This window comes from Sebastes fasciatus, chromosome 17, assembly GCF_043250625.1.
Source record: "Sebastes fasciatus isolate fSebFas1 chromosome 17, fSebFas1.pri, whole genome shotgun sequence".
Lineage (NCBI taxonomy): Eukaryota > Metazoa > Chordata > Actinopteri > Perciformes > Sebastidae > Sebastes > Sebastes fasciatus.
The window spans coordinates 26,549,456-26,608,026 of NC_133811.1; the positions used below are offsets into that span (position 1 = coordinate 26,549,456).

Here is a 58,571-nt window from a genome sequence, read left to right on the forward strand (position 1 = left end):
CAATTCAAAGTGCTTTACATATATAAAAGCAAGATAAAGCGTCTGAGAACAGTTTGGTCTTGAGTCTGCATTTAAAAGTGGCCACTGTTGGTGCATCTTTGATCTCATCTGGAAGTTTGTTCCACAGTTGAGCAGCTAAAAGCAGCCTCACCATGTTTCATTCTGACCTTTGGTACTACTAATAGATGTTTTCCCAGTGACATAAGAGGTCTAGTAGGTGTGTACTGCTGAAGCATATCTGGGAGGTAATTTGGACCTTTTTTTTAATTTTATTTGTATTTATTTATTTTTATTCAAGGTTAAAGGAATACATACACATACTTGTAAAGGAACATACAGACAGCAACAACAACATATAAAAAAGAAACATAAGAAAAAGAAAAAAGTACTACCCGTTGTAATAGTGCAGTGTCAAGAGATAAATTCATATTCATATACATACATATTTATATTCATATTCATATACATACAACCAAGGCAAGGCAAGGCAGCTTTATTTGTAGAGCACATTTCAGCAACAGGGCAATGCAAAGTGCTTTACATAAACATCCAAGAACATTGCGACAAACTGCAAAAGAACATTAAGACATAATTAAAACAGTTATAAAAACATTAAAGATTAGAAAATAAAAACAAGCTAAAAATAAAAGCAAGGATAGAAGCAAAAATAGAGTACAACACACAAGAATAAAAGCTCTTTATCGCTCTCATTATCTGGTTTAATTAAAGGCAGCAGCAAACAGGAAAGTTTAACCTCACAGGAAACCAACCTCATATATAAATATATATACATACATATAGACCTTACCCCCTTTAGTGATTTGTAAACAAGCAGTAGTGTTTTAAAGGTCCCATATTATAAAAGAGTGAGATTTTCATGTTTTTTTATTATAAAGCAGGTTTAAGTCCTCTATAAATACTGTGAAAGTATCGAAACACTCAATCCACAGGGAAATACACACAGCCCTTATTCAGAAACTCTGCACTTGAAACAAGCTGTCAGGACTTCTGCCCATTCGTGATGTCACAAATATACAATATTTAGACCCTTTACACAATTTTAAACGTAAACATTCTAAATGTGTCCCAGTTTATTCCTGGTTGCAGTGTATGTGAATGTCATCAGCTGACAGGAAGTACACATGGACCCAAGCTTTTGCCTAGCAACGCAATTCTGTTGCAATTCCGTCAAAATGCACTAAAACGGAGCGTTTCAGACAGAGGGTAAATACAGGTTTATTCAAGCAGACAGTATGAGGAAAATAAAGTTTTTTTTTAACATTACAGCATGTAAACATGTTCTAGTAGAAACACAAAATACAAGAATGACTTGAAAATGATCATGATATGGGACCTTTAAAGTTAATTCTGTGACTTACTGGGAGCCAGTGTATGTATTTGAACTTCACTGTTTCTATGTTCACCCCTGGCTCATGTTCATCTCTAGCAGGCGCTGCAGCCTCTTTGGGATGTTTGTTCACATCACTCGAGGTTTGGTGCGTCTGCTCTCCTGCGGCGAGGCTTATTTTACTCATCATCTCAGAGCCCTTCAGGCTTCACTGCCAGCTCCGCTAATTGGCCCTCCTTCTCCTCTGGAAACCCCAGTGTGAATAGAGAGAGAGGAGGATCTCTCTCCATCTGGACGCATCTGGTGGTTCTGGGCGTGTAGATGTAGATGCGTCAGAGGACCAGAGAGAGAGAGAGGAGGAGGTGGAGCTGCAGCCGAGGTGATCCCCCAGTTTAAAAGCGCAGAAGTCCTCAGTGCGTCTGAGCAGTGCGTCACAGAGACCCAGCAGAGCACAGCAGGCATAACACATCTCAACAAATAGCTTTTCAAAGAGAGAGAATACGTCTGCATCAGCCATGATCTGAATCGTTTAGATTTCCATTTTGGATGCAACTGTTTTTTCCTCCATTTTTCTGCAGTAGCACCAGCCTCTCTCTGACTTTATTTCTAACTGTTTGCAGAGAGGAAGAAGATCCTGAGCAACAGCTGTGGAATATATCAACTCTGCTATATGGATAAGGAGTCGCTCCCATCTGAACTCAGAGTTTGATCTCAGACGTGTCTCTGTGCGTAAAAGAAGAACATGAAATCAGCTGAGGAGGGTGAGTTTGACTTTTTATTTATACCCAGATATCATCCAGAAATCTGTCATAATACAGCGTCTGTTTGGAACATGAAGCCAATGCTGCACTGTAAACAACTGCTGTTAAGTTACAGCAGGATTTCAACAGTATTGCTAAAAACAAAAACAGTGCTTTACTGTTATTACAGAAGAAAACCTGTTAAATTGCATTCTTAAAAAACATCACTTTACTGCTGATCAGCTGTCTAAAGTATCATCAGTAACAGTTTCATGCAGTATTGTTTTAATTCTGGGACCTGATCTGCACATGTGAGGCTTGTACATTATACATGATTGGAAAATCAGTGAATTAGCTTTATTGTTCTTCACTCGCATGTTGTTCTGGTTTACATTCTGTGCTTGTAGCTATAGACACACATTTTGGGAAAAGTGTCAACAAGTTAAAGTGCCTTTAATTGTATTAAGTGTGACTATTCCTATATCTGTAACCTGCTAAGTCTATTCATCTATAGGCAAAAAATAATGTTTATTAAAATGTATGTAAAAAATAAATAGTGCATTAAAACAAATCAGTAAGATAATGTAAAAGAAAGGTGAAAAACAGCTATATAAAGTATCTTTAAACAGTAAATTAACTGTAAAATACTGTGAAATTAATACAAATTTTCATTAACAGTACAAAGCTGTAAATTTCAGCGACAGTATAATAATGTTAATTTTACAGTAACATAAAGGCAACCCTGCTGCCAGTTCTTTACTGTTATTTTACTGGGAAATTCTCAACAGTGTAGGCGTAGGAACAGAGTCGCCCGGTAAAAAGGTTTTTGGCTTCCCTTCTTTTTTTTATTATCACAGTGCAGTAAAGTTGTTAAAGTGTCATTTATTCAACTTCTCGTCATTGTTTTGACACTTTACACCTCCATGCCATACATTGAGCTGTGATGTTATATTAAATTCACTTTGTGCCCAGTTTAATGTGTGTAATCCAGCACCCGGTGCTCTGCAGTTAGCAGCAGTATTAAAGAGATATTCAGTGTGAGCCCCTCCCTGTGATTTGGGCATGGTGTGTGGGCGTGGTTCTGCTGCTGTGGAGACACTCATGACTAAAAAGTGTTACCAAAATAGTCCGAATTGAACCTGTGCTAATTGCATTGTGGGTCAAATTGTGAGTTCAGCAGAGTGATGTGATGGTGATGGTGATGGTGATGGTGAAGCCCCCTCACTCCCCCCAGGCTACCTATTAGGGTGCCAGCTAACTCACAGCAGTCTAACTATAGAAAACAAACATTTCAGTGCTACTGTGTCACAAACCGCAAGCAGCATTAAATGCAAGCAGCATTTTCTTTTATTGCAAGGAGTCACACGGTGCCGCGCTGATGTCATGGTCTTTATGGTTGAAGGCCCCTAATTCTCTTTAATTTACAGCAGACAGGAGCTGTGGTGACTGCAGGGCTGTCTGTGTGTCTGTCTCCATCCGTATCAATGTGCTCCACTGTGGTCGCATTCAGCCTCATGCACCATATAACCACAACTCCCAGTTCCCATGCCCCTCCTCCTCCCCATGCCCCTGGTTGTGACCTCAGCCTTCGCCACAGACGAGCAGAAGTTTCATATGACCCGTTGGCACGAGACCACGAGCTTTCCGCCCCTCCACACCCGGGCTGGGTGCAGCGTGCACCTTTACAGCATGCAAATAAACCGATCGCGTCCCTCCGGTGTTTATTTTCAATGGCTGTTGGAACATGAAACTGGCCAACAAAAGCACGAGTGTGTGTTTTCATAATGTTATGGGCTGCAGCATTAAGTGGCATAAATCTGGCATTGTGAAGTGGAAAAAAAGACACCTGGGTTTGCCTTTGGTTATTTTTGGACTGGAGTTATATTTACCCACCTTTATTCGTGGCTCCCACCTTTTGCTGTGTATAATGTGAGACGTTCGGAGATGTTTTGTGTCGCTCGCCTTGGTGCGTTTGGGGATCCCCATTTAGATGAAGTTTTTTCGAGGAAATAGCTAGATCCAGATCTGGTAAGGGAGCTGTTGTTTTGCCATTACAGGCAACACCTCTGCCCTGCAACAGCTCCCATAAGACTCAACTTGGCAACTGTCTCCCACTCAGTAAGGGGAGCCAGTGAATGTGTGTTTGATTATCATGGTAACAAAGTCAATCTGTTTGCTTTCCAGATGCATATGGCTACACGCCAAACGTCAGCCTCTCCCTCCCACTGGGCAACCCTTGTCTTCCCTCCCAGTACCACAGCCTCCAGTCCGGCCCCGTCATATCCGTCTCTGTCAGCGAGCCTCACAGTTATGACACCCAGGAAGACATGAGGGCGGCCGGCTACTATTCATCGTCAGGCGTCCGGCCAAACGGGGCCCCGACCCTGGAGAGCCCTCGTATCGAGATCACGGCCTACGGTCAGTTTCCTGAGGATGCGGTGGAGGAGAGCAACCTTCCTGTCACCAAGCGGGTCAACTCCATCGTGACGCTGACCCTCCCCAGTGCGGATAGTTACCGCGACCCCAGCTGCCTGAGCCCGGCCAGCAGCATCTCATCCCGCAGCTGCCACTCCGACGCCTCCTCCTACGAGTCAAGCTTCTCCTACAACTATGACAACTCGCCCCAGAACTCCCCCTGGCAGTCGCCCTCCGTTTCCCCCAAGGGCTCCACCCTCGCCCTGCCAGGCGACGGCTGCACCTCCGGCGGCTCCCCTCGCCACTCCCCCTCCACTTCCCCTCGCACAAGCGTGACAGACGACACCTGGATTGGCCAGCGTGGCTCCAGGCCCAACTCCCCTTGCGGCGCGAAGAGGAAGTACAGCTTCAATGGCAGCGGGGCGACGCACAAGCACTTCCCGTACTCGCCCAACCACTCCCCCGGACTGTCCCCGCAGACTTCCCCTCGCCTCAGTATCACAGAGGAGAGCTGGCTGCCAAACACCAACCAGTACACCAACTCAGCCATCCTGGCAGCCATCAACGCCTTGACCACAGACGGAGTGGCTGACCTCGGGGAGGGGATCCCCATTAAAGCCCGGAAGACCAGCATGGAGCACAGCCCCAACGTCAGCCTGAAGCTGGAGCCTGGAGGCGAGGAGCTTAGTCCAGGGGACCTCTGTCAGGACGAACACAGAATGCCGTTGAAGAAGGAGGGCTACTGTGGCGGGTTCCTGGATGTGCCACAGCACCCGTACTCCTGGTCCAAGCCAAAGCAGTATGTCAGGTAAGCAAGATGATTTTCACCTAGGAGCAAGATTTGCTCAAACCTGAACTAAAGCCTGAGGGGAAATAGCTTTTTGTGTGCTTATGATTTATGCTTACAACTTGTGAATATTTACTGTTGAGAAGCAAGTTTAAACATATTTGTAATTTCATAACAGGTTTATCACAAGCTCTGACATATAATCAAACGTTGTTCACATTCTGCACATTCTACCTTGATAAGTGCATCTAAAATAAGCCCTCCTCCCTCCTCGCTAAGTTGACATGTCGGACATGTTTTCGCCCCGGCAGCCCATCCCTGCCGGCCCTCGACTGGCAGCTGCCGTCCAGCTCGGGGCCGTACAGCCTGCAGATCGACGTGCAGCCCAAGTCCCACCACCGAGCCCACTACGAGACGGAGGGCAGCAGGGGAGCGGTGAAGGCCCTGGCAGGAGGACACCCAGTCGTTCAGGTCTGCTAAACCGCTGCTTCTTAACTTCTTTGGCTTAGAGCAGTATCTACCTCCAACACAGTCACATGGCAGTTCGTGAAATAGTCACAACATTGTATCTATTCGATCTGTGTACATGGACACCAATTTCCCTTTTTTTTTCTCGACGCTCAGCACGACTTTTAACAACGTATTTTTGTGTTTCCCCACGAATGTCCAGCAACACGTGTGTAAATTTCCGCTCCAGTCTTTTCAAAATAAAACTACTAAGTTAGATTTAGGAATAGATCGAATTGGTTAGGCTTAGGCAACAAAACTACTTAGTTTTGATTGTGATCACGGTTTGAGTTTAAATAACATCAGAAGTGGCGTAACTTAAGCACAAATAAATCAAATAAATCAACTTTGACTTGTGGTTTCACATGGGACACGAACACCGGTCTCCTGGGCGAAAGTCACATCCACCCCGACCTCCTCCCTGTGTGGCGTTATCCACTTCCCAGTTCACAGTTATGTGGAATACATACGAATTGATTCATCACGAAAAAAAATTGGAAATTCGTGTCTATGTATTCAATTCAATTTCATGACTATTTCACAAACTGCTGTGCAACTAGGCTGCTACCACAGGTTCCATATTTCTAGATTTTCTCTTCTTTAGATTGTGTTATATTAATATTTTTAGAGCTAAAATGATCCAGTGTTTCATGAGAAAAAAAGCAAAAATCCCATTTAAAAAAAACAAAATAAAACATAATTTTCACATTCATCATCTTGCAGTTCTTCAGATATATCTCGCGACCCCCCTCAGGGGCCCGAACCCTATGTTGAGAACCACTGAGCTAGACTGTTTGGTTTCCTGTGTTGATTAGACCAACACACGGTGCAGCCATTAGACTCGTTTTCACTCCTTCTCCTTACCTCGTCACTTCTCGCCTCAACACTTTCCTGTGTGTTTTTTTTACCTCATGTGTTAAAATAGATGGGGGCAACATGTGTTTCATGGCCTGGCTGTTATGCTACTCAAAGATGTCACATTTCTGAATGAAATACCATTGGTATGCTATTAGGCAGACCGGTCCACTCAGTCAGTTCCTGTCCAGACGAGGGTGACTCAGACTTTTCCATTGCGTAGTCGAGTGCAGCGCAGACAGTTACAAAGTGATGTAGCATGGCCAGTAAGAGCTTAGTCATGAGCTTTAACCACAGTAGCTCTGGTGGTCGAGTCTAAAGGGAAAAAAATTTGGACAACTGCAGATATGTTTTGGTTTTAAACCCATCTGGTCCCCCGACCATTACTCAGCACCGCTGACCTCAGTCTCTGAATAAATAAAAGGGTCTGCAACACCGAGTCGGACAAAGTGAGCGGTGAGCCGGGCTGTCACTTTAATTAATACATTTTAACTTTTTTATTAATACATTACAATAAGTCTACAAGTTAACCAGACATTCGTCACATATGAGGCAGAGTTTTCTATGTCTGCCTTTCACTTTTGATAAAATGTCTTTTTAGCATGAGTACTTTCCCTTATTGCCACAGAGGAGCAGTTAGCTAATCATGCCCTTAGTTTGAATGGTGGGATGCTAACGTTGCTAAGCAGCCCTTTATAATGACAAACAAGCTGTGTTTTCTATACTACATACGAACTCTAAGCACATACTGTGACATAATTAAGTTTACACAACACCAGAGAGATAAGTTAGTGACTTGCTCGTGAACATAGCGGAGCGTTTAGCAGCTAAAGAGACAGATTTTTCCGTCAGGAGTTGGTGGAGACCAAAACAGAGTCTAAAGGAGAATGAATATTCGTCTTCTATTCTTCAGGTGGCAAATTATGCTAATGTTGCTCTGTATCTGCTTGACGTGTAAAAAAAAGACACTGTTTCCTACATTTTGTGTTTAGCTCATCTCCTAAAAATTACATTTCCATACAATGTAAACTTTCTCAATTACATTTTGGCGGTCGCAGTTTTAAACACGTGGTTAACGTTGTAAATTGAAAACAACATACTTGGTCAAGTTTAGTAAATTATCATGTTTCGGGTTGTTACGTAACTTAAGTTACATACATGTAGGTGACGTAACTTAAGTCAATGTTGATGTTTAATACCTGAGATAATGTTTTTAGAGGCAGATACCATTATATAAATATCATATATATTTATATTATCGAGTAAAAACAAATCTGATAATGAAACATAAACCCTCCCTTAAATGTCTTATTAAAGCCTTTTGACGCACTGAGCTGCACATTTTACAGTTGAAAAATAAACTTGTCAATGCTTTCTGGTGGACAAACTACAGTATGGTACGGCAATATTGTCAACTTATCTTAATAATACTAATAATATTAATGATTAGCTAAATGGAAGATAATATGGCCCAGTCAGGCTGACACAGCTCCAAGCAGATCTTAAAAAACAATACAAATGTTAAATGGTTATCTACATTCTCTTTTCTATTAATTGCAAAAACATTATACCATGACAATAAGCATATAGTGTAGAAGTTTCATCCCACAGAGGATCACTGTGTCTCTAACAAGTCGTTATTCATGTGTTATATTAGGATATTGTGAAAAACAGAAGTATTATATTTATATGCAGTTGTGGAACGTGACATTTAGAAACCAAAACATGTTGTACCGTCCAGCGTGTTGCAACCTCCAGCCACACATCTGTACAGGACGCGTGTATTTGTCCTTGAGAAGGTGCTAATGATTTAATGACAGGGGTCTGGGTTCACCCCGGGCTGAAAAAAGAGAGTGTGTGTTCTCTCTAAACCTAAACCCAGACCTCCCCCCTTACTTTTCCGCCAGCTACCACCCCAACCACACAGACTTCCCTTTGTTTAGGAAAGTTCCCGTGTGTACGGCTGACATCATCGCGCTCCGCGTCCTGCGGAGGCGGCAGCGACTAAAAACCACACACGTTTCTGGCAGGCTCTGACGGGGGGATGTTGGAGGGAGCCTCAGACAAGGCAGCCTCATCTCTGTGACTTCCTGATTACACGGTACACACACGGCGCTGCAGCCTCGGCTGTGGACGCTGGCTGACGAACCCTCTGCGGCTCGTCCCCGCCGCCCCTCCTGACTCAAACCCTGCCCAGACTTTTACAGAGTTTATTCTGGAAGGTTCTGTTCTGTGTGGTGCACTTTTCTTTTTTTTTTTCTCCGCGCAGCTAAGCCGGCTATTTTCTGTTCTTTTTTCAATGCCATCTCTGCTGCCTGCCCGCCTCAACCGCACACCCGCCCTAACGCCAGCAGCAGACTGAAGTATGCCCCTGTGAAGTGCTGTGTGCAGTCCTCACCGCAGTTAATGCTCAGGGTTTCATGCTGTACTTTGGTGGAGAGGAAATACCCCCTATTCAAGTCTGTGAGGTCTTCTTTCACAATCAGCCCATTGCTTAAAAAAACACACCCAAAAGAGTTGTTTTCAGAGAGCATTTTTGTAGATTAATATCTCGGGAGTCATGCGCCTTTTCTCGGCCTTGATCAAATTTAGATTTCTAACCAAAACTGTATTCAAAATATCATGTGAAGCAAAAAAGCATGACAGGATGACTTGCTGGTCACACTGAGCTATCTCCATCTCTGTGTGTGGTTGAGATCATCCTTTTAGAGCTGGGAGCGTCTGGAGAGGGAGCCCCGTTCACCCTCACCTCCTCCTCTCTCCTCCTCTCTCCTACTCTCTCCTCCTCTCTCCTCCTCTCTCCTCCTCTCTCCTCCTATCTCCTACTCTCTCCTACTCTCTCCTACTCTCTCCTTCTCTCTCCTCCTCTCTCCTACTCTCTCCTACTCTCTCCTACTCTCTCCTACTCTCTCCTACTCTCTCCTTCTCTCTCCTCCTCTCTCCTCCTATCTCCTCCTCTCTCCTCCTCTCTCCTACTCTCTCCTCCTCTCTCCTCCTCTCTCCTCCTCTCTACTCCTCTCTCCTCCTATCTCCTCCTCTCTCCTCCTCTCTCTTCCAATCTCCTCCTCTCTCCTCCTATCTCCTCCTATCACCTACTCTCTCCTACTCTCTCCTCCTCTCTCCTTCTCTCTCCTCCTCTCTCCTCCTATCTCCTACTCTCTCCTATTCTCTCCTTCTCTCTCCTCCTCTCTCCTCCTCTCTCCTCCTCTCTACTCCTCTCTCCTCCTATCTCCTCCTCTCTCCTCCTATCTCCTCCTCTCTCCTCCTATCTCCTCCTCTCTCCTTCTCTCTCCTCCTCTCTCCTCCTCTCTCCTCCTCTCTACTCCTCTCTCCTCCTATCTCCTCCTCTCTCCTCCTATCTCCTCCTCTCTCCTCCTATCTCCTCCTCTCTCCTTCTCTCTCCTACTCTCTCCTCCTCTCTCTTCCAATCTCCTCCTCTCTCCTCCTATCTCCTCCTATCACCTACCCTCTCCTACTCTCTCCTACTCTCTCCTACTCTCTCATACTATCTCCTCCTCTCTCCTCCTATCTCCTCCTCTCTCCTAGTCTCTCCTACTCTCTCCTACACTCTCCTACTCTCTCCTCCTCTCTCCTCTTCTCTCCTCCTATCTCCTCCTCTCTCCTCCTCTCTCCTCTTCTCTCCTCCTATCTCCTCCTCTCTCCTCCTATCTCCTCCTACCTCCTACTCTCTCCTATCTCCTACTCTCTCCTTCTCTCTCCAACTCTCCTCCTCTCTCCTCCTCTCTCCTCGTCTCTCCTCCTCCTATCTCTTTCTCTCTCCTCCTCTCTGGTGCCTTGAACAGCCGGAGTCTCGGCATTCCTCTTGTGGGTGATAATATGAACTAGGGAGGGGTTGCCAATGTCAAACTGCCAGGGTGGAGGAGCGGAGGCTTTACATGAAGTGGTATCACAGGGATTTAATTGCATCAACAAATCATAACTGTTGTCTGCTGCAGCTGCTTCATAAAACAGATGCTTCAGAGCAGTTTTCTCGATTTCAAGGTTGCCACTTTTATGTCTTAAAATGAAACACAAAACACAAACGTCTCCGCGGAGGAGTACTTTTTTAAAGTTTTGGAGTCGATCAGAAGCAGCTGAAATCGTTCAGATGACTTTATCTGGTTTGATTATTTCTATTTGCTTAGAATTTCATGCTGATAATAACTCAAAGCAGATAATCAGCGATGTGTTTGTAATTGCAGTTTGAAAGTAACTCGTCTAACCTTGTGCTTCCTCACTTCATCACACTCCTTCCTGCTGCCCAAATAAACAGCATTGCTAGGCAGCAACCCATTTCCTTACACAAATATACAGGGCCTTTGCAGGCTCTTAACCCTGACAGGGGATCCTCCTCCAAATCACATGTTGTGCCTCCCCGGTCGGGAGCCTTTCACTCTTGTTGTGGGCGCCGCTCCTCTCCTCAAGTGCTCTTTCTTATGCAAGTGAAAGCTGCGGTCTTCATTTCAACATTTCCCCGCCGATCGCTTCAGCTGACAATCTGATCCTACAGCAGCGTATAATTAGGTCAGCATCTGCCTCTATAACACTGTGGTCTGGGGATGGTGATGTGCATATATTCCTCGCCCACTCGTGCCAGTTTTGACTCATGAGGTCAGATTATTTTATTTTTATATATATGCTATAGATAAGAATATTCCTTACGTTTTGCAATTGAAGTGAAGTTTAGTTAAAAGTTATTATTGCATGAATTTGAACATCAACTCCTCATAGATGGAACGATAATATTACTTTACCCTGACTGGCCAACAATACTACTTCCTCCTATTCAGACCGACCTGACTATTGGCCACGTTTCAAGAGCAGCAAAACTGCTCAATATTAATGAAAAAGACAGAACGTTTTTTTAGCCTGTGCTGCGTCTCAATTCAGATACTTCCATTAGTACACCTCCACACTGTGTACACTACTTGTGTAGTGTGTGAATTTCGACAGGGTAGTGTCATCTCAAATCGAACGCGGCTGTTACCACTTTCTAGAACATTTGACCGCTTCTTCTTATTATTTTTAGACGGACAAAGCATTGCCACAAACATTTGACCGCTTCTTCTTCTTCTTCTTCTTTTTAATGGCAAATTGCAACCGGACGAAGCATGTCCACCAACATTTGACTGCAATTGTCGCCCGCCAAAATATCTGCCGGCTTGTTTATTTATTTGACAATTATATTTAAACAAGGGTTGTCAATCGATTCAATATTTAATCGCGATTAATAGCAAATTAATCACACATATTTTATCTGTTCAAAATGTATCTTTGTAAAGAATTTAATACTCTTATCAACATGGGAGTGGGCACATACTGTATGATTGCTTTATGCAAATGTATGTATATATTTATTATTGGAAACTAATTAACAACACAAAACAATAATTAATATTGTCCGGAAACCCTCACAGGGAAAATCTCGTTCATTTTAATTCAGTTAAAAACTAGGGCTATCAAAGTAAATGTCAAAAAGCCAAGTATTCCTCTGTGATTCCTCCCAGTCCCACTGTATGGATCAACATACATAACTCAGACAGTGTGTCAGTAGTAGCTGCTGTTCTCAGGTTTCAGTCTGTGGTGTTTGGGCCTCTTGCCTGCACTCTGCAGTTTGGGTGGTTGAGGTCATCCAGGCAGGAGGCCTCCTGTCAAGCAACACCTATGGAGGTCTGGGAGTGCTTTTAGACGCTCTGGGACGAGCCCACCGGCTACAGCGAGCAGCGCTCCTGTGCTGTCTCCGACTCCATCGCGGCGGGATCGTTTTACTGATAAAAATCAGAGCTGGGTCACCGCTGAGAGTTTTTCTTCACCCTGATTGGCCGGGGCTCAGTTGGACAGACATGACTTTGACTTTTCTGAAACACTAGCTTAGTCCTGTCTCAAATCCCAACGCTGCTCGCTGTAGGTGGTTCTTACTGCTCTCTGGCAGCGGCTGCCCTCTGAGCTTCAGCTACTGTAGGATCAACATCTTGGCAGGCCTGACATGAACTGATTGAGGAAGTGTACACAGGCCTTTGGTAGTAAATTGAAGAAGATGAAATGGGTGATTACCAGATCCTAAATGGGTGCTTTGTTTGAAAACCATCACGCTGAGAGCCTGACCTCCGAAAGACCTACGTTTCTCCTTAACAGCATGCAAGTGGAAGTTTCTTTGGAAAGGGCTTAACCACAACTGTGCCTTTTCTTTCTTTCTCCCCTCTTAGCTCCACGGCTACATGGAGAGCGAGCCTCTGACCCTGCAACTGTTCATTGGCACGGCTGACGACCGACTGCTGAGGCCCCACGCCTTCTACCAGGTCCACCGCATCACCGGGAAGACGGTGTCCACCCCGAGCCACGAGGCCCTGCACAACAACAACACCAAGATCCTGGAGATCCCTCTGCTGCCAGAGAACAACATGCGAGCAATGTGAGTATCAGTATCCGTCTAGTGAGGAGTGAAGTGAAGTCTCAAGTAATTTAAGACTTTGTTTTGGACGTCAAGTCTCGATTCATTCAAAAATTGACATGTGCCCGTCTTAAATGACTTGATACTTGTCCCAAATGTCTTAATAATTCTACATGTGTAGGTGAAAAGTGGTTGAATCTGGTTAGAAAGTGAAACTTTTTAGAGTTATATTCCAGTCTATCAGGGCGAGTCCAAGTAACTTGAGACAAGTCCTTAAGTCCAAGTCAAGTCAAAAGTCTCCATAAGTAAATTACAAGTCAATAAACAAGTTTATCATGTATGAATTCTGCACATTATAATAATACAGCATGTGAACATCTACCTTTCAAAGCTGTTTTTTTACATACCAAGTCCTGACTTGGTGAACGTAGACTTGACTGGTCTAAACTGACTTGAGACTTGACTTAAAGGTACAGTGTGTTGGAGTTAGTGGCACCTAGTGGGGAGGTTGCAGATTGCAAAGACTGCAGTAACGTGACCCGCCGAGTGCAAAACTGTAACGCTGTGGTATCTTTCAGGACATTCGCCTCGCTCAGAGGTCATCCTTAACATAATAACACTACTTTAGGAGCAACAAAATTCAGGCGGCGGCTCACGTTACCGCAGTTTTACAAGCGTGTCGGAGAACTACGGGGGCCTGCAAGTAATATAAAAACGTTAAAGGCTCTCTATAGAGCCAGAGTTTGGTTTGTCCGTTTTGGGCTACTGTAGAAACATGATGGCGGACTCTGTGAAGACGACCCGCTCTCTATTTCTTAATATACAGGCTCACCTGTATAAGGCATAAGGTATCCTTCCGGTCCTCTTCTGGAGGGAAATGTCGTCCCACTTGTGCAGATGAAACTCTGTGAAAACATGTCAGATCATTGCCTTTCTATGAAAAAGCTAACAATCTGGAGATCTGAAGTTTGCTCCTGATGTTCAGTATTCTGCCTTTTGTGCGTTTGGGTTGTGAAAGTGTTAAGTGTGGCTTTCCCATTTTGTAAGCCTCAGAGATCAGATTACTGGGGAAGCTCCGGGCCGCTAACAGAGACCTGGGCTTTCTGTCTGAGCTGCAGGCAGTAGCGGCCCGCTAGCGTCAGCACTTTGTCTGTGTTTTAATGGATGTAACACATAAGCGCCCCTTATACAACGACTTCACCTCAGGATATGGTTTCTCACTGGGGGGACACGCCTCGGAGTGCTTAACAGATTTGTGGGAGTTTTATTCCTTTTGACATGTGTGACATATAGATGTTTTATTATGTGGTATAGAAACAGGCATCATGATATTTCTCAGATAGTTTTTCATGACGATCCAGTGTGTTATATTAAATCATTAATCAACAGCAGTTAGCTAACGTGAAACCACAAATGGCGTCGGTCAACATGGTATGACTCCAATTAACTCTTAATAAATGAAATGATTAAGCATTAAATACTTTCTTTCTATAACGTTTTGTCTCAGGCACCGAACGGACGGCCTCAGTATGTGGATTTGCGCTCCGCTTGCATGCGTAGGCGGAGAGTTGAACAGCTGGGGTCCTTAGCATCAACACCTGATTACTTCGCCAGCGGAGCAGACCCCGGTGTCTGGAGACAAGAATGTTAGGGAGTGTTCAAATGTGTGTAAAAGTTGACATTTACTAGGCTTTGAGGAATGCAGCATCAAGTAGCACGGCGATGGAAAAGCCAGAAAGCGTTTGGAGAGGCTCTAGGTATTTAAGCGTGAAAACATTAGATGAGTGCAGTGCAGACGGAGAAGGGAAGAGGAGGAAGGGGGCTTTTATTAAGTGTCTGATGAAGACTTTGACGCTGTGAAAGAAATCGTTACAGATCTGTGGAAGCGTAGCAGTACTTCAGCATCTCTTGTGGGTCATAACAGAGATATTCCTGATGTGATGAATGTTCCCAGCCTTTTGTTTCTATAGAGTTTGAATTTCACCCAAGAGCGGATGCACTGAGGTGTGAACGCTCTGTTGGGGGGGTGGTGGTGTTAATCTTCTGTTGACATGACTGCGGCCTCTGTCAGGGCTGTGCAGCATGATGGAGTCCAGAGTGGAAATCCCTTTTGATTTTGGCTGCAGTGCCGTATATATAAATCACAGCCTGATTAACTGAGAGTATATACTGTATGTCTTTATTTTTTGCCTCGTTGACAGACGGACTTTGGCAAAACTCCTTTCTCCTTTTGTCTCCCCACAAAACACAGAATCGACTGCGCAGGGATCTTGAAGCTGCGCAATTCGGACATCGAGCTGAGAAAGGGGGAGACCGACATCGGACGCAAGAACACACGCGTGAGGATGGTGTTCAGAGTTCACATCAACCAGGCCACGGGGAGAACGGTGTCCCTGCAGGCTTCATCCAACCCCATCGAGTGCTGTGAGTACATCATAAGCATTTATTGGGAGTAACATCAGGTGTACAGAAACATACAAACAGATTGTCCCTCCCACTCAACCCTCAACCACTGACGATGCAAAAAGGATAAAGAACAAAAAACAAAGTTAAATTTAAGTTAAGAGAAAGAAAAGGAAATAAGATTAAAATACACATTGGGGCGCCTGGGTTAGCTCAGTTGGTAGAGCGGGCGTCCATGTATTAAGGCTTGGTCCTGACCGCAGCGGCCCGGGTTCGAATCCGGCCTGTGGCCCTTTCCGCATCCACTCTCTCTCTCCCCCCTTTCAAGACTCTATCCACTGTCCTGTCATAAAAATGGAAAATGCCCCCAAAAAAATAACTTTAAAAAAAAAAAAAAACACATTGGCGGTAATAATAATTATAGGATGAATCCCAAATAACTTTGATAAACTTCACCGTGTACAAATGGACAAATTAACAGTCAGTGGTCATTTCTGTTTACATAAATCAAACTTTATGATGTTTATACATTTTAGCTGATGGAGAGAAATACATCTTATATGCCAGAAGTGCATTCGTCTGCCCAAATACTCTACATCCAAATAAAATGAAAACATATACTACAAAAAAATACAAGTGGTCTAATCATCTCATATTTGATCTTCCTTAAAAATATCACCTAAACTCCTCGCTCCTCTAAAGCCTTTTATATATTTATCTAATGCCTTTTATATATTGCTTTAATTAGTCGACTATCAACACGTTGTCCTGCATCTCTAACGCATTAAAATCTGAAAGGACACAGTAAGCTCACTATCGACTACGTTGTGAACAACAAATCCATGTTGAAATAAACAGAAATAAACAAAAGAAACCTAAAAACAATTCACCGACCGGTCACAGCACAGATTTCATTTCACCAATCAAGGCTACAATCTTGGTAAAGATCGGCCACCGATCAATGACAATGACCGCGTAATGCTTTACCGTCCAGGGGACGCACCGTGTGGAAAAAATATTTTTTACCCACGGCCACTATTTTCTTACCATCTGCGTTTATATCTTACGCATAGTCTCAATGAGTAAAAGGAAAACGTAAAAACTCTTCTGAGAAAGAAAGAGAAATAGCAAATCTCTCAGAATGTTGAACTACTGTATTAAATTTATACAGTATCTTATTAACATTTTTATGGATTGAATCACACTTTAAATGTTCTTTTTAGATTCTGAAAAAAAATCTAATTTTTATCTAATTTATTTAATATCTCTCTCTCTCTCTCTCTCTCTCTCTCTCTCTCTCTCTCTCTCTCTCTCTCTCTCTCTCTCTCTCTCTCTCTCTCTCTCTCTCTCTCTCTCTCTCTCTCTCTCTCTCTCTCTCTCTCTCTCTCTCTCTCTCTCTCTCTCTCTCTCTCTCTCTCTCTCTCTCTCTCTCTCTCTCTCTCTCTCTCTCTCTCTCTCTCTCTCTCTCTCACTCTCTCACTCTCTCACTCTCTCTCTCTCTCTCTCTCTCTCTCTCTGAGAAACTGAGTTAAGCACTGAACTCATTTTAGTGGTGGATGACTCAGATTTTTCTCCACAGTGATTTAATGCTTTGAATATTACCATAATTATAATCATATAATATCAAATATGAGGTGGTCTAGAGGCTTTAGGGGTTGATCAATGGGATGCCAGAAAATGTTCTGCTACACAAAAGTACATTCACTTTTTTTCTGATTATTTGATCCGTTCTATTTGGGATGGTTTTCCTTGGAAATTGGTACAGACATTCATGTTCCCCTCAGGATGAACTGTTATCACTTTGATGATCCTCGGACGTTTCATCTATAGCGCCATCATCAAGTTCAAATTTAAATTTGTCCAATACTTTGATTTATGACCAAATAATGACTACGAGTATTATAGGGCCACATTGAGGAAAAAAAATAAATCTGAGATTTCGAGAATAAAGTCATAAGTTTATGAGAAAAGTCATTGTATTATAAAGTATTAATTTAACGTGTTATTTTAGAGGGTAAATAGTGTGAAAATGAGGAACGTGGAGCATCTTGTGAAGTTGTACTTTAGTTTATGTTTCACAAATAACCAATTACTTCATCTTTTAGCTCATCAGCACCACATTATCATGAGTATCAGGACCTTGAAAAGATTGTGCAAGAAACTGTGTTTATTCCGAAGAAAGAACCACACAGACCTGATGGCGAAACTGACTCTTCTGTGGAGGAGGAAACAACTTTTTTTCTCGTAATATTACGACTTTATTCTCGAAATCTCAGATATTTTTTTCCCCTCAATGTGACCCTAATACTCCATCGTACCAAATACCTACAAAAAAATCGAAAAGAAATCTCATTCCCATCATGTATCATCCCGATCATTATTGTGAACACGGTAGCAGATTTGATCATTTAGCCTGAAGCAGCCTCACAGAGCTGCTAGCACGACTGTAGACTCTTGTTGTTGTAAACTTCTGGATTTAGCTTCCAGGCCTCCAATATTTACTCAAATCAAACAATATAAGGTAGAAGACTTTGTGGAAGTACTCATAAGAACATGACACATGTGATGAGGGGGGTCAAGTGGAAGTTGCTTAATTTAAAAAGATCACAAGATAAAAAGGTCGGGAACAAACGGATGGATCAATTAGTCGATAGGAAGAAACTATGATGATCAATTAAAGTTATTAATCTAGCAGTAATGTCAGTCACTGGTTCAAGCTTTGAGTTCATGTGAGGATCTGCTGCTTTTTGTGTTTTGGGCAGTTTCACTGACTAAATAAACCACTCGAAGACATTATGATGGATTAGTTACACAAGTTTATAAAAATGTTGTAGACTAAACTCTTAAGGAGACACTACAGGTGAACTAATATGTATCACCATGATACCTCTCTAATTGATATCTTATTAAGACAATTATTTTTCTGTATTACACGTTTTCTGAAATGTTATGTTTAAATATGCAAATGAGGCATTATCTTAAATTAAATATGTGCTACTTTGCATACATTTCCAGTACAGAAATCTGGACATTGGATAATTCTTGTTTCATTTTGTTGACACATTAGAGTCAAAGGGTATTTTTGGTATCTGTTTGTATCGACCCTTAAATCAGAAGATACTGTCAACATATATAGAAAATCTATTTTCACCGTGTTTTTATATGAACAAACCCTCCCTCTGTAAAAACCTTTAGAATATAGATAAGAATGAAACTGGATAGTTTGGCCTATGTGAGTGCTGCTGAAGTGGAGATTTCTGGCTCAGAGTCTGACTAAAAATATGATAAAGACTTCAGTTGAATAGGATAAAACAATATTTGACTACTAAATATCACCATGAAACTTCCCCAGTTGATTACTTACATTAAGACAATTCTTTTTTGTATTACAGGTAGGGCTGTCAATTGATTAAAATAGTTAATTGCGATTAATCACACGATTTTATCTGTTCAAAATGTACCTTAAAGGGAGATTAGTCAAATATTTTACACTCTTATCAACATGGGAGTGGGCAAATATGCTGCTTTATGCAAATGTATGTAAATATTTATTATTAGAAATCAATTAAAAACACAAAACAATGACACATATTGTCCAGAAACCCTCACAGGTACTGCATTTAGCATAACAAATATGCTCAAATCATAATATGGCAAACTGCAGCCCAACAGGCAACAACAGCTGTCAGTGTGTCAGTGTGCTGACTTGACTATGACTTGACACTATGACTATGAATCGTAAGTTGCGTTATTGCATTAAAGAAGTTAGTGGCGTTAAAACCAATTTGCGTTAACGTGTTGTTATTCAGTTATATTTGACAGCCCTAATTTTCACCTGAAATGTAATGTTTGAATATGTAAATGAGGCATTTTCTAATGCTAACTTTTGGTGAATTTAGGAGAAATCTACTGACGCAAAGTGTAGTAAAATCAAATGAATAAACACTTTAAATGTGTATTTTGGTTGTTTTCTTTCCTTTAATCTGAAAGAAGACATGTTATGGAAGCAAAAGAGGTCAAAATCTCACTATCGAGCAGTGCGTGAAAAACTATTTTGCAGTGTCTCGCCTTAATCGCTGGATTAAAAGAGAAACATTAGAACAGCAATCATTCGATGCAGCCGTGTAGCTACTGGTGCATGTGATTGTGAGCTACATTTTAACTTGTCTGTGTAAAGGCAGTGCAGAAAGCCCTGCTCGATAAACTCTATCGACTCCCTGCGCTGCACTGGAGTTGACCTCTCACTGGACCGGGGTAACCTCAGGCACATCAACCACTTCATGTGGTTCTGGCACCGAGAGCTGCCATAGAGATTAAGTCTTATGAGGTAAATGAAAGACAGTAGTTAAACCATGATCTCAGCGCCTTGAAATAGACCATTGTTAGTTTCTGAACGACTGCCACGGAGCAATTGTTTTTGACCACTTTGTGTGTGTGTGAGCGAAGCAGAACGACGCACAGAACCAGAGAGATGTGGGAACGATTGATGGTTTCCAAAAACAGAGAATTAGAGTTTTTATCAAAATCAGAAAGTGGGAGCGTCGAATTACTAAAAGATGATCCTCACACGAGGACAAATATTCAGGTTTTATTGAACCCTTTATTTATGTATCCCGGTCAATCACAATGAAATTACAGCTATCTTTCACAAGAGAGAGACCTGGCCAGTGTTACATTTAGACGGAAAAGGGTTTGCAAATATTTCATGGCAAGTAATAGATATTTGCAGAAAAACTAAGCGAAGCCAGAAGGTAAGAGAGAGAAGTAAAAATAACACAGGGAGAGGAAAAGATACTCTTAAAACAAATATTTGAGACCAAAACATCCACCATAATTTGGGGAAAACACAAATAAACACAACATGGAGCCTCTCTTTACTCACTGGCAAAGAGGCGGCTTCATTCTAGCATAAAGAGGTGGAGGTTTACAGCTGTGAGAGCGGGCTAGGTAGTGATTCAGCCTCAGTCTGGATGCTCAGGTCTGCATGGGGAGTGGGTGTGTGTGTTTAAGCTGAACGATGAGGGCCGCTCTCTCTCTTCTCTCCCTTCCCCGCAGCCCAGAGATCGGCCCAGGAGCTGCCGCTGGTGGATAAACGCAGCTTGGAGACGTGTCCCGCCCCCGGGGGGGAGAGGATGCACATCGACGGACACAACTTCCAGCACGACTCCAAGGTGGTGTTTGTGGAAAAGGCTCAAGGTAAAATAGGAGGAGTTCTGGACTCTTAGTACAGCCGTGTGTGTGTGTGTGTGTGTGTGTGTGTGTGTGTGTGTGTGTGTGTGTGTGTGTGTGTGTGTGTGTGTGTGTGTGTGTCTCCCTCTCCGTTGTTGGAGAATCCCCAGGACTGCCTCCTCCCTCCCTCCCTCCTCTCCCCCCGCCGTCAAAATATCCTCCATCCTGCCAGAGTGCCACATGTGGAGCACATTAATGCGCTGTATTTTTAACCCAGCAGATTTACATTTGCAGAAGTTTCCATTGCCTGTTCAGCAGAGGAATGGATCACAAATGCAGCATGTGTATGCGTGCGTGCACGTGTGGGTGGCTGTGCACGTGCAGTGGATGCATGCACTTCTGTGTGTGTGTGTGTGTGTGTGTGTGTGTGTGCCATGCGTCAGTATTTGTTTCTCTTTCTGTGACTTGAAGCCGTGTTGGTTTGGAGGGAGAGGAGGACTGCTCCCAGATGTTGATACGAGGTTTACAAACAGCAATTTCCTTGATTAGCTTCAGCGGAGCAACGTGACGTTCGGTTTGGGCCGAGGCTGAGCAGTGTAAACACGTGTGATCCTGTCGGCCCCGGTGACTCATTCAAAAAAAAAAAAAAAAGAGGGGGGGAAGTCTTTCATTGTTCCACCTGTGAAAGGAGGAATTCAAGGCTGCTCAGGCCACACAATCAGCTCCGTACAATGGAGGAGTGAGATTGTTTATCAAAACAGGAAGTGATTGAATGAGCCGAGGCCTTGTTCCTCCCTCTCTTCCCAACCTTTTTGATTAACCCCGATCTCTTCCTGAGAGGACCGGCTGAGTCGTATAACGTTTGTGCTCTGGAGACGATAAAGTCACTGGTTGGATTAAACTACAGTTAACAGACAAAGAACAAAGATCTCTGGTTCAAAAAAGAAAAATACTTTGGAACCATCTTCTGTGTTTATTAATACTTGGATTCTAGCTCAATAGAAACCCGTTCAGAACCCAATTATGTTCCAAACACACACCAAAAGAAAAATATTTAAACGGTGGATTTCTACTCTAAATGCACCCATAAATCAATAACAATAAAACAAATATTAAAATACTTTATTATATGTTATTTTCTCTGTCCATTCCAATGGACTGAATTTGAAAAAAATACCTAATTAAATATGACGGTAAATAGTCTGAAGTACAATATTTAGGGCCGTTCTAGGTACAAAATAATAATAATTACAGATTTTTTCTCGTAAATGTATTTTTTTATTTATTTTTCTTGGAACATAATTTTTTCAGTTAGATTGCTATTTTTCATGATAGGGGCTACTATATGGTAACTTCACTGAGCATAAAAAATAACTTCAGGTCATAGGTAAAGCAAACTATAAAGTTAATACATCACAACAAGATACATGAGCAAAATAAAATAGTTTGTCAAATCTGTACAAATATTCAAAATATAGAATTGGACATCGTTCCATTAGTAATCTCCAGGAAATATTAGTAAAGGAAGTCTATCCATATTAAATTAATCTCAACAAAAATGAATCATGTTACAATATCTTCAATCTTCTGATGATAGATAATGTAAATCCTATAATAACAATAATAATTTAAACTCCGTCTGCTGAGGAAGACCATGTGATGCTATGACAGATACAGAAAAAGTGAATATGTGGAAGTTATGATTCCTTTTGGTCAAACAGCTTTTTCCGAAATCATAAATGAACATCTCGTACCAGTTTCTAAGTCCGACCCCGCTTGACTCGGTCACAATAAGTTCTTCAGCTCTGCCAACCAATAAGTTTACTTCTGCCTCTGAGAAACATGGAACTAAAGCTCCCTACCCACTAACACCCACTAACATCTGGCTTTTGTCTTCAGTGGGAAACAATCGGCATCCATTCCCGAGACAAATGACTCTGTAGTAGTCACGATATTTATCAGCTCCAGGTCCGATAGGCAGTGATGGAAACGTGACAGCCGGGTGGACACGCTAATTTTCACCACTTTTCCAGCGTGATGCTATGTGACGACTTTTAAGTGAATATATTATTCGCCTTACGTCGCCTTTGTCTCGGCCAAAAAGTTGCACTCGAACACACCACAAAGACTCCAGCCGACGGCCGACTACCACGTACTTTCTGCCCTCCCTACCAGCAGGTGGCAGTAGTCTGTATTCGTCATTCAAAACGGGAAACCAGAAGACCGAGGACGGCGGATATACTGTACAAGCCGTTGTTATGATACGTACATGGAACAAAAGCGGCGTTTGCCGACCATTTCCACACCACTCTCACTCACCACTTAATCATCATTCCAGATGGCCATGTCGCTGTGAAAATATCTGTGTTGGAATGATCAGATGAGATGAAGATGAAAAATGAGAAGAGCCTTCTGTGTGTTTCCTCCTCTTGACTTTACTCGTTGGCTTTCCTCACTTCCGTTTCTCTTCATGTGCAATGATTCTTTTAAGCAGAACAGCCAATCAGAGTGATTTCTCTCACCGACGGGCCGATTCAACATGCTGAATCGCCCGAAAAAACTCTAGAGCCGACGGTGCGGGACACACCGAAAAACCTAGGCCGACAGACGCTCACCGACGGCCCAAAACTGTCCGACAGCCGACCTGCACGTTGGTGACGTTGAATGTGACACATTAGAATAAAACAGAAAGGCATACACGTCTACTGTTAATGGGAAAGGAGTCTATCGTGTATTTTAGTGGGTTTTGTTCAAAAACTTACATAACATTTAGTTGGAAAAAGGGTATAAAACTCCAACCAATTGAACTGGTTTTGAAGCATCACCAGATATAGAAGTTGACGGCGTTGTGCGGGTCAGTCGGTAGCTGCTCTGGTTCTGTTTGAGCTCTGAATCCGACTGTCTTTGGGGCCATGTGCAGCCTCTGGACTGGTGTTGTTGGGTGTGCTCCCTTGTTTTTGATGAGGGTTTCCCCGCGTCTGGCATCAGCATCAGATTCCTGGGCAATCCTACCATGGAAACATCCTTAAGCCAGGCTTCCACAACACTGCCCCCCCCCACCACCCCTCCACCTCCCCTTCTGCTTCCCTCCATCCTTCCACTTCTCTCTGTCCAAGCTGCCTCTGTGCCACCAGTTCATTAACTCTGTGATCTGTGGATCCTACTGTGTCTTCTCTACAGCTGCTCTCTGTATGAATAGATCGATAAATAGATACGGTAGACAAGTATTGTTAATCTGTGGAGGGGTGTGATAAGACACAAATATGGCAGGAAGCAAAACAACAAATTTGCATATTTACGATGATAGAATTTGGAAATTTAATATCCCTTTATTGTTATTTTACTCGTGCCAACGTTTAACGATCAAACTCATAAATCCGGAGCGGGTGGATGTTGTTGCCACAAAAGAGCTCGAAAGTATTTCATTTTACCGATGCACTATTTTCCTGTAATTTTTCCAATAAAGCACTCTCGCAAAATAACGTTCACAGAGCTGCGGTAACAGAACATGTGGGCATTGACATATTGGGTGTTTGCATGCGTCCCGTCCTTACAAGCATGTGTGTGTGTGTGTGTCAGAGTTTCCCCTGTCATTACAGGCAGGATGGGTCACCCTGCTTTAAGAAGCTGCCAACGAACTGAGAATCTCATTTGTTTTGGTTTCTGTTTTAGTGTCCGACGGTCTGAATGATGTTTCCACTTGTGGGGAAACGACACATGTTTGAGTGTGTGTGTGAGAGCGAGAGAGGAGGAGACGGTGACAGCGAGAGTTCATATGTCTTTTTTTTTATTTCATATTTTTGAGTGTGTTGTTGTTGCTAGCCATGACTCACGCAGAAGGAAATCCCTGTTTCCCCCCCATAGATACACACTCGGTCACCTGCTCCTCAGCCAGAGCACAACATCTGAAAACAGTAACTGGATGTCAGCGTTGCTCTATATCACGCCCTCCTGAGCCTCGATGCCGCCTCAGTAGAAATAAGCCAGATAGCATCGGTCCGGTTGTCACTCCTGGTTACAGCCAATCACTCATAAAGAGATTACCGCGCGGCCTCAGCGCAGCAGACATCGGCCTGTAATCTAAACCCCCGACTCAATCTCTCACCTTGCTTTCATTCGCCCCGGGGCTGCCCAGGAGATGCTGTCTCTGATAAGTCACACTCACTCCATTTGGGAAATTAGGCCCTCCCGTCCTTTATTCACCTCTTGCTTTTCTTCTCTGTGTGGTTTAGTGTTCGGCTGGAGGAGTTCTCAGATGTAATTTATTGTCTGAAAGAAAAGGTTAAAGGTGCCAAAATCCAGATAGAAACGAGAGAGTGAAGTGCAAAGAGTGAACGCAGTGTGTGAAGCAGAAAAAAAAAAGAGTCTGATCTTTGCTGTTTTCAAAACAAGTACATTTATGAAACCGAAAAAACTCACATGTTGGTCATGATGAGAGCAGCGGTGTGACACCTGCACGCGTCTCCAAAGTGTCCATTAGCTGAGAAAAACAGCCCTGTTTTGATGCATTTATCAGCTGATCTAATGGGGTTTTAATGGTTCGGTTTGATGAAGAAGGCAGAAAAATGTCTGTTTTTCTGAAACAAATTTCCAAATTTGGACAGTGACGATGCAACTATAGTTTGTAAAATGTATTACTGTTGCATCTCATATCAAAGCATAAATAAATATTTAGTTTAAGCTTAGTAGAGGATAGAGTTAGACTAAAGTAAATAAAAGTAAAGTAAAGAAAACACATCTAAATTAAAGTAAACAAAACTAGACTAGAAATTTGATTATTTCAAATATGTAACAAATAATAAAAAAACAAAAACAAGAATAACAAATAAAATGAACAGTAAACATATACATCAAATTCTAAATATAATAAACAAATAAATATGATATGTTTGAAAAGGAGTAGGCAGAAGTAAACATGTGTAAGGTCCTACTCTTTTCTATAATTTAAGGAACAGTGTGTAGCATTTCAATTGGCAGAAATGGAATATGATAGTAATAAGTATGTTTTTGTATTAGTATTATATATTATTATTTTATTATTATTATTATTATATATATATTATTAGTATATAATCACCGGAAAATTAGTGTTTTTGTCACCGTGGCAAAGATTGAACACAGTGTGAAGAATAAAAAAAAAAAAGAGTCTGATCTTTGTTGTTTATTTATGAAACTTCAAAACTCACATGTTGGTCATGATGAGAGCAGCGGTGTGACACGTTGCATGTGTCTCCAAAATGTCAGTTTCCATTAGCTGAGAAAAAAAACATCCTTGTTTCCGGTGCATTTATCAGCTGATCTAACTGATCTAATGGGTTTCTAATGGTTTGTTTTGCTGTTTATGTGAAAATGTCAAAACCACTCAATTTGGACAGTGACGATGCAAATATCTTATGATACTTTGTAAAAATGTATTACTGTAGTATCTCATAGCAAAGCACAGTATAATGTAGTATAGTCAGTGTAGGCTTAGTAGAGTATAGATAAATAAAACTAAAGTAAATAAAACAAATCTGAATTAAAGTAAATTATGTTAGATTTATTTCAAACATGTAACAAATAAAACAAGAACAAAAAAATAAAATGAACAGTAAACATATACAGCAAATTCTAAATTAACTAAATAAATAAATATTATATGTTTGAAAAGGATGAAGTCAACACTAAGAAGGTTTTACCCAGTGGGCTTCCTCCAGGTCTGAGAAGTGAAGCCAATGCAGAAGTGCCTTAAACCTGCATTCTCTCTAACAGCCAGCAGGGGGCGACTCCTCTGGTTGCAAAAAAGAAGTCTGATTGTATAGAAGTCTATGAGAAAATGAGCCTACTTGATTTTATACCTCAGTAAACATGAGTTTATGGTCTCAATCGCTAGTTTCAAGTCTTCTTCAATACAGCATGATGTTCATTTAGTAAATGATGGTCCCGTTTAGAGTCATATAGACCATAAAGCAGGGGATGCTTTAGGGCGGGACTACCTTGTGATTGACAGGTCGCTGCCACGGCGTTGTCCGGTCTGGGAGTTGTCCGTATTTTCGTCTGAGAACTTTAACCCTTTCACAGTGTGTTTTCAGTTCAGCAGAGTCAATTATAACCTTTTGAGTCGCCTGAAAACATCTCATTCAGCGGTCAGTTGTGCTTAGCTCCATCCTTTCATGCCACCTCTGGTTGCAAAAAAACAAGATGGCTAGTTGAGGCTACAACTCGCTCCGCTCAAGCGAGCTATAGACGGGAGCCGTCTTCCGGTATCTGTAACGCCGGCTCAGACTGTCTTAAGGTGGGCTGTTAAGGTGGACCAGCTGTTCTCCTTAAAATGACAAGTTTTTCTCAGCTTTTTAATTAATTATTAACATTTCTTTTAACCGATAACGTTAATCAGTTAAAATGCTTAATGTCGGTCAACGTTTAAACGTTTAATTATTAACATCCCCACACGGTTTCCACCACAGTAGACGGAGGATTCGAAGGGGTTAAATGAATACTTGTTATTGGCACTGTCTTTTGATAAAGAATACTTTTGTTTCTGAACCGTGCAGTTATCTGAAAATAATGCACACCCTCCAGCCAACACCATCCAATTCTGGCTAATACGTTGTAACATGGACATTGCATAAAGTGTACGGATACGTTTTGTGTACTACCTCTTTCTACTTTCTTATTGATTACTTTCTTCCAGTCTTTTTTTAATCAAGTGTGGTGTTCTGCTCAGTGTTTCCCCACCAATGATTGATAATAGCTTAATTTCAGTGAGGGATCCTGAAGGAAATCCTTGCAGAGGAGGAGAAACCCTCTTGTGAAGAGAGCTCTTTCACATCTGGTCCGTTGCACTGGACAGCTGCCTGCGCTCAGTATCACTGTGAATAACCATTTCCCTACGCGTCAAACCTCCTCAGCTGCCGGGGGTAGCTGTGTGTATTTCGTTGACTCCTCACCTGTCCATCTTTTTGTGAGCAGACGAGTCGGAGCGTCAGACAGGTAGAGACCCGGACGAGTTGACTGGAACCCCCAAAACGATTTAGTCTAATCGTTGTTGGCCGGTGCAGATGCACAAGTAACTGGAACCTGAAAACTGAACTGTGAGAGGATTATGGTGCTGCAGGGCTGCCAGATGGTGTCTGGAATTACCTGTAGAAAATTACAGATAACCATCCTCCTTTAAGCCCCATGAGAGCCGCGAGCGAGATGACAGTAATGTAACATGTGGTAGCTCAGTTAGCTTTGCTAGCTTTCAGCAGTGGTTAATGTGTGGAGGAGAAGGGCGGTGAGCAAAACCTCACAGAACAATGACTTCCACTTGAAGCCGTTCAGTGGTTTGGCAGCCTCTGACACTTCTGAGAACAATGGCTGTTTTCATAAACAAATCAATTACAGTCACATAAACAGCGGGGATTATGTTTTCATAAATTACAGTGCATGATTCATAAAAAAGTCGCAGGCCCCGTTTGAGAGACTCCAGAGATTGATTTTCTTGGTGAAAGCGCTGCCTTTGCGCTCCAGATGCCGCTGTGAAGTGACGCGGAGCGGTGGATGTCAGTATCTCGTCCTCGAACCGCTGCCATTTATCGGCTCAGTCGCCACCCCCTCCCCACACCGCCGCAGCGGCTCGCATGCAACTTCCAAAATCCACGTGCTTTCAGGGCGGGAGGAAGGAAGAAGTTTCAGTCATCAGTCGGAGGACAAGGGAACTCTTTCAGTGTGCCTGGGTAGAGCATGTGTTTATATTTACTGTACGTTATGAGGGCTTGGGCACACGCCACCCCGCTGTTTCACTCTGGGCACCAAACTTTCACTCCACCCAGCCCCAATTAAGGAGCACAAGGAGCCGTTTGATTCCCTTTTATAAACCCAACATGACAAATAACTGTATTGTATATTGTTGGATCCCCCTCGGCCGCCGTGACTCTGTACGGCGCACCGCCGCTGTGCCATTGACTGCTCTGTGTTATGTCTGTTCCGAGGCAGTAATGATTTGTATAGACCATCGCTAACGAAATGTGAATTGTAAGACTTCTGCGAGCGCTGGGACGCTGCCAAGGCAAGTGGAGCTTGGGCGTTGTGAGAGTTGGAGAGGGGTACTGGGTTTATATGGTCGGGGTGGTTTTGGGGGAGAGGTTTCAGGCTGAGTTGTTTAACTTAGATAATATTGGATATTATCCAGCACAGTGGGCCAGGGAGCTAGAAACCATATTGAGCTCGCTAGGAGTTTGGGAGCTGGAGAGTAACTGCTGCTGGAGTTTTTTCATTGGATCGGTGCAGGCGTTGCGCAGATGTTGCCCTATAACTCTGGAACATTCTGTGGTTATCAATTACATTCTGTGGTTATCAATTATCCGTTACACTCTTTTCAAACAAAAGGCATCCCACGCGTTCAAACGCTCGCTCTCTTTTTTTCCGACTCTTGAGAAGTTTCCTGGCAGTAGGTAGCCGGGCACAGAAAACAAAGTGCTAAATTAGATTTTTCTATCTCTGTATTGATGTGAAAAATGATGTGAGATGTGAGCCAGAGAGAGAGAGAGAGAGAGAGAGAGAGAGAGAGAGAGAGAGAGAGAGAGAGAAACAGACAGACAGGGAGAAACAGAGAGAGACATAGAGGGAGATCTGAAAAACATGTTTACCTCCTGTGGATCGACATCGGCTGCAGAGGCTTCCCTTCTGGAGAGGTTCCCAAAGTGAAGAGAGGCAGCGAGAGACGGAGCAGGAGAGGAGAGAAAAAACAGACACAGACTGGCAGATTGAAGTTTTAAGTCCTGTCTACAAGTATACAGATGTTTAAAAACGGATATTTTCCCCTCCGTTTAAAACTCTTTAAAAATCTGTCCACACAAACTTTGTTTTTACAAAATATCTCCGTCCACACTTGAACGCAAACTGGTTCAGGCATGGCACAAGTTAATACTGGAGCTGTCAAAGTTAACGCGATTATAACGCATTAATGCAACTTGTGATTTTTAGGGTGTATCGGGCTCAATTTTAAAGCTAGAGTGAAGATACTGGCATCATATGAAACTAGAAAAAAATGAAGGAATCCATCAGTACCAACCATGTCAAACTTGTGGCGAAGGAGGCTAAATAACGCTCCAAACTCACGCAAAGATTTGGTGAGGAAAAACTGGCAAGGCCATTTTCAAAGGGGTCCCTTGACCTCTGACCTTCAGATATGTGAATGTAAATGGGTTCTATGGGTACCCACGAGTCTCCCCTTTACAGACATGCCCACTTTATGATAATCACATTTGGACAAGTCATAGTCAAGTCAGCAGACTGACACACTGACAGCTGTTGTTGCCTGTTGGGCTGCAGTTTACCATGTTATGATGTTTATGCTAAATGCAGTACCTGTGAGGGTTTCTGGACAATATCTGTCATTGTTTTGTGTTGTTAATTGATTTCCAATAATAAACACATACATACATTTGCACAAAGCAAGTATATTTGTCCACTCCCATGTTGATAAGAGTATTAAGATACTTGACAAATCTCCCTTTAAGGAACATTTTGAACGGATAAAATACGTGCGATTAATTTGCAATTAATCCCGATTAACTACGGACAATCACGCGATTAATCGCGATTAAATATTTTAATCGATTGACAGCCCTTGTGATCTGCATAGCTTAGTCTTAAAGACATAGTTCTGTTTCTGTGTGAGTGTGTGAACACAATGATTGGTGGTGGAACTGGCTGCGATACAAAAGGGTCTCCAGCTTGAATCTTGCCTGGGGCACCAAATTGGTCACGTCTGGCTTTGATTATTGGTTATTGGTATAATGACAGCCCTCTGTATCTCTGCCCCCTTTTTCAAGCAAATTTTGTGCACTGATTTCATAGATCTGGATACAGAACTAGCTGTTTATTTATCTTTCCTTTGGGGTTTAGAGGGTGCTACGGAAGACAATTAGTGCCACATGTGAAAAATGCATTTGATTTAAACTCTGAAATAAATTGTTCACACGTGGCCCTTCAAACTCTTGTAGTTGACACATGCTATTACTTCTTCCTGGAGAGCTGGAGCTAAAACTCCACTCCAAAACTGACAGACAGTGTGGGAAAATAAAGGGAAGGGAAGCAGGTTTCCAGTGTCGTCTCAGACATAATAGAAGCGGTCAGTGCCAAGCTGCCACCTCACAACTCTCTCTCCATCTGCACCGCGCTGTCCGCTCAATTCAAGCGCTCCACCTATCAAGCTGCAGACGGCCCAGTAGAGCAACACGGCACATATCTCACTTAATTTCCTTCAAGAAAAAATTAGGCCACGGCTGACCTTTTTTTTTCTTTAAACTGCAGCTTCCTTTGCCACGTAAACTCATTTTCACAGTCCTTTTATGGGGCCTTTTTAATGAGTCAGGAGTCTAAAGAAAATTGCAATGGTTTCCTTCTGTGTCTAATAAATTGGTAAAAATATAGTTTTACTGACACCTCACTGGGCAGAATGACAAATCAAACGTGCTTTTTTAGCAGGCCTGTGTTTTCCAACAGCTCACATGATGCCTCGTTTTTTATTGTTTTTATTGCCTGATGGGAAAACCTCTTCATTGTGGCGACTTTAGGGAGAAAAAAAAAACACACAACCAGAAAAAGAGCAAATACCATTTAACAGTCATTATATGGGGATAACAGAAGGATTCCTATGAGAACACGAGAAATAAGAAAAGTTGAGGCGAGTTGTCAGTTTCCAGTCGCCGTGCGTTAACGAGCCCACCAGCTGCTGGAGCATGTCGGGATTCCACACAGCGATGAAGTCAAGGTTTCTCTCATCCACCAAAGATGTCGCTCATCTCTTTGGTATGACTCTGGTTTTTTTTTAGGATTGCATCAGATTTCTCTCTCTGTCTGCGTCTCTCTGTCGGGTCTCAGGTCTGTTAGACTGAGGATATGAGCTCATGAGCGGCGAGGTCAGACAGCATGACGTGTGGCTGTTTTATATATCACTGATGTAACAGATAATAATAACAACGCTCATACCTTTTCTTCATTTCAGTTGGGAGCCAAGTAGGTGGATTATTTTCTGATTACAAAACTCTTTTTTCTCTCTCTCTCTTTCTCAGATGGCCACCACCTCTGGGAGACTGAGGCCAAGGTCGACAGAGACGCCTCGAAGCCTGTAAGTGATACATCTGATGCTGTTATCGTGACGAATCCGGTCTCATTTCAGGATTAAAAGCGCTGACAATAAAGCAGCTGTTCTCAATCACTTAGTGGCAAAACCTTTTCAATCTTCACATAGAACAAAATAACTGATGTCTAAAACATACGGAAGCCCTGAGAGGCAAGTGAGAAAAAACATGTTGTAATACTCATTTCGGCCACAAGAGGCTGAAGGGCACCGCTAACCCCGACCCCGTCTCCTACAAAATGACTTTCCCATAAAACTAAACTGCATTCTCAATTATGTTTCAAGGGAAACGTAGTTTCTCCCAGATTACGATCACAGTTTTAAACAGTTTTAAACACGTGGTTAGCGTAAATTGAAACAAAACAAAAAAATGCAACAAAACCGCTTAGTTAGGTTTAGGCAACAAAAATAAGTGAACGTTGAATCTGCACATCACTCGTTGTACTATGTTATTTGCTGCAGCTTTCCACAGACTAATGTAAACAAGAGCTGTCAGTCGATTAAAATATTTAATCGCAATTATTCGCAGATTAATTTTTTTATCTGTTCAAAATGTACCTTAAAGGGAGATTTATCAAATATTTAATACTCTTATCAACATGGGAGTGGGCAAATATGCTGCTTTATGCAAATGTATGTATATATTTATTATTGGAAATCAATTAACAACACAAAACAATGACAGATATTGTCCAGAAACCCTCACAGGTACTGCATTTAGCATAAACTATATGCTCAAATCATAACATGGCAAACTGCAGCCCAACAGGCAACAACAGCTGTCAGTGTGTCAGTGTGCTGACTTGACTATGACTTGCCCCAAACTGCATGTGATTATCATAAAGTGGGCAAGTTGCGTTAATGCGTTAAACAAATTAGTGGCGTTAAAACGAATTAGACTAGACCCTGTTTCTCCATGTTTTCAGTCTTTGTGCTAAGCTAGGCTAACTTCATATTCACTGTGCAGACATGAGAGTGCTATCAATCTTTGTTTTTTTTCCCCACAACGTCAAACTATTCCTTTAAGGTTTAAAGGAACAATGCACACAATGTTAATATATATGTGGTCTACACAAGCACACAGACAGAAGTGTAACTGGATTGTAGATTTTCTCGTCCCGGGGCAGACGGCGACCTCGAGGGGGGGGAACAGCAGTGTTGTGTTTGAAACGTGTGGAAAAGGTTTTCAAGAGTTCAACCTTCATCCTGGGGGAGTTAGTGCTCGGCAGTGTGTCCTGTCTTGGCCTGGGACAGAGAGAGAGAGAGAGGAGAGAGAGAGAGAGAGAGAGAGAGAGAGAGAGAGAGAGAGAGAGAGAGAGAGAGAGAGAGAGAGAGAGAGAGAGAGAGAGAGAGAGAGAGAGAGAGAGAGAGAGAGAGAGAGAGAGAGAGAGAGAGAGAGAGAGAGAGAGAGATGTAGTGGTGGGAGTCTGGGAGATAGACGAGGGGATTAGAGGGTGTCTCTATGTGAGGCGGTGCACCTGCTCTCAGTGTCTTCCCACTGCAAAACATACACACTTTCTCTCTCTCACATACATATACAGCGACTGCTGGGACACATCTGTCTGCCTGAATAGACAAAGGGCCTCCCTCCTCCCTCCCCTCTCAGCCCAGTCTGCTGGATTGGTCCCATTTTAAACACTGCCGCTGCCTTGGCCAGGTTTAACCTCTGCTGCTCCACCGCTACGCAGACCAAACCGCAAATTGAGAATACATCACCGCCTCCGTCACCTGCATGGACTGACCTCCCCCAAGAGGGAGGTAGATCTGGGAGAAGAGGGATGATTCGGTTTTTAATTTTAAGAATTATTTTCAATTAGACGCATCAGATGAGTCATATAAACTGAGACAAATGGCCTCGAAGCGCTCCCTTGAGGAGTCCAAGAATGCTCCTTCATGCTCAATTTGTCACATGTTATCTTCCCTCCCTCCTCGTGAGAGAAATTACTTTTGTCAGGTAAAAAACATCTCAGTTTTGTGGATTGCGGACAGGTCCGTTCTGTCCTCAGTGGGGTTGGAGAGGATTTTTCCAAAACAACACATGTGCACATAAAACTTTCAAAAGTGTCTGAGTGATTTCACTCGTGCATGTTCTAGATCCAAAATGTGGCCAGTCTTTTGTTTTTATGCATATGCATAAATTGACATATTGGACAGCAGCGACACGAGTGAAATGCTGCAAATATTCACGTTAAACCTGGACACGATTACGGTTTACGCAGTGCAAATGGTGAACCGTTTCCCAGAGTTTTTATATTAGCTAATTCTCCGAAGGACGAGGTGGAATTGCGTTGAATAAGAGAAGTCGAAAAGCCTCATCTGGCTTCACTTGGCTTTACGACTGTAGTGATTTGATATAACGTGTGTCAGCTCTCACCTGTACAGTTGGGGCCGGCCGTCCTCCGGAGCACAGTTTTGCAGACGGATGACTTCCTCCCTTGCTACCGAGCAGCACCTCCAACACACTCAGACATATGTATATTCACACACACATATGGGGCTGATGAACGTGGTCGCTCCTGGCCTTCGCTCTCTCCTCAGACAGCAGGAAGCTCTGCTGGGGAAATAAACTATCTGGAGTTCAATTTATTCACTATGCAAACAACCGCGGCTCTCTGTAACCTTACTTCATGGTCTCGTTCGGGATTAGAACCAGATTTTCAGATTTTATCCACCGCCCTAGTCAACACGCACAACTTCAGGCTATGGATTTAAAGGAAAGAAGACTAAGTACAATCCAGACCTCACATCCTCTTAGCTGACCTGCAAACAAAGACAGACACAATACAAAATACTACGGAAGCCCTGAGAGGCAAATGAGAAAAAAAAAATTCTGGTGATCCATTTTCTGAGTCGGATCTGAATTGTTTTCTCTCCTGTGTTTATGACTTAAGAACAGGTGGAAAAAATTTTTTTTTTTTTTTTTCATCTGTTTTTTTTTTTCCTCACTTGCCTCTCGGGGCTTCCCTAAAATACTCAAAATAAGTAGTAATAATTTGTAGCACGAAGAAGTCATGCTTAGTAGCAAATAGTCAACTATTTGAAATCAAATATTGGAAAAAGACTTAAAAACAAACAACTAAAAAAAACAATAAACACTAGGGCTGTCAAAGTTAACGTGATAATAACGCGTTAACGCAAATTCGTTTTAACGCCACTAATGTCTTTAACGCATTAGCGCAGCTTGCAATGTTTTGGTTGTAGCGGGCTCAGTGTTAAGGCAAGAGTGAAGATAGGTATATGAAACTAGAAAAACAAAGGAATCCATTGGTACCAACCATGTCATACTAGCTTGTTGTGAAGGAGGCTAAATGACGCTCCAAACTTACGCTAAATTTTGGTGAGGAAAAACTGGCATGGCCATTTTCAAAGGGGTCCCTTGACCTCTGATCTCAACATATGTGAATGAAAATGGGTTCTATGGGTACCTACGAGTCTCCCCTTTACAGACATGCCCACTTTATGATAATCACATGCAGTTTGGGGCAAGTCATAGTCAAGTCAGCACACTGACACACTGACAGCTGTTGTTGCCTGTTGGGCTGCAGTTTGCCATGTTATGATTTGAGCATATATTTTGAATGCTAAATGCAGTACCTGTGAGGGTTTCTGGACAATATCTGTCATTGTTTTGTGTTGTTAATTTCCAATAATAAATATATACATACATTTGCATACTTGACAAATCTCTCTTTAAGGTACATTTTGAACAGATAAAAAATATGCGATTAATCGCGATTAACTATGGACAATCATGCGATTCATCGCGATTAAATATTTGAATCGATTGACGGCCCTAATAAATACATAAAGTTTCTCCATCTTAAACCACAAAAATCTCCTGCAATGGACCAATTTATGAATTCATTCATTTATAAAGCATATAAATTATGAATAAGCTCAATTTCCCCTTTTTTTTTTACTATAAGTTATGAATAAACTCAATTTCCCCTTTTTGTTTTACTCACAGTGTGATATCATTATGAATGAAAGTGCCTTTTCATTCCAAAATGACCGACAAAATTTGCCTCGTGCATCATCTTTTTGTTTGTCATTGACATTTGCAACCAGGCTTTTTTATATTTAAAATAAGAAAAAAATAACACTTTATGGATCCCCAGGGGGGCAAATTAAGTGTTACAGCTGCACAAGAGACAGCCCAGATAAAGATACAAAAAGGATAAAAAACAGAGCAAAAGTAAATAGGAGAACTAGATCAGATTTAATTAAAGCTAAATAGCTATAAAAAGTAAGTCCAGGAACGTATACAGTAAATAAAATTTAAAAAAAACTAAACAATAAATCAAATAAGAAAGATTTATACAATATATTATAACTTGGGCACTATCTCTTTGTTTATATAAACTATAAGAATGCATTTCTTAATTCTTCGTTACAGAATTCACTTCTCGTTGAAATCCCTCCTTATCGCAGCCAAAGACTCTCCACTCCGGTCCATGTGAACTTCTACGTCTGCAACGGCAAGAGGAAAAGAAGCCAGTACCAACGCTTCACCTACGTCCCTGCCAGTGGTAAAGCTCTCCTCCTCCTCATCCACATTTACTGCTTACTTCTTCACTAGAAATAATTGCACAGTCAGTGATGTTCTTTAGCTGCGTCTCCTGTCTGCTTTAACTCACTTTATGGTGAATTCGCACCATTCAAACAAGACATATTGAACTGGCACTCACTGTGATGTCACAACTTTTTTTCATAGTATAAATAATGTAAAATTAAAATTAATTATGCAACAAATAACAAAATGTAGGGGAAGGAAAAAAGAATATTGGAAAACAAAAACTAAAAATGTAATTCAATCTTGAGGCATGAAAAAAGTAAAGATTTATTTTTACCTCAACACTTCCTGCTTCTGTTTCAAAATAAAAGCCCTCAAGCAATTTTTTTTCTGTGGACAGAATTCCTTTATTTGTTAACACAAGGCTTTTATTCTGAAATATGTGCGGGACAGTGTTGTAGAACATGCAGTGACTTGCAGGGCTCCATGAATGAATAAAGTACGGAGTTTTAACTGTGGATTATTACTATTATTTACAAATGAGCACACGCTTCTTAACCTTTTTCTGTCTTAAATAAATATAAATTATATTTATAATGAAATTAAATGGCCATTATGAAAGGCAAACTCAATGTAGAAAAGAAACGGCTGGCAGTATGGACGTCACACACACGTGAGAGACCCAGCAGTTCAGCGAGGCAGTCGTCACGCTGCCCAGTCTGTCCCGAGCGTTAGATTCACTAGCCTGACATCGCCAGACCAAATTGCAAATGTGAATTAGTCTGGAACCTCTCAATTTATTTTTTCAAGGGGCGTTATCATCGGATCATCGACATGTGACGTAGCGCTGAGTGACCGGTGACCAGCTCCGCCCGGTGTAGATTTGCCATAATGCCGTAGCAAACAGCCTCTTCCAGTAGAGTTTGGTGTTGTGCTGACATTTGGTGTCATCAGAGTGCTTCGTAGACATTAAATTATCGTACAAATTTGTCATCTAAAATAAGAGAATACCCCCTTATTACCTCTAAGCTCTCAGCACATCTTTCACCTTCTTGTCATCGCCGCCCGCAGCACTTCACCACTCTCCAGTCTTCTCTTTGCCTTTCATATCCCAGACTAATTAGAAACATTTTAGCCAACATCTGAAGACCAGAACAAACTGTTTGTATTCCCCCTTGTCTGGTGGTTTCCTAGGGAGGAACAAAGCAACGCTATTATTCCTCCATTGTAAAAAAAAAAAAAATCTATAAAATCTCTTGTTCTTTTCCATACCTGTACGCTGCAGCGGCGGGACACCCGAGGGCGGGGGGGCAGGGGGCATGGGAAAAGCCTGTTATTTGAATAGAGGAGCTATTGCCAAGCTAAATATAAACACTGACCCACCAAGTGAAAATGTAAAAACCTCTGCTAATTGCGCTCTGGGCTTGGAACGAAAATCCAGTGGGTGGTTCAAAGCAGTGACTCAAGTGAACTGGCCCAGCCCTGTACGTGGGCGACGGAGTGCCCCGCTGTGAAAGTGGAGCATTGTCCTCAGGACGCACAGAGTGTGAGGGAGGGGAGAGACCGGGGGACGGCTGGTCTGGTCAGTGTCTCCTAAACTTAAAGGGGGTGAGTCTGTAATGGCAACAAGCCAGCCGGGGTCAACAATATGATCTCGCAAGTCTGCAAGAAAATTTTCAAACAAACGGGCGGAGTGAAAACACAGAAAAAGGGCAAAATTGTCAATATTGACATGTAAATTAATTTTTTCCTATTTTTTTAAATCACGTCACTTTTTTTTGCAGCAGCAGCAGCAGGTGTTTCAACAGCTAACAGATTTATTTTGGGAACATACAGTACACACGGCTGGTTTTCACACTCCGGAAGAACCCAGGGGCACGCTCCCTTTTTGTGGCAAGACAAACTTCTTCTGCACCCTTTCTATGCATGTGCCCTATCCTCCACAGGCAGGCAGACACACTTCCTCCAAACAGGCCCCAAAATAGAAGGTGCATGTGCTATTTTAGTGCTGCGGTTGGTGTAACCATCTCGTCGCAGTTCCTCTTTTACAGTTGTTGACGTCGGAGGCTTCAGTAAGACATGACACGTCTCTTAGTTTCACTCCTCTTAGTCTAATTAGCCACTTATTCAGCCTGGTATACACCCTGTAAGGTTAAAAATAGCTTTTTCAAGAGATTTACCGAAGCAAGCAGGAGCACAAAAAACAACTAAATAAGCAGCGCTCTAGGGGTTAGGGTTCAACCCCAGAGAACCCTATCCCTAGCACCGTAAACCACAACACACATCTCACTGGTTTTAAGACAAAAATTAAGATTTTTATTTTCATAAAGAAACTGTATTTATTCTAATATAAATAGACTAGAGCTGTCAAAGTTAACGCGAGAATAACACAGTTGCAGCAGGCTCCGTTTTCAAGCTAGAGTGATGATACTGGCATCATATGAAACAAGAAAAACCTAATTGGTAATTCTTGTCGCAAAGGAGGCTAAATAACGCAACAAACTTATGCAAAATTTTGGCGAGGAAAAACTGGCATGGCCATTTTCAAAGGGGTCCCTTGACCTCTGACCTCCAGATATGTGAATGAAAATGGGTTCTCTGGGTACCCAAGAGTCTCCCCTTTACAGACATGCCCACTTTATGATAATCACATGCAGTTTGGGGCAAGTCATAGTCAAGTCAGCACACTGACACACTGACAGCTGTTGTTGCCTGTTGGGCTGCAGTTTGCCATGTTATGATTTGAGCATATTTTTTATGCTAAATGCAGTACCTGTGAGGGTTTTGTGTTGTTAATTGATTTCCAGTTATTAATATATACATAAATTTGTCAACTCCCATGTTGATAAGAGTATTAAATAGTTGACAAATCTCAAAATTGAACAGATAAAAAATGTGAGATTAATTTGCGATTAAGTGCGATTAAATATTTTAATCGATTGACAGTCCTAAAATAAACAATTGGTCCCTGATATTGTTGTCTTAAAAGTGTTTAAGCAGTTTCACGGCCTATGCCTTAAGCCAGCCCTGTGTAAAATATAAGAATAAAGGAGCGCCTTGGTAGCCGAATGGTTACAGTGCTAAAAAAAATAAAAAATAAGAATCGCAGAAGTACGAGTAATTTACCACTTCAGCTCTGATTTCAAGCAGATGCTTCATATTATAACTCAAAACTGGCTTCACCACAAAAGAACAGAAGAAATTGATCCAGTTTAGTGATGCAGTGATGAAGCTCGGGGTCAGAGCCGTGCTGACGTTTCCTTGTAACTGGACTCAAACGCTTGTTATATAAGATTGATGTCGTGTCAGGAGCTGCAGCAGATTGACGCCCCACATTTTAAATACTCGGTGTCCAACATGTCTTGTACTGGGAGGCCAAGACTTGTATGATAACCACTATACTCAGCTTCTTTTCTTTTTCTTTTTTTTTTAAAAGCAGCTTTTACTTTCAGTTAAACTTTTTTTCTCTTTGTCTCAATGAGCGCGCAGTAATTTATTTTAAATTGCTGAACCCTGCTGAGTATAAAGCTGCTGTTACAGCAACGTATTTCATATCGCCCGTTTAGTGGGTATTAGCACCAGGGCAGGATCCAAAGTAAATAGGCATTTTATTATAGGAGCAGCTGGATGTTTCTCGTGTTGATGACTCATCCCTTTTTTCCTGCTTTTTTTTCTACTTCGGTGAATATTTTGAGCCGGGTGGGAGAGCTCCGGCCCAGACACAGAGTCTCATTGATGAGAGTGTTTGTTTGGCAGCGGGTATCCTAGCCACAAACCCACTCACTCACTCACACTTGCAGCAGGAAGGCTGTTTGCTCATTTAGCTCCTTCTTCTGTTTTCCCTCTCAGCGCCGACGATAAAGACGGAGCCGCACGACGACTACGACGCCCCTCTGGTGTGCGGCCAGCACGGCCCCGGCCTGTCCTTGCACCCAAAGCCATACTTCCCCCCTCAGGTCGTGACCCCGATGGTGACCTCCGACCTCAGGCCTTGCGTGGTGGGCGGGGCTTACTCTGTCAGCCAGCAGAGATTGGCCAAGCCCTCCTCGCTGCCCCTCTCGTCCTCTCCGAGCACCAGCCCCAAACTACACGACCTGTCGCCGCCGCCCTTCTCCAAGTGCCTCCCCGCCGGCCCGCCGGACCAGCAGTCCCCGATCCCGCACGTCTCCATCATCCAGGAGACTCCCGGGCGCTACCAGCCGCTCAGCCTCTACCTGCCCAGCAGCTCCCCCTCCTCTTCCTCCCCAACCTCGCAGCCCTCCACACCGACCGACGGCCCTTACTCTCCCGCCCTCTGCGTGACGCCAGCCCCGCCGGGCAGTGGCAGCACCAGCCCAGCAGCTCAGCAGCACCCCAAGGTGCCACAGAGGGGGCGGGGTTCCCTTCAGGAGGACGGCAGCCCGCCGGCGCTGGCTGTCAGCATCAAACAGGAACCACAGGAGCTGGACCAGATGTACCTCGATGATGGTGAGTGAGAAAGTCTTCATTATTAAACAAAATAAGTGCATGGAAACAATTATAAAGCCAACAACCCGTCCAACCCCATAATTAACTAAACAAAAAGGTTTTTATTACCCCCAGCACAAAACGATCATAATATATCTGCAGCTGATTTTTCATCAATAACATACAGTATTACTCACCGATCACTTTGCCAGGAGCTGAAACTTTTGGCCATCTAGCTATTTAAAGGAATCATTTTGGAAAAACACTTAATTTTGATTTCTCGCTGAGAGTTAAATGAGGACAATGATACCAGAGCTGCAGCGTGACGACGTGCTGAATGTCTATCCTGCGCCAAGCGATGCACGTTTGATGTTTAAAAAAACGTTCAACTTTGGGTTAAACTGCGCTCGTCACTCTCACTTTTTACCCAGACGTCCGATCACAATGGAGGAGGGGGCGGGACAATCGTCACATCCTACATCAGGGGTTCTCAACCTTTTGTAACTTGAAGCCCACTTCTGATTGTTAAAAAATGCACCTTCCCAAATAAATGAGAAACTGGGATATAAATATGCCGCTGTGATGACCCACATAAATATTCAGCTTACCCTCACCCATCACTGCCTGCCATTATGAATCCAAAGTATTCAGGGTCATATCTCCTCACCACACGCTTTGAGCTTTTACTGGTGCAGGGTCGTCTCCAAAACAACTTCTTCGTTTCCATAAAAGGCTCCATTTTGTGTCACTGCATCCGAGAACGTTAGCTATGTCTGTAAAGGGGAGACTTGTGGGTACCCACGGAACGTATTTTCAAGGGACCCCTTAAAATGGCCACGCCAGTTTTTCCTCGCCAAAATTTTGCGTTATGTCTATCTGGAGCGTCAGTTAGTGCTCTTACCGACAACCTAGCATGACACAGGACCAATTTATTCCTTCGTTTTTTTTTAGTTTCATATGATACCAGTATCTCTTCTCTAACTTTAAAACTGAGCCCGCTACAACCTCTGGAAGACAGAATAGCGTCCGTCAGAGTTTTAAGTTAATCTAACCATTTGACAGTACCTCCGCGGCCCACTAGATGGCGCTCTGAGGCCCAGGGGTTGAGAATAGCTGCCCTAGATGTAGGCTAGAAGTGCTGAAAAACAACACAAATGGAGGAGAAATGAACGCACATAGACCGGTGGGTCTGTCCTCTCTCCCTATACGTGCTTCAGCCTTCCCTTCATCCAGAGCCAGTACTCTCTCTACCTTGTGCCGACATTTTTACGTCTGTGGATGTTCCGTATCATAGCAAGTAGTAGTAATTTTCAACAAAAACAAAAAGGCCAATCATTGTCACCATAGGGGGAAATTCCTTCACGGCGACAGCCCTAGATAGCAAGCTTACTTCTCTATATTGTGAAACCATGATGTCACTGTTAGTGTCAGTTACAGGTCACTGTAGGAGGAGCAGACTGGTGTGGGAGCCATGACTGTGCTGAAAGGTTTATCCCTGTTATTGCGAGACCTTCTTTACTTGATTAGAGGCAGTCAAAAGTCCAAATCTCTTTACCAATTCTCTCACTTTTGTAGTACTTCTTTCCGCTGAGCTTTCTTCGTCGTCTACCTTCTAGGGTGATTAGATGAAAGAAACCCGGTGGTCTAGTATGTGGTATATGTGGCTGTAAACCCCGAATGAGACAAGCCTGCTCTAAAGCTCGCTGATATACTGAATACAGCTCTTTTATGCGACCTCCCTTTATTTATCTCGCAGCGAGCAGCTTTTTTAGGAGCACAAACTTTATGATCTCACTGCTCAGGCCCTCTGCGCTCACCACTGAGGTTTGGGGGCCGCGTGCTCTGCGCTGCGGTGATTTGAAATAAATTGGATAAATGATCTTCCTCGGGGCAAGAAGAAACAGTCCCTGGCTGCGTGTGGAGAGAGGGGAGTGCAGTAGATGAAGCAACAATAACCAGCAGCTATCAGCGGGCTTTGATCCGTCACCAGAGCCCCTGCCGCACCGTCTGGACGAGCTTCCTGGCGATGGAGAGTGAGACGCTGTAGTGGGGCCGCAGACGGCACGACTCAGACTGTTCCCATGCCACTTCCTCTGAACAGTCTGGGTAAATGCATTAACACTTGTTAGCCCCGTCTGCGGGGATATTTGGCTGGCTCGAGCTAAAGATTTGATTTGTAATTATACTCCAACTGGTGCTCTCGTCTCGTGAGCATTTTTCAGTTCAGACCAGGTGTAGTTAAAGTAAGAAATGTACGTTTTAAAGTGCGCCACCATAACCATAGTGGACATTTCTGAAGAGCTGCGCCGCCTATTACACTTGTTTTCTTTGGAAAATTGAAGGATATTATACCGAGCATTCCAAACTTAATGTGGCTTCTCACTTCATTAAAACCTTTGGCAGAGTTTGATACGACTTTTTTTGCTTTATGGTCTCGCTCAGGTGTGGTGTTACTGTAATTTCATGTCGGCCGCGCTCGTTAAAACTCCCGATATCTGAGACTTTTAGGGAGCTGAGACACTGACTGTTATTACTAATGAAAATAGGATCATGTTTGTGTTTATGGGCTGTAATTTACTATATCATTATCTGTGCATTATTGCCAGAAGTCAAGATTAATCATTGGCGTTTATTTATTTAAAGCTGCAGCAGGTAGAATTGGAGCAAATATGATTTTAAAAAAAGGTTATTTTTATAAAACGGTCACTATATCCTGACAGTAGTGCATGAGACAGGTAATCTGAAAAAAAATCATGTGCATCTGTGTCCTCCGGTGCTCCTAATGCCATCTGCAAGATTTCACAGACCAGAGGAAAACAACCAATCAGAGCCGAGCTGGAGCCTTGCCGTCTCTGAGCAGCTGTCAATCACTCCCAAACTCCGATCAAACGGTCAAACTAGGCAGCGCTGATCAAATATGAATCAATATTCTGTTACTGTAATGACCATTTCTCGCGTACAATGTTTTCAGAAACATATTTTAGTGAACTGTTAAGCTTGTTTATTTACAGCTGTTGAATGAACAGCCAATAGGAACGCTCTCTCTCTGAAATGACCTGTGATTGGCTTAAGTCTCCCGTCACGGGCTAGATTTTTTAAAGCCTGAAAACAGAGCCATGAGGAGGTGCAGAAGCCTCTCAGGACACTTGAATTACAATAAGCTGAAAGGTTATTATGGAATTTTTGCCCAAAGATGCCAAAAATATTCTATCTACTGAAGCTTTTTAATTTAATTTCACAACAATTTGATGCAAATAGTTTAAATGTGTGAATGTTTAACCACTTATCCTGTCAAGTAGCTGCACTAAGCTTCACTGGTGAATGAAAGTGACACAGTCAGGTGTTTTTGTCGCCCTTTTGTCTGTAAACAGAGCCGATATCTTCTTCTTGTATGTGCAGCCCTCTCTCGTATTAATCAGGATCCCCTTTTTGTAACTTTTTTTTTTTTGCGAACCGTCTCCTGAGAGGTTACAAACATGTCTGCTCACGGAAAGTCTGAATCGTGCCGTCTGGCCTTGAGCCGGAGGTATACGGGCCGCGAGGGTGCACAGCCCAACGCTGCTGAGGCTGAGGGAGATGGAGATGGAGGCCGGCCACGCTGCCATAAAACTTGCTGACTGGAGAGGTTTGCATTCTTCCCCCTTTGGCTCAGAGGGCGGTCTGAAAGATGTGGCCAAAGCCATACGTTATACTGCACGGTAGTGTGCCGACGACTTCTGTGTCAGCGGTGAGGTAACGTGAGTAAAACATGTGCATTTCGAAGTCCGATCTGAGCCAAAGAGCATTACAAAATGCTTCTTTTATGGCGTGCTGTGGCCTTGTTAGATGTCAAAACAGCACAATTGATGAGCAGAGACTTTAGATGATCACAGGGAAAGTATTTGAGAGTAAATTTGTGAGAAGTATCTGACTGCAGGCTCAAATTATTTGCAGCCACAGCTTGCAAAAAGAAGCATTTATTTGTATGATCAACATAAAGCATTTTCACCCCGACTTCACATTTCTGGTTGGAATTAAGTATCAGCTATTCGTTTTATTAATAATTTGTGCTTAGCGTAGTGTCCTTTGTATATCGGCGGTTTATCACGTATTCATCAACATCCACATCTGCTATTTATTACTTGTCACCAGTTAGTTATTGATGCATGTCTAAATACGATGAGTGGCCAAAAAGGAAAAGAAAAACACCAGCATGATGCAATGCAATGCAACAGCTCTGCAATTAAAAACAGCCGTACTTAAAGGGGGCATATCATGAAAAACTCACATACATCTGGGTATCTGGAACCTACCAACCCACTAACTGTGAAATAAGACAACCCAGTTAGTTTTTTGTGGGCTGTCTAGATCAGAAAACATGTGATTCAACAAGCCATTCAGATTTGGCTCCCCTTCCTATGTCACATGCAGAACAGGTCGTAGGGCAGTCGTAGAGTCTCGCGAGCGTTTTCGTAACTTGGGGGGGTTACCTTCTAGACACGACCAGTATCTCCACCCTCGGCTTGAGAACTACCTTTGCAAAGGTGCGCCGTACTTTTCTTGCAAGCCAATCAGAGCACACTGGGCTTTTTCAGGAGGGGGGGACTTAAAGAGACAGGCGCTAAAACGGAGCGTTTCAGACAGAGGGTGAATACAGGTATATTCAGTCAGACAGTATGAGACAAATAATGTGTTTTTTGAACATTAAAGCATGTAAACATGTTCTAGTAGAACCCCAAAATATAAGTATGAACGTGAAAACGAGTATGATGCAGTATGTCTCCTTTAAAAAGTTCAGGTTTTGTAGAAAACCTACTTCATTACTGTTTTACTTTGTTGATGTGTTAACTCAGTTTTGGGGTTGAACTTTGGTGTTGAATTATCGGTAATAGAAAGTTGTTTCTAATATTTTGTCCACCTGATTTGAATAGAAGTAGCTTATATATTAAAAGCATTTTACAGTATAATACAGTTCGATACAACAACAAGAACTACAGCCTCAGCAGTGACCACAGAGTTTTAGTTATTAGTTTATCTTACAGAAACAATGCAGATAAACACTGTTACATAGAAAGAAGCAATGCAACATATGTACTGTACATTAGGGCTGGGCAATATATCGCTATTATATCGATATCGATATGAGACTAGATAACGTCTTAGGTTTTGGATATCATAATATTGGCATAAGTGTTGTCTTTTCCTGGTTTTAAAGGCGGCATTACAATTAAAGTGATGTCATTTTCTGAACTTACCAGACAGCTGTAGCTGTTCTATTATGTGCCTTTTACACTTAGTTATTATAGACACGTTACTGATGATTATTTATCAAAAATCTCATTGTGTAAATATTTTATAAAAGCACCAATAGTCAGCCCAAAACATCGATGCAATATCGATATCAATGTATTTGGTAACAAAATGTTGTGATATTTGATTTTCTCCATACCGCCCAGCCTTACTGTTTATACACAGGGCGTCTAATTAAAGCTAATTTGCTCCGGCTTTTAAATTCAGATTAACAAACATAATGATTCAATAGATTCAGGATAAAACATCATGTGCATGTGTGTATTTATTGCTCATATATGCATTTGCATATAGGTGCAACAGTTTGTAGGTGTTCATATCGTCAACAAACAGTTTCATAAAGGACATTTATTACAGGATTGTTTTACTGCGCCGGGGTTTTTATTTTTCTGGTTACTCCGCGTATGAAAGATCATTTTCATTGTGGTAATATTTCGCTGAAGTCTACTCCCTTTCTGTTATTCTATTTTCTTAAAGCCTACAAAGTTTCCAAAAAGCTATTGTCCACAGACGTTTTCTTTTTAAATAATACCTGGGTTCAAAAAAAAAAATAGTTGGCAGAATGTGTGGTGAACTACAGAACCGCTCTGTGGGACCGGCTTGCAGTAAACCAGTAGGAGCCTCATTATGCGGGCCAAGAACATCTCGTGGCTTGTGGCCGGGACTTGACGTGGCAGTAAAGGGGGTGGCGGTGGGGGTGGGGGTTGTGGTGTTTTCTGCCCCCCAACCCCTCCCAGCCTTTTTCTCTCATTGTCTCAGCTCTGGTTCCCTCAGCTGATTTATTCACAGCGATCAGAGCGATTGTTGAATAGCTCGCCGGCCTCTGCAGTATTGTGTTATTGCAGCGCCGGATCGTGTTGACGCGTTTCAGCCCTTAATGAGGTGAACAGCGCTGTCCTGCTAATTGTTTGGGAGTTCCTCGTTCGTCTGGGGGTTTCCTGGTCGGAGAGCCGGGGCTGTATCAGTCCGCTCCAGCTGCTGTGGACCTCCACGGGACAGGAAAGCAGTTCCTGGATTACTTCATATCGAACCCCACCTTCCCCGCTGTTGCATAACTGTAAAGTTTGAGACTAATGAACTCACTGACATCGCAGTGCCTTGTGTTAAATTAACAGCATTGCAGTCAAGTTAATACCACACTATATTACATGCATGACTTAAATAATGTAAACACAGTATACTGCATATTCATATGTTTTCAGTCTATGTTGTTCATAAGAAACACACTTGTTTTCTGGTCCATATAGTAGCTGTTCTGGAGCTTTCAATCATATCATAGGATCTTCCTCAGCTGATGGTCAAATTTAAACTTTTCTGAGCACTTCGAAGAGGAACTATACGCCCATTTTGAAAATGTATACATGTTATTCTTACGGTATAAGACAGTCCAAAAAACATTACTTAACATGAACAACTCTCTCCCAAATCCAAAAACTAGAGTGCTAAAACTCAAACTTGTGATGTCATCGAGGTTAAAGTGTGGAACTGCTCCATAGATCATGGATGTATAAAGAGAAGTGGATACAGCTTTGGAGGCGGGGCTCCCGTTCATCCCTATGAGAGTTGCTCACTGTGGCGCATGAAGCCAGAATGGCTCGACTGCCGAGTGATAAAGTACCCGGATCATCCGGCGATCTTCCGCATCCATTGGGTCCGTAGAGCAGGCGCGGTATCGTTTCCTTTAACTCCGCCTCCCAGCCCTCGCTCCAGCCTCGGTCTGCATCTCATTCACATGAACGGAGGAAGGAAATTAACTCTGGATTCAGCTGTTAGGACCTAATGATTTAAATAAGGGCTATTCAGGTGTTTGTACTGGAAAGTTGATTCACCTCAAAAAAAAAATGATCCCCTGATTTACAGAAGTCTGTTTCCCAATTTAACTCTATCTTCCTAGAGGCTTGCCCCATAGACAATAAATTGACCCTTTGCAAAAAAAAAAGTTCACAAATATTGATTGAACTTTCCTCGGTCATGGAAATAACATATTGGAATTCTTAATATAGGTGTGTTTCCCTTTAAGGACTTTTCTTCCATGTTGGCTTAAAAGATGAAGTTCATTCTTGACCCTGGAAACATCAACGGATGAAACAATCTCACTTCAAGGTCCGTTTAGCAGCTGTTCTGGAGCTTTTGGTCAATATATCACATCAGTAATGATAAACTTTGAGCTTTGAACAGATGACAACTGAGCAAACTCCACTACTTCTCTGATGATCATGTGATATGATGGAGACCTCCAGAACAGTTACTAAACCTTGTAGTGAGATTGTTTTCTCAACAACCTCATCATATTTTTGTACAACAATAGTGATCCCTTTCAAGATCACATATGACCCAGTTTACTCTCCCACTCGGTTGATGTTAGCGTGTTTGAAGCGTCTCTATCCCTCGACTGTCTCCTGAGCAAATCGATGTGACCGGAGAACACGTGACACAGATGTCACACTGGTGCTGGGCCTATTTTTAGGACTTTGCCGTAAACACACTTAGAGATCAATAGATTAACTCTTTTTTTTTTTTTTTTTCAATTAGATCCTCCACATCAAATGTGACGCCACAATGAAAAGTGGGCCATGGCGACGGACACGTAAACAGCAAATGTTGTGACCTCAGTGGGGTCAAAAGAGAGAGTTTTACTGCCTGGCTTTGTTTTGCTTTACATCAGAATAAAACTACTGAATTATGTCTTTTTATTCTTTCATTATCATGCGAAGGCTATTCCACCACATGTGGGACACCATGACGCGTAAGGAAAAATATCTGAACGCCGTAATTCACCCGTGATTTTGATAGCTACCGTTCAGGTGATGACATGATGTGGAGGTCCAACGATGTCTTGATGTGCTAAATTTACAGCCGCCGTCCGGGCTCGATGTTCGCGTTGAGAAAAAAACCGTTGTGATGACGTTCCCTTGAGGTTTTGAACTCAAAGATTATATCCTTCCACCTCCAGATGCGCAGAAGGTCAAAGCCAGATCAAATAGAGGAGAGGAGGTCAGTCAGTTCAGTCTGGGCCGGGAAGAGCACACACATGGCAGCGGAACGACACGCTGTAGGAGGGTGGAGATGAGGTTAGACTGTTTATTTCTTCTGGTTCAAGTATGTCTTTTTTGGTGATATTGGTCATATTCTCACATTCACATGGCCGGTGGCAACATGCTGTCCTGATGATGAGCTGTGTTAGAAAGCATCTTGCATTACCATATACACAGAAATATTACCTGTTCTCATCCTGCTGTTACCATAACAGAGTAATCCTGATGAAACTGAAGCTAAAGTCGGCAGAGTTCAGGTTTAATTCAGTCACGTCAAACCTCAGATTTCATTCTCTCCACACCAACAGATGGGTTCACACATTTATCCTGTCAAAACCAGTTGCTTTATATGTTTTAACCCATCGCCTATATAACACAAATACAAATAGCATTAGGTTGATTTTTCTACCTTCTAGGCAGCCTCTTTTTCTGTAGACAAACTATGTCAACTTACCTGATTCTTGTTTGAGATTGTTTATTCATTGTTATTATTATCAACTTGTCACCGATTATAGCCCGACACGGCTGGCGTAGGGTGTCGACCTAGATCGGGAACGATAAATGAGTGTCGTGTCATAGTACACGACAACCGACGTCGCGTCTGGGATGCCTCACGACGTCCCGACGTCTAGCATGTTTGATTTATTTTTTTTGCTTTCCACGACGTGTTCCGTCACGGCCGTGAATTTGACCAGCTGAGCACAGACGCACACAGCTGTAAACAGAAGCGCGCTACTTACTTATTATGCAGAATGATGTCATCGGACCTTCCCAACGCAACTGCTGCCGGACCTCGCAGTAGGATATTAGGTTGTGTCGGAGTAAAAAACACCACCACCGTTGCGTCTTTGCCCATGGAGCATCTCGTTGCGTGCCCGCTTTCGCTTCTCCCTGTGAAATACATATTTTTTGGGCCGTCGGTTTGGGGCCGCCGCTGAGCGTCGTCCACCCTAGTGTTTTCGGTTTGTTCCGCAGCGTCGCCTCTAGTCTGCTTAGACAACTCTATCTAGAACCACAGAAGACATTATACATTGTGTAAAATTGGTGTACTTCTCCTTTAAGAATATACTTTTGAACATGGATGATGAGTTGTTGTCAAGAGGAAGTGATTTAGAGCACCTGAATATAAATGTCACTGCCGTCTTGACGGGTATCTTCCACGCTGCCAAGTTCTCCATAGAGACGTATCGCTGTGAATCTCGTAGTCACATAACAGGTTCAATATGTCCGTGTGTGTTTCTGTCCACACACTCATGTGAGATCGCTGCTGCACACAGATATCAAACCTCTCATGATATGTCTTCCTGTTGCCGTGTTAATAGCAGTCAATCAGCGAGCCAAACACATTAACTTCATGTCTAGACGAGTGTAACGTATCGCTCTGTGCCATCTGGGTGATTTGTTGGTTTGCACCCACACTTTCACACTTTGCTATTTTCAGTTCCTCCTGACTTATTTTGTTGTTGTTGTTGTTTTACCATGGCAGCATCCTCCTCCTCTTCTTGTGAGGCACATACATCCCCGTCATCGTTCTCGTGATAGGAAGCGAGTGGTATTTCTGGTAGGAAGCGTCTGTGTGCCAGTGCCGGGTCACCGAGGCTGCTCTGCTGCTCCGCGATGAAAATAAACGTTTAGTAATTCCATTGTGTCGGGGGAGGGGGGGCGGATCTCAGGTTTCCGAGGCTGCTTTTCCAGCGTCCAGTCAGTCAAGTCAGAGGGAATTCCTCCCTCGGCCCGCTGGCTGGGTTTCTCGGGGGCCGGATCCAGCCAGGGGTGTTCCCCCTTCCCCTCTCGCATTTCTCATCTCTGTGAGAGCCGAGCGAAGGGCCCCGATCCTGAACCCGGAGGCTGATTAGAAAAGTGAGAAGCTGATTAGAGAGGGAGGAACGGTGGAGACGATCTCTTCAAAGTAATAAATGAGTTCACAGATAAGAACGGTAAAAGCTAATGAAAAATGAACCCGCTCCGTCCTCTTTAGTGAGGGGAAAAAAATGAGTGATTTGTCCTTTTTTCAGTGTAATCATTACATTGATATCTATATATTTATCCTGGTTTAGCTTCAGTCAGCCGGCTCAGTTGCTGTTGGATCATCTCCCCCCGCCCCCCTCCTCCGGCAGCCAAAGAACACAGCTGATAAAAACAGATAAACAAGTGCACCTGGATCCTTTAGAGACAGCAGGAGGTTGCATCATCTCTCCTGATAAAGAAAGGTCTGGGGATCTCCGATATAAAGTGATTCTATTAGGTTGGCTCAGAGGAAATAACAGATCCTATAGAGCTCAGGGAGTTTTATTCACAGGGGCTGAAAATGGAACTTTAAAGCTGCACTAAAATATATTTTTTTATGAACATATTGTTATATTTTATAATATATATGTATATATATATGTTATATTGTATATTACTGTTGTGAAACGATTGGTTAAGCAACAAAACTAGTTCGTTAAGGTTCGAAAGAAATCATGGTTTGTGTTAAAATAACAACATACAAACCGTAACAACGTAACTACCGTAAATAAACAACGTTACATTAAACAAGAAATGTAAAAGAAATGTATAAAGAAAAGAAAACAGAAGTAATAAGTTTGAGGAAATAAATAAGGGGTGAAATGCAAAGGGAAAATCGTGCATAAATAAATAAATAAATAAATGCGTAGATACATAAATAAATACGTACATTTAAAAATAAAAAATAAATGCAACAATAAATTAATTAATTAAAACATTTATAAAAATAAATACATCAATAAATAAAAGGGAAAATTAAACAGAAGAGTAAATAAATAAAGGAATTAATACAAAGATAAATAAAGAAGCAAATTAAAACAGAAATATCAATTCATGTCACATTTTATAAATTAATTAATGGATACATTTATTTTTTTTATTTTGCTACATTTAATGACATATTTATTTATTTATTTATTTATTTAATGAGTCGTTTATTTATTTTTTTATTTTTTTATTTATTTTTTTATTTTTTTATTTTTTTTATTTTTTTGTCGGGTTCCTTCCTCCATAACTACGTGCTCAGCACCAAACGACTAACCGACAAAGTCAGCAACTAGTCCGTCATCAAAGTGGAACATTTAGCGACTAAAGAGCCAGATATTTCCCCCAAATCAGAGCTAAAAGGAGAGTGAATATTGGACTTACATTTATCGGGTCAGAAACATAAACTTCACCGGTCTGCCTCATGCTACTTTATAGGGTTAAATGTCAATGTTGTGTTTACAGCACCAAAAAATACATTCATGCAAGTTTAAGGTGTTTTTAAAGCCCATGCATGTTAATTTTAGATGTTTAATAAACATTAGTTTGAAATGTGTTCATGTCAGATCTTATCACTAGCTAGAAGCTAATTGAGAAAGTAGGTTTCAGGGAGCTTTAATGATATAACATGCAACATTATACTGTACATGCACGTACTCAGCATACTGACCGTTCCTTTTCTCTCTTTTCCTTTGCAGTCAATGAGATCATCAGGAACGACCTGTCGAACATCTCCGTCCACAGCCATGCGTAGTTTCCCAACAAAACTGACACGGGAAACACAAAACAAAGGGAAACACCAAAACCAAAATAAATTGACATTGAGCTTTTCATGCTTGGACTACAGCGTGCAGGAAGCAGCAAATAGGAAATGCAAAGAGAACAAATGTAAATGTGTTGTCCAGATGACCAGGGTCCAACGTGTGCCTTGTTTTTCATACGTAATGCCTTTTTAACAGAAATTATCTGAGGAGTAAATCACATGACTGACTTTTTTTAAGACGTGTAAATTGAGTATGTAGCAACCAAACCTGCCACCAAACCCAGCCTCCACAACAAAGTATGCTTTTAGAGGACCAAAAATGTTTTTTATATGTCTTTTTTGTTGCTGCAGTTTGTAAATGATTCAGTGCCTATGAGTTATGTGATTTGTATATACAGTATCTGTAGCGCTTCAGTTTGCATATCTGGCTTTACAGAGAAGACGATTTAAAGAGAAGTGCCTTTTTTTAACTGGAAATAGGAAAACGTGGCTTCACGCGTTCTACTTCAAAAGATTTTATAAAGCGAGATAATGTTACTTTTGCTGAATAGTGGCAACACATGCTAATTATGGGATAATGTTAAATGCTAAAAGACAGTGTAACGGTAGCACAAATAGAGTCATCAGTCACCAAAAGCTCACCAGGCCAGGTGAGGCTGTAAAGGTGTGTTTTAGTTCTCATGAGTTCAACTTTTCATTTGTAAAAAGAAGTTATTTCTTCTTCCAGAAGTTGCATAGTCTCACCTTAATTCATATTTGTTTGGACCAATTAAGTTAAGATTATTAAAATCGAATACATTTTCTGTATTCACAACCAACAATAAGCACTTAACCACTAAACCTGTGGTATTACTTGTAGTTTATTCCATTGAGGCAACAAGTTTGTGTCACATGAAGTCACAATTTCCAGATGATAAGTTACCCGAACCTCATATAGAGTTCTTATGTCTTTATGCACTCATACAGTACAAATGCTACGGAAGCCCTGAGAGGCAAGTGACAAAATCATTCTTCTGTTGTTGTAATACTCATTTCGGCCACAAGAGGCTGACGTTTACCGCTACACCACGTTCTAAATAGGACTGAAAACATTCTTGTTTTCTTCCAGGACAGTTTTCATTTCTCCATTCACTCTAAACTAGGGCTTTCAAAGTTAACATGATAATAACGCGTTAAACGCAAATTTGTTTTAACACCACTAATTTCTTTAACGCATTAACGCAAAATTTAAGATGTAGCGGGCTCAGTTTTAGCTCAGCTAAAGTGAAGATACTGGTATCATATGAAGCTAGAAAACTTAAGGAATCCATTGGTACCAACCAGGAGGCTAAATAACGCTCCAAATCTACGCTAAATTTTGGCGAGGAAAAACTGCCACGGCCATATTCAAAGGGGTCCCTTGACCTCTGATCTCAACATATGTGAATGTAAATGGGTTCTATGGGTACCCACGAGTCTCCCCTTTACAGACATGCCCACTTTATGATAATCACATGCAGTTTGGGGCAAGTCATAGTCAAGTCAGCACACTGACACACTGACAGCTGTTGTTGCCTGTTGGGCTGCAGTTTGCCATGTTATGATTTGAGCATATTGTTTTATGCTAAATGCAGTACCTGTGAGGGTTTCTGGACAATATCTGTCATTGTTTTGTGTTAATTGATTTCCAATAATAAATATATAAATACATTTGCATAAAGCAGCATATTTGTCCACTCCCATGTTGATAAGAGTATTAAATACTTGACAAATCTCCCTTTAAGGTGTATTTTGAACAGATAAAATATGTGTGAATAATTGCGATTAACTCTGGACGATCATGCAATCAATCGCGATTAAATACCTCAATCAATTGACAGCCCTACTCTAAACACGAGGTAAATATATCGTGTGTTAGCAAGTTATGCAAATTAAAACTCACCTGGAAGAAACTGTGAATTTTAGTCCTATTTAGAACATGTGGTAATGGTGCACTTTGACCTCTTGTGGCCGAAATGAGTATTACAACAACAAACACTGAAAAATGATCCTGACAAAAGAAAAAGAAGAAAAAAAATCACCTGTTCTTAAGTCTTAAACACCGGAGAGAAAACTATTTACAGACTTATTTATCAGACTTGGATCACCAGATTTAGTTTTATTCACCTGCCTCTCAGGGCTTCCATAAAAAACAGTGCGTAGTCAAAGAATAATGAGACATTTTGTGTCGTACTGACTTGAAAATAACATAAACTTTGGAGTAAACGGTCGGCTTCGGTAACACTGGTTTGACTTTTTTCAAAGAAGTTTTGACTAAGCTTGACTTTTCCCTGGAAGCTATGCAATGTACCGTTCGCCTCTCAAAGAATGTAACAGGGACGGTCTCTAATCCAATGAATACTTAACGACGGTGAACAGCAATACAAATATAGATTCTTTAATGCTTGTTTTTTCATATTTATTCTCTTAGCATGTGCTCTGTTTATTCATGTTTCATCATACAGCCTCTTTTTACATGGTTACCTACATACTGTGGTTTATCTACTCATTTGTTTACGTTCTTATAGTAAAACTGAACGGCTTCACGTCGTTCCCAGGTTTTATATGTATTTATGAGTCTTAATCTTTGTAAGCCATACTGGAACGTTTACCGAGGAGGTTATTGTTAGTCTGCTATTCATAATTCTGCTTTGTGATCTATTTTGTGTATTTGTCAATAAATAAGCCGTCATCTCTTTCATTGGAATGATCGGTTTCTTACTGTAGATAGATCAATATATATACTCTGCGTGTCATCACATTACAGCCGGGAGGACGACGCCTTTAGATTAGATTAACACGCTATGACTTATCTGTTTAAGTTTCTGTGCCTCAACATCCATTTGTTCTTGTGGAATAATCATCTCCAGACATAGTTACAGTTGCACTGGGCAGGATTTTATGTTAAAGGACCATGTGGTTTTACATGATGCATATCACTACAAAGGAAGATTCACAATCACAATCAGCTTATTGATTTTCTTATCGTACAGAAATAAATGGAAAGTGATTTAATGCATTAAATGAGTTAGTCTTTTTTATTAAATCAACTTGATTTAATGAATAGAACTCGTCAGTTTCGTCAACATAAATAAAGTGATGACGTATTTAATCCAACATTAGAAACATCTACTGTTTCACAAGCCTTTCTATTTTTTTATTATTATTTAATATTAGTCTTAAAGGCCGCTCCAGTGCAGCGGCTGCATGTTGTGTTGCGGTGAACACTGACACCTTGTGGTTGGTCTGCAGGATTCCTGCTGGAGTTTTATACATTGAATGACTCTCAGTGCTGACAAACACTTCATAGATTATTGTTTTTCTTTTTAATACCTGCCCAACCTCCACTGACACTGAAACTCTGCTGTTATGAAAATCAGGGCGTGATGGATTCACAATTTGTTGGTTTTGCTCGGCTGCCTGGCGCCTGTCTTATACGTCTATTAGGCAAATCAGGTGTCATTTTTACTCAGTCGATTATTCCGCAGGTGATCCTTTAACATCCGAGCAGCAGCTGAATACACCTGGTAAGCTCTGACCTCATGAGTGTTGAATGTTGAATTATATACAATTAATACAGTTATACCTACATATAGGTATAACTGTCAGCTGCCACTTGATTTAGAACAAGACAGTAGTTATGAAGACAGCTAATATCGAATGTTACCTTCAATGTTTTTATCTGCTATTACGTCCTTACAAAATAAATTTAACTTAATTAAAAATTTAAACAAAAAAAAATCTTACACTGCAGAAATGTATATTATTAAGTTTCTTTGACTGTAGTTAATCTTTTCCACTCCCTAGATGTCACATAGAAGTGGTGTACATCATGTGAAAGCTGGGAACCTGAAGATTAATTTGAGATGCAGCCCAGCACTGTGTGTCAAGTTGTTCTAGTCATAAATTCATTAATTAATAATACATTTTGAAAGTGTATAAGGGTTTAGAACATTATGATAGAAGTATATGATGGTCATTCCTATGCTCTATTATGTCTCATAAGTTGTTACAGAATATTTTTGTGTTGATACCATTTGTTACACAGATTTGGTGCTAAATTTAACCATTTTTTACCATTCGAGAATTGATAAAAAAATTATCAATAATCCCTCCAAAATGCCACATTAAGACACCAAGAGGAACACCATAGAAAAAGCCATGCTGTGATTTGGTATTAAAAACTTTAGACATTTGGAGATTTCTGCAAGAACAGTATTTTTCGGCGATTGGATGGCGAGCACTTTAGTTGTGTAAACTGCTCAGAAACCCCCTTATTGTCAATCTAGCTAGGAAAGCTATCCATCCTCTGAATGCTCTAGGTCTGTAGTTTGTGTCTGTAAAGTTTCATGAGCCTGTGATTATCCTAGAGGTCACCACAGGTCATTTTATACAGTGAGGTCACATTTCAAAAAATGGTCTCACTACAATGAAATGGCTCCTATGGGGACTAACATCATCACACATGAATACAGTTGGGCTCATTGGATCCACAAGAGTCTCAGCTTTACAGTGAAACCCAATTTATGTAATTCAAGACTGTTTATGGACCCCAGGATACAGAAATATTCAAACACACCATTTAAGGATATGTGAAAATAACACATTTATACTGCATTCAAAAATGATTATCATAAAGTGGGCATGTCTGTAAAGGGGAGACTCGTGGGTACCCATAGAACCCATTTTCATTCACATATCTGGAGGTCAGAGGTCAAGGGACCCCTTTTGTATTTATGTTCTTTTGCCTTTATATTAAAAAGGTAAAACTAAGATGATGTACACTCTTAATCGTCCATCAGTCTCTCTGATGGTTTGTTTCTTTCAGCTCTGAACACCACTCTGATAAGATGGAGAAGTTATTCAGCAATGTCACACTCAACTCCAGCAAGTGTGTGTTTCTAGCGAACCATGTCCTGGGTCTCTCACTGATCGACATCATTACCCTTCTGATGGGACAGCCGGTGGTCGCCGCACTGCTGTGGATCACCTTCACGTCCAAGAAGACGATAGATATCCTGAATTGTAATTTAGCTCTCTTCCACAACCTGCAGTACTTGCTCTCCATTGTCCATTTCACTGTCCTGGTTTTGCTGCCATGCCACCACCAAAAGATCCTCGCGTTTCTGTTTGTGTACGTGCAAGTGGGAGGGCCAATGAGTTTGTCTTTTATCTGCCTGGAGAGATACGTCGCTGTGGCCCACCCCACGTCTTATCCTCTGCTGAAGAAATACAGATGCAGGGAGGTTTGTGCCGGGACAGTTTGGCTCCTTTCTCTGCCCGCTGCTTTGGCGACCGTTTTGGCTCCGGAGACTCTCCCTCTCTACACTCTCACAAGCGTGGTGTTGGACAGTCTCCCGCTCTCTGTGATGGTTGCCATGGCAGCAATGATGGTGTGGTGCAGCTCCAGAATTTCGAAGACGCTGAGGAAGTCGGGCCCAGGGAGGGACAAGCTGCATCCTGTCAAGAGGAGAGCCCTTACAACTGTCCGTACCATTTCAGTCGTCACCTTGTTTTGTTACATTCCAGTTACTATCCTGCAGAGGTCTAACTATAATAATGAAGTTATTTATGTATATATAATCACACCTGCATGCATATTCTTGATGTCTGCTGCGAGTATTGTGCATCCACTGTTTTACATCTCCGCCCACAGGAAGCTGTTTACCTGCTTAAAGTGAGAAAAGAAAGTCGGATGATTTTTCTTTTAATCTACGGAGGAGCATTAGGGCCAGGAATAAGGGGAAAAAATGCGAGGCGGAAGATTTTTTTTTATTATTTGCATTGCGAGTTGAAATGTCGAGAATAATGTTGAAATTTCAGCACATGCACTAATGCTATAGTTTGATTTATTCTCAAAAGTTCTATGTTTATTCTTGACATTTTGAATTTATTCTCAAAATGGAAAAAAAAAAAAAAATCCTCTGATTAATTTTTTCTTATGCTTGACACTAATACGAAAAGTTTGACCTTTTTCTCAACATTTAGACTTCATTATTGAAATGCAAAA

At 41.9% G+C, this 58,571-nt stretch overlaps 1 protein-coding gene and 1 long non-coding RNA gene across 4 annotated transcripts; one reads left to right on the forward strand and one right to left on the reverse strand.

The window, feature by feature from the left end:
• The first annotated feature begins 1,735 nt into the window (after nt 1–1,735).
• Nucleotides 1,736–55,585, forward strand: nfatc1 (nuclear factor of activated T cells 1). 3 transcript variants are annotated; one of them, XM_074612948.1, is made up of 11 exons: nt 1,736–2,109; nt 4,273–5,311; nt 5,602–5,761; nt 12,859–13,064; nt 15,295–15,467; nt 20,502–20,642; nt 31,658–31,713; nt 36,122–36,254; nt 40,088–40,705; nt 48,927–49,044; nt 52,479–55,585. In XM_074612948.1, exons 1-11 carry the CDS (start codon nt 2,091–2,093, stop codon nt 52,483–52,485), a joined length of 2,670 nt encoding a protein of 889 aa, XP_074469049.1. In that variant the 5' UTR covers nt 1,736–2,090; the 3' UTR covers nt 52,486–55,585. The 3 variants fall into 3 exon arrangements, with proteins under 3 accessions (XP_074469049.1, XP_074469051.1, XP_074469050.1); XM_074612950.1 differs by lacking the exon at nt 52,479–55,585 and having other exon boundaries at nt 1,738–2,109; nt 48,506–49,035; XM_074612949.1 differs by lacking the exon at nt 48,927–49,044 and having other exon boundaries at nt 1,740–2,109.
• LOC141754180 (uncharacterized) lies at nt 50,474–57,644 on the reverse strand. The gene is made up of 3 exons (XR_012590573.1): nt 57,507–57,644; nt 52,451–52,547; nt 50,474–50,856 (listed from the first exon to the last, which is right to left on the reverse strand). It is a non-coding gene; the product is annotated as an uncharacterized LOC141754180 (long non-coding RNA).
• Nucleotides 57,645–58,571: the final 927 nt, after the last annotated feature.

Excerpts from the sequence above, each read along its gene's own strand:
- nfatc1 (XM_074612948.1), top strand. Across the intron at positions 5,762-12,858 it reads GAGGACACCCAGTCGTTCAG|CTCCACGGCTACATGGAGAG; the intron begins GTCTGCTAAACC and ends CTCCCCTCTTAG. Across the intron at positions 40,706-48,926 it reads CCAGATGTACCTCGATGATG|ATGCGCAGAAGGTCAAAGCC; the intron begins GTGAGTGAGAAA and ends TTCCACCTCCAG.